Raw genomic sequence first — 72089 nt, forward strand, 5'->3', positions numbered from 1 at the left:
ATATGTTTGCAAGATACACACAAAACATCCAAGAAGAAATTATCACACTAAAATCAGAAATTCACATAAGAAGAGTGTTAGGTAAAGTTTCACTCCACTTGCATTGCCGTTTGGTAGTTACTTTCAGAGTTGACGCTGTTCCCGACCCTATGCGTAGTTGGTTTCATATTTTGACTCCACTGAACCCGATCAAGCGTTAAACACACATTGTTGTATAGGAAAGGTCAAAACTGCAAATAGAGGCTTGACCTGTACTACGAGAGCGTAAGGCGAACTGGTTTAACGGGAAGGAGGAATTGGGGTTAATATATCGCTGATCACGAGCGCAATTGCATGGTTGCGCAAGGAACAAAAGGACAGTACAAGGTTATCATGAAAAACGTTGCTCCTAAAATGACCCAAATTATAGGCATAGGGGTCAATGGTCGTTTTTGCTAACGAAGTCAACGAGACAGGAAAACGATTACTGATATGCCAATGATAGAAAGCGTAGTAGATCTGTCGTACAGCGTACGGAAAACAATATCTCGTCTTAAAGAGGGAAGGACATCCAAAAGCTACTTTTTGGCATAAGGTATTATTCTGCCATCTCCAATATAAATGAATATAAAAAACAACGGCTAGGTATTTGAAATACAAGACTTGCTGTAAAAACAAGCCACGGTGAGTAGCTGGGCATAAAAAGTTGGTTAAATTGTACCTGCAGTGAAAAATGACGTACGTAGTTTTGCCTACATGAAGTGTTAGGTGGTTTTTAAAAAAATCAGGAAGACAATTTGTTTCATATCACTCATTGTGCTGGTTTGATGTACCGGATGAGATGCTCTCAGTAGCAAGAAGACAGGCGTCATCTAGATACACTTTTACTGGCAAAGGGTGAAGAGGCCGTGGGAGGTCGTTTATGTAAAGTGAAAACAATATGAAACCCATAACGGAATCAACTAGTACACAGCCAGTTTTTTTTTTAACGTCCAATATGAAAATAATAAAAGTACCGCTGTGTTTCAGGGAGAATAAACGTCTATGAAAGGTTTTAGGTGATCTTTCTGCAAAGACATAGCTTTCCAATTCCTGCAGCAAGATGGGATTATAAACCACGTCAAATTCCTTTTTAAAATGCAGAAAAACAATGACAGCGAAGTTAATTTGCTGCATCGTTTATACAAGAGCCTGCGATAAAGTAAATACGGACGTTGGAGTAGATGTATTTGCTACCAAGCCGTGGTACTGAGCTGTGATAATTCTATATTCTAGGGGAATTTTTAAAATGTTGCGCAGTTACCGTATATGCTCGTGTAATGGCGGCGTTTTTTTTCTGAGATTTGGGGTGAACATTACGGGTGCGGCCATTACACGGACAAAAAGACAACATTTTTGTTGTAAATCTAGCATTTATTGAACTGCAGTACTCGCTTGCACTGAGACTAGTGGGGAAAGTGGACAAAGAAAGAACCTTCAGCACTATCGCGCGACTGCAAGATTGTTACTCCTCGCCCTCATCATCCTCCTCGACAGCTTCCGCATTTTTGCATCACCGAACGGGTAACTCCGATAGCTTTGTAAAAAAATCTAGGGTGTGGACATTACACGCATCAAGTTAAATATATGTTCGGGGGAATTTTTTTTTTCAACGTTATGTGTGCGGCTTTTACACCTGTGGAGCCAGTACACGAGTATATACTGTAGCTGTTCCAAGAAACCCTTCAGGGCACTCAGTATTAATACTGGTCTACCTGGTTGGTTTGTATCTCCATATTTATATAAGGGGACCACTATTGCAACTTTGAGTACATCAGGGTAACAACTATTTTCAAGGGAGAGATTAAACAGGTGGCATTGGTAAGGACTAATGGCATCACTCTTTTATAATATTACCCCTGGATGCCATCAAGATCCGCTGCTTTATTTACTGCCGTGCTACTGACAACAGATCTTATATTATCTGTAAAAATGTTAAGAAAAAAGGGGTTATTACATATAGTTTACGGTATAAGTAAAGTATATAACTGCAGTGAGAATTCTCTAGAAAGGTTGGAACCAACATTACTGAAGTAATAGTCAAAGAGACCCTGCAACACTTTCGATAAGCGCTTTCACTCTTTCCTTCGCGTCTGGAAGCACTGCGAAAGGTATAGTTAAAGTCAGCACGGAGCGGCATTGCGTGATTTGCTTGTCGCACCAGATACGCCCTGCATTTCTGCTTTGTTTTTCTGGCTTTTTTTAAGTTGCTATCAATTAGCGTTCGTTGCTGCCACTGATAGAAAACCGGACAACCGCCGTTACATGGCCTTAATGACGTAATTCAAGCCGTCGAAGAACGTCAAGGTCGGGAAAGTGAGCAAAATCTTTTGAGCGAGTTTTACAGGTTATCTGATGGGCATACAGCAGTAATGTATGGCTGAGCATAATCTAAGTGACCGCCTAATCTAAGTACTGGATGTGTTGGGTGACTACGTTCTGCAAGGATTTAAGATTTCAAAAAAAAGCTGAGAAAGGTATTGCAGGTCATTTAAAATTATTAGCTACGTGGGGGAAATATTGTGTGTAACATGATGTCAATTTATTCGTATCAGGTTTCGACCATCTTTCGTAGTTGTTTCGTGTCTTGATTGTTTTTTTGTAACCGGTTTGGGATAATACAGCTGGGTTGATTTTCTGGTTAATGACGTATTTCTGTAATACTTGATCTTGTTCGGTAGTAATCATTTGTTTTGTTTCTCTTCCATCTGTGGTAGTATGGATCATTACCCTTCCGAACAGCAAGCACGTCTCGAGTTATTTAAGGGCATACAGGATCGTGTGAGATTTTCGTGTTTAGATTTGGCAATTACCTTAATGATACAGAAAACAAAACTTTCAAATTCAATATTTACATTGTCACTAAACAGGTTTTCTGAGTTATGGTGCTCAAGTAACTTTGTAACTCATTTGATCAATACGAGAAGTCCGCTTCTGGTGACTTTGACAAGGCGGTATCATAGAGGCTGTTTATAGTAACGTTAACCTTGGCCAGTGATCGGCAACGACGACGCACACACCGGCTCGCAAATTCATATTTAAATTGCACAATATGTGATCGATAAGAAATACGGGTTGACTGGTTAGTCATGTTGGGAAGTTACGGACAATTTTTTAAACGAGTGAATGAAAAAGAAAGACATAGTCGCTGCAGTCATCCGATGACCGATCAACCTTAAAACCGCCGACTACAATGGCATTGTTTGTCATCATATATGACATCAAAATAGTTTCCCTTTTTGCAAGCAATTTTTGAACTTTAGAATTCGGTGGACGGTAAAAAACGCCAATTATTAGGTCACAGTGAATTTTACGTAAAGGGCTTCGATTGCATCACTGTTGTGCTTCTTACCTTCAGAACTCTAGAAGTGCAATTGCCAAGTCCACTTTTGATAAAAAAACTTACGGCACCACCGCGTGTAGAGCTGCACCTAGGCAGCGATAGCACCTTTCTGCCCCAGCCGCGGTGGATCCTTGGCAGAGGCGTTGTACTTCTGAGCATAAGGACGTGGGTCTGATACCCGGCCATGGCGGCCTCTTCCTGGTAAGGTGAAAAGCGAAAACGCCCGCGTGTTCGAGATTACGGCGCATGTTAAGCATCCCAAGGTGGTCAAAACTAATCGGGAGCCATCCACTGCAGCGCATGTCATTTCCTGTGTAGTGTCGGCGCGTTAAACCTCCTAATCATCAATTCTAGCCAGGCATAAACACAGGTCCGCCTTTCTTTATCTATGCTTCTGTGACGACAATGAGGTCTTATGGAAAAAAAACTCCGACAGGTAAGACAGAAGATTATCGAAATTTTTACAGATACTTCTTACATTGATATATAGAATAGATACGCGATCAAACGCGAGCCTGGCTTCCTGTGTTTGTGGAGTGGCATATGCCATTTAATTTAACAACTCTGCTGTGGTCTTCTACACATGTCTGGTGGAGTACTATGGTTTTTATGCTTTCCGCTTTAAACATTTGCGGTCGGGCACGCAATTATATTTCCATTTTTTTTCTCGTTTTACCGCAAGAGCTTTATATAGAAGTATTTTATCCGATGGAAAAAGATGTTCGTTGGTGAAGTTAGGATAATTTTCCTCATATTCCAGCATATGTACTTAGCCGGCAGTTCTTGGCGGCTAGCAGGGCATGGTTTCGGCCTTTCAGGAAGGCAAACTTGGCAATGGTATCTGATTTGTTTTTGTTTTGCTGGGACATAGTGCATAAGTTCGATGTGTTCTTTCTAATATTCGATTTCTGCGAAGAATAAAAGGTCTGCATTGTGTCAATGAGATACTGTTCTTGTGCTAAAGGAACGCTAATATTTCCGAATTTGTCTACCGACTGTACTGCTGGAGGTCAACCTCCTCGCTAGTTACTTTCAATTATTTACAAGGTGGTTATTTTTCTGCCTAAGTTGGCGGTTGCCCTCTTTAACCAAAACAAGGTGCATTTTAAGCGCTTCCATCTCTGTCTTAAGTTCTTCAAACTTTTTGTTTATGAATTTCTTCGACCATTTTACACTTTCTAATTCTCTCAAAAATCACTTGTGTCAAGGCCTCTTTCGGCTTCTCCTCGTGGCCATTGAATGAGCCTCAAAATCGCAAAATGCCCTTGTCAACTCTTCTATCGTGAAAGGTGTCTCGTCACCCTTTTACCAGCAAAGTATACACTAAAAACACAGGTCATACAAAAACAAGCAACACTTGGAGCAGACCAGGAGGTTTAAATTGGTGGCTGAAAAACCAACATACCTGCGCAAATCGTGAACAGCCGATGAGTGACTACGTAACCACGCGGCTGCCTCTTCTGCTCCCAAGTGATGGTCCCCCCAGGGTTCCCTAAGGTTATGTAGATGCCACGTTGCCTGCTGTCAATTCGTAGCATGCCACCAATTGTTGCTGTGGAAATGCAGGGCTTTAAACGGTTGGCCCGTTTTTTTTTTCTTTCATATCAATAATGTTCTTGTCCGCAGTCTTTTAGGTTAGTGTTCGTTTTTAAGAGGAGACGTGCAAGATAAACACTTTGCATTTCATGAGTTCCTAATGCTAAAATCTCTATGTTTTTCGGTTTCTTGATATTAGCGGTTTTTCAAATTTTCATTCGGCGAATAACCTCCGTTTAGGGTATTCTGAGAGATTAAGGAAGAAATGTGTTGCTTTTATAAAATATGTATTTTTGTGAAAATTCAGGGTGTTAGATTTGTGGTCCATTTTTCCTATTTCTTTATTTGTATTTTGCCAATGTTCTTTTCCAAGTGTTGTAAATTTTGGTTTACGTTTTTTCAGGGTGTGACATGGTTAGTCCATTTTCTTCATTTGTTTTCATTTGTATTGTCAATGATCTTTTCCAGGATTAATATGGTTCCATCTGCGTTTTTTTCAGGCTGTTATATGGGTGGTCCGTTTTCGCCGTTTTTTTGTATTTCCAATCTTCCTTTCTATGCTTTTGATATTTTTGTCAGCGCTTTTTTTTTGGGTTGTTACATGATTGGTCCATCTTCGCCCGCGCTTTTGATATTTTTGTCTGCATTTTTTCAGGATGTTACATGGTTGGTTCATTTTCGCGATTTTGTTCATTTGTATTTCCAAAGTTTTTTTCCAGGGTTTTTATATTTTCGTCTGAGTTTTCTTTCAATAGATTTCTTTACAATTTCGTTAGTTCATTTTGTGGCTTTTTTATTTTATTTGTTGTTTAAGGTTTTCTGAAATTCTGTTCCACAAATTACCTTCGTCCACGGTACTACAACGATTACAAGTATTACTTCCGACAATTGAGCATCTCTGTGCAAATGGAGGTCGTTGCACGATTGCCTCATTTCCGCTCTTTTTTATTCGCATTTTCAACGTTATTCTCGAGGCTTATTTAGTTTAGTCTTTCGCTTTTCGAGATGAGTAAGATGCAAAATTTTGGTTTTACCAGTTCTCTTTTTTGTAGATTTTTATTGCTCTTATTCGTTTTATTTTTGTGTTTTTGAAATTTTTTACATCCATTATATCCATTCTCGATATTATACCAATTAAATGTGTTACTTCGGCCTATTAAGCATCTTTACGAAAATGCCGAGCTTCACACAGTCGCGGTTGTAAGGGCATTTGGCAAAGAACGAGTAACAGTGGGAGATATTTACGCTCGGAAGCTTCGGTTTGAGACGCGCTAAATGGGAGGGTAGAAGAAGAAAATTTTCGAATGAGTTATTCTCCGGACATATCAACACGCGTGTGGTTTTAGTTTTTTCCTTTCATCAGAAACAGCGACCACGGCTAGTCTCAACTTCACACGCCTTCTGCTCAGCAGCACAACCGGTCATTTTAAAGACGATAGACTTTCTTGGGCTGCCTGTATATATGTCTCTGTGTCTGTCTTTCTGTTTGTCGGTCTGTCCGTGACTCGATTCAGCCACCCGGCAGAAGTGAAACACACTCTGAGCAATAGTTTTGTATACCCACAGCCAAATGCAAACGTGTAAGCCCGGTGGCAATGTTCATACTTGGGAACATCGTTAAACAAGAACAAGACTTTACGCAAATATAAGGCTAGAGATCAATACATAAGCGATATTTGCAGTGTTCCTACATTAAAAAATTTTTAGATGCTTGGTTTTTTTATATAAAATGAAATTCGACAAAAAAATTAACTCCATCACCAGGTGTTAGAAGCGCCACTATAGCTCTTCGCGGCAGTTTAAGAAACAGTTTAAGAAACGGAAACAGTAATGAAAGGTTGCACTAGATAGGTTCTACTTCCTGTTTGGAACGCAGGTTGGAGTAAGGCAACTTGGCTTAAAAACGTTTGAGAACTATGTTTTGTTTCACGCGCATCTCCGCTATGTGGTAGGGGCATCCGGTCTGGAGCAATGGAACACAGTAAATTTAAATTGACTTCAGCAAACCTTTAGCGTGTTACGTTGGGAGAACCTAGACAGGAGATAAAAAGCATGAGGTGAGCTGTAAAGAGAAGGGAGGCATTTACTTCGCAGTGGCGGCAGTCGACTATTGTTGTTCGTAGACATTTCCAACGAAAGGACCAGATACGCGGCCATATTTTTAGGTCAGGGTTTGTAGCACCTCCGTTGACTGAGCCAGCATGGGGAAGGAAATGTACGGCTTTTAGCAAGTGCTCTCTAAAAGTTTAGTATTTTACCTAAACAAGTATGAGCGTTCCACTTAAACAAGCATTACCTAAAACTAATTATGAGACGCTAGGCTAAATATAATGAACGTCATTCTTTAAATTGCGTGGGCATCTTGCCTTTAGGGTGATAAACACCAGCGAGAGGCCTACACCCATGCCGGAGCACCAGCGGAGACATTTGGACCTCCCGTCAACAAGAAACGCCACCTATATCGCATTGCCTGTCACTCCACGCGTTTTGGAATGGGAACTGTGTGGACGCCTACTTCAGTTGTCTGTCGTCGGTGTGGCGTGCGCCGCCGAACGTGCCCCTCAATTAGATCGCAAATCGTATCTTTCGCGACCCATTCTGACCGGCGGTAGCTGATCAAGCCTGGATCGCGCGGGAAGGCAAGTGAACGAGGAATGGCAAGAACGAGCAATAAGTAACGTGTCCTCCTGCCAACGCCACCCTCTCCACTCCAGGTGGCAGCTACCTCTGCGTGCTCTTTTCACGGTATTTTTGTTCTGTGATATTGCGTGGTGTTACAGAAAAATTCTTATCGACGCGGAATTTCAACAGCGAAGCTGCTCTTGGTACAGGCTTTCATTGACCGAATTATGGTAACGCGGTCCCAGCGATGTAGAGAGGGCATAGTTTAGTGAGGAGGAGAGCAAGCGCCCACTACGCAAGCAGCAAGTTATAATAATGTCTTAACTAGATGCTTATACAGGCGAAACATTCCTAAGCTACTAAATTTCGTGACACTGTTATACTTGTCAACATTGTTGAGCAAAACGAAACTGTTTAGCATATTTCAGGCAAGACTTGAATACATAGAGATATTTTGATTTTTCTTTTAACTAAAAATTCACATTGTTTAATCAAGTAAAGAAATTTGTCCTGTTTTAACAAAAAGCGCTCCGGCGTCCCTTCGTCGCAGTCTTCTCAGTTAAAAAGAAACAAATTGCTCCAGTAGATGGCGCGAGCAGTAGAAGAACCCAAAATGCATCGGAGAGAACGGTAATCGACCTGTTCACTTTGAGAAGTTCTAAGAAGCTTAGCCTTTCGAACTTAAGGAAGCGTAGATCTTAACATTGGCGTTCGCGAAGTTAAGTCAGTGAAGCGCTGGGTGCCTTTTGCCACCGTGGGAAGAGCTTGAAGTCTGCCCTATCCAGCTGCTCGGACCTGGAGTTTTATAGGGCTCTGGTTCAGCGGTCACGGGCGGCGGCTTCGAACAACGGGCGGCGGCTTCGAACAACACAAAAACCACCCACACTAGAGAGGTCCAATACCCCCTTCCTCCATCTAGCCTTGTCTTGTGCAGTATTAAAGCTTTCTCCTACTCCTCTACCTCCGATGTGTTGCTCACGCAATGAAAGTAAAATTTCTGTGTCGCCGATTCAAAAAAAGGGTGTCCAACTTAAGGCGTGAATGACCGGAAACCGGAGTCAAACCAATATTTAGAGTAATCCGTATATTCCCTGTATCTTTCTGTCGTTTTTGTATATTTCGTACGTCTTTCATTGCCAAAACCAATTTATTTATCCATAATTGTGATACATGCCCGGCTAACCAATGGCTGCGAACCGTTGTTATAAAAACACAGCAAGGTTGCTGCATTTTTCAGGTTGCTGGTAGCTGCAGCAAGGTAAGGTTGACTTTGCTTCTGCAAAAGCTTGCTCTTACTGCCGCTGTGTTAAAGTCTAACTCTCAGGCTTAGAGAGCTGGCTGCTAACGCAATTTGTCGTGGAATTGTCTATTATTTAGGCACTGCAATGTGCGTGCAATTCTCCTTTTATTGGGCTCCATAAGATTTCACGCATCTTTTGAGAGGGAAAACAGACGTTTATGTAGGCCATTCACTGAAAATTGTAAGTGTAAATCACGGATGCTGTTTCCCTTCTAGATGGATTGGAATTATTCCGTAAGCTTATTTTGTCTAAATATTTTGATTGAAGAGGTACGGTTTTTAGATGCGGAGCATCTTATAGTATGGGCATGTCCCGCATCGGCGTCCACACTCACACTGGGCATGAGCAACTCTCCTTCTTCCCTCTCTCCCACAGCTGCGCGATACTCCCGCCACTTGTTCTCTCGTACCAGCTGCGTGCACTTCGCTTTCGCTTCTCCCGCGTTCTCGCTTCTGCTTTCGCGGCGCATGCTCGGCGCTTGCGCATCTCTACTCTTCTCGTCTCCTCTCCTTCAACCTTGAACGTAACTCGGGTAGCGCGCTGCGCGCGTTCAGTTCAGCGCTTCCTGCGGTTGACTCCAGTTCACTCCGTTTTTCCGATGAAGTGTGATGGAAGCAACAGTCCCGTCAGTTAGTGGGTTGGCGCAAGCAAGCGTCAGCACCACCTCACAAACTAACAGCAACGCTACGTCCACTGAAGACAAAGCTGCGCAGCGAAGGGCACGCGACGCTGTGCGCAAACGCTTGAAGCAAGTGGCGGACCCTGAGCTTCGTCGGACCGAATGCTAGGTGCTTGCGCATCTCTCCTCCTCTCGTCTCCTCTCCTTCAACCTTGAATGTAAATCGGGTAGCGTGCTGCGCGCGTTCAGTTCAGCGCTTGCTGCGGTTGACTCCACTCACTCCGTTGTTCCGATGAAGTTCTACGAACACAATGGAAACACAACAAAACCCCGACATGCTCCGCATCTACTCATCGTTCCGTTCGGGAAGAAGGGGCTAATTTTTTAGTAGCTGAAGCTTATAAGAAATAGGTCGTAAGAAATTCACGTGTAAATTCCAGGATTTTGGACGCCTAGAAGTAGCGACTGCCCTTAGGGTTGCTTTATTCGGTTCAACGCTCTTAGTTATCATAAAACAACGAAGGCTGCGGGAAAGCATATACAACGATGACACAGTGCAGTAGCCAAATGAACCAGCACGAACTAGTACACTTCACAGTACCCCTAAACGTACTCCGTTTTCATTTACGGAGCAGAACACACTAGGCGAAAAAATACGATTTAAAAATCCCTGTTTGCCTTTAGAATAGCCTCTATGAACTAAGAAGTGAAGCAACGTAAAAGCTGCTCTAAAATAATTCCGATGAAAAGTGACGTATCTGCAATAGCATCACCTTTACTTGCATATCTTCAGAACATAACGTTTCAGCCAGGTCTGCTTGCAGTCCTTGCTCACCCATAATGATGTGCATCTAACAAAATGCATTTAAACAATACATCTCTTCGGCACAAAAGGCACTGAAAGCCAACCTCGGATACGTGTAGATCATTTATGTTTCATCCCATCTTAGGTCTAAAACCTTTGAGTGCCGTAACTTCTTCAGGACATCACTTAACAAAGTAATCGCAAGGTAGAAGGAAGAAATTTGAAACTTAGTAGAAAAATATCCAGAGAAAATTATCCAAAAAACAATAATTCAGCGCAACAAATTATAAGTGAACAGTTTTGGTGATCCAACTTGAAAACAAGATTCGCTGTGCGAAAGCAAGGATCGTCCGTGTCTAGAGTGAACATTTCTCCTAGGACAGGTCTTACGGTTGGTATTAGGCAAGTTTGTTTCCAAATATGTTCCCTACTGCGAGTCACCCACTACAAAGAAAACTGAAAGCCGTACATCGGTGTCCTATGTTTATCCTCACATTAGTTTCTTTCTCCTGTTCATAGCGTTGGTACTCTGAGAGGCTCTTCTTTAGTACACAACTCAGAGAAAAGGAGTGTGGTGAATTACTGATTCTCTCCGATGTAGAACTCCGCTAAAGAAATAAAGCCAAACCTCAGCGTTGCCTCTTCCGCTGAGCTCTCAATATTGCGAGGCAAAGACACCCCCAGTCACATTAGAGGCAAACGTGGATACCATGCAACAAACCCTGTTTGAGGCCCGTATACCTTTCCTTTGGGATCTGTCACTTTTCAGCTCATAAATCTACTTATGCTGCCAATAAGGACGTATGTTTTCTGCCAAGCGTAACGTACCGACGCAGTCCAAGCAGTTTTGACACTTTATTGCTCTGAAATCACAGTATAGACATACGGAGTGAGATGTGAGGTATGATTGAGGAATAATGAAGAACTACATTGCACGAGGTGCACCATTTGATGCTTAATTTTAGCCAAGTCAGATGCCCAGAAAAATTGTTTCTCGCCTCAGTTGTCTTTTCGGCGCCTCGAGAAACCATCCACTGCAAACCTTAGCAGTAAAGCACATGCCACCAGAAAAAGCCACAAATGTGAGGAGAAATACCAGAAAACCAGAGTATGGCTTTAGTGTTCTGCTCAGGCGTAATAGAGTTGCTGAGAGCTTGAAACAAGAACGCTTGAACCGGACACAAGAAGAAAGAACACAGTGAGTGGCATAACTATTGTCAGTAGTTTCACATATTTGCATTGTTCCAAAAGGTGCCAAGTTAGTCTTTGCCAAAACCATTGATGTTTCTTGATACAATAGAAATATATTCCTTTAACTAGCCGCCGTGTAGGTATTACAAAAAAAGACGAAGGAATGATTTCCTTCAGAACAAGTAGAAGAGTAGGGACTGCTTTCTGGTCCACCTCAGAAGGTGTAGAAAGGCAGAAAAAAAAGGAACTTATTTTTTTGTCCAAACGCAAGCAAAAAAACGGAACTCAATAAAGCCTTTATAGTAAAGGGAAAGGACTGAAGTTTCCTCCCGTGACATCAATTTCATTTCGCACGTTGTGATTGTTTTTGAAAGAGCGTCGAAGTACCCCAATAACAGAATTAGCAGCACCTGTATGCTGAAGCTGCAAAATATTTTTCAACAGTGGACACTAACTCTGGACACCTTACGCGCACTAGAAACAGGTGCGGGTTATTATAGTGCAATTGCAGTCTTTACATTCATGGGTAATGCAACCTGTTGCCCACCGAGTTTATACGAAGAGTCGGCAGCAAATTGCAGCTTTTGTATTAACCCAGAATTGAATTTTGATCCTTGGCTTATCTCGCCTTCTATTTCTTTGCAAACATTTTACAAGGTTTGTATCCTCGTTTTCTAAAAAGCCTGTGGCACGCAAATCGATTTTTCGGCTCTTCGCCTCCTGGTACGAGTGACGATGTACACGCCACTTTTCATTATCTAAAATTCAATGTTCCAAAAGGCAATCGATGATTCTATAAGTGGTCCCATGGGAGTCACCTTGCCTATCTCCCCTTGCTTTGTTTTGTGTCAGCCATAAATGTCTCCACGTGTCTGGCCTGGAACTGTTGGTGGCTTCAAGATTTGCATGGCCACGCTTTTCTATAATTTGAACAGGCTTCTGGTGAGTCAAGTAATTTTGTTTTACTTATGGTTTCGATACGCTATAATGCAAACGGCCGTGTTATTGTTTGCAACTGAGTCGGTCGTGGCACCACATTTTCCGATCCCTCTTTCACTGTTTTATTTCTATCCAATGGGGCAGGTCCTCTGATCTATTTTACAAAATAAACTCCTATATGAATTATATTTTTCTGCAACGAAAAAAATTAATATCCAGATGACTTCCACAGGCCCTTGGATGTACCTCGAGCTGAACAAGTTCAGCTTTAGTCGTAATATTTTTCCTAAGGGGGGTTGTTTTGTTCGGTTGATATTATGCCCATTTTTTTTTCAGTGGCAATTTTTCGCTTCTACAGAATAGGTTGATGCATGGGCGTACAAAACGCAATGACGTGCTAAGTAAATAACGCTCCAACCATTAGACTGCCTTACCTTGCGTTCAGAAGTTTAACCAGGTCTTCCTTTTTGAGACAAAAAATCCGGAGAACGCTTTATTGATGTCAGGAGTAAGAAGAAACATCGGTGCTTGCTAGTTGGTTCATGCTGCACTCAATAAAAATTAGTAAAAGGCCACTAGCGGCTGTATTTACTAACTTCTTGCGAACTTTATTACCCCCCAGAAAGGTGCATAGGTCCTGCCACTAAGTGTGGAATAGCTACTAGCCTTGAACGTTTACTTTGTAACGGCTGCTTATTTGATAATAACATTTACAGTGACAAAATTCTAGGTATTATTGAACATAATAACTGGAACACTTTTTACAATCCCTTTCACGATTAAATGTTTCTGCAAATCCAAATGGCGACTTGTGTATGCTCGCATTAAAATGGGTAATTCTAAACGCATTGCTAAAATATTTCATTCTTGGGACCGGTCCACGGAATCAATCAAAAGACCTTCTGCTGTAGACTACAAAAGCAAAAATAGCAGATGTATTTCTAAGGTAACTAAGTTTTACTCACTCTCCTTCTGCGTCCTGTTCGTTTTCTTGCGCTATTTATGCGTTGGTTGTCTGTGTGTGATTGTGCGTGTGGAGTGTGCCTATGTCGTGCTGCGGGCTAAGCAGATCCACAATGTCACGCGCAGCGTTTTACTCAGTTATGCATGACCAGTTACTAAAAGCCTTACATACCTAGTTTATACCGTGACAAGTAACTGGTTGTGTACTGTTAGTAAGTGCCACGACCTTTTTTTTAGAGTGTGATATAAAAACTGCACTTAATGCGCGAGTAAAAGAAAACAAGGACTGTTTATACGTCATTTATTACTGCGACAATTGGAAATTATTTTTTGAGTTTTGCCATGAAAATAACGGCGTTCATGACAGGAACGGAGCGGGCGAGTTTGGAACAGCGGACAAAGTTGGGCACCAACTTGCAGCCACTGGCACTATCGACAAAAGGGTGTGGAGGGAGTACTCATAAATACTACGCATGCGCAAAAAGACTTTTTGCAGAGCCAGCCTCACCTCGATATAATTGGTTCAATTTAGTAACCTTTCTCAATATGAACAATCGCTAAATTAAAGGACACTGCTCCTAAGTCAGGTCCGCTGTGGCAAGTGTTCCATCATTTTTATGAAGCTCTGAGAGAGCTAAGTTTAAGTCAAACTTCATCGGGAGCCAGTATTCGAGTTCCAGTCACCCACAACCAAAACGCTGAAACATTCGTGGGGCCTTCGTTGTGATACACAGGTGCGGCATCTCTGTATCGTCGGTAACGATAGAAATGGCTTTCTTCTACACTTCTCTGCGCTTTCTGGTACTTAAAGCGACCAGGGCATTGAATTGGGCTTGTTTTTTGGGTAGCAGCATCATTATTGATCAGCATGCAAGGGAAATAGGATTGCTAACCTTTATTTGCATCGACCTCCGAAGCTGGCGGAAGTGGGAAACAACCTATTTATTCTCGTGGTTTATAGGAGTATGCTGAAGGTTCCTGTTATCGTCATTTTGGCCAGTGTTCCTTCTTCTTTTCATCAAGCACGTAACAAAAGAAGGTGTAAACATAAAAGGAACGGCACCGTTGATCGAAGAGTATTAGCAGCCGATGATAAAGCAGAACAGCACATCCAGGTAAAAATGAACAAAATACCGAAGCCGAAGATCAACCGAAGTCAGATGGCACACAGTGTTGGTGCTAACGAAATAAAGGGAATCCCGGTATCTCTGTGCAGGAAGTGCGGATCCTAAGCCTCGGGGGGATTGGGCTCTCTCTCTGGAAAGGTCGATGAAGGATCAAGACACGGAACTCGGTAGGCTCAGGAAAGCCGCAGCCAGGGCTTTCTTTGTGGCTTCGTTTGTCACTTCGGCCTTTTTTGGGGGAAGTCCAAGTGGCACACAGTTTGGCGTCTTGTCGCGAGTACCGACTCAGCTTTCCTAGTGGTTGCAACTTATGTCTTGTTTGTTTTGTCGTGAGATAAAAAATCCCACTTCCAACAAAACAAAAACCAGTGTTAAAAATCGTCCGGACAAGCTCGCAGGGTTACAGGACCCAACAAATATAAAATCCCATTGAATTTTGCAATTTAAATACCCTCTTCACTTTTACTGCAGAAAGAAAACGAATGATATAAATGATCAGATCTGGTACGCGGGCGTGATTCTGAGCCACGCCGCCGGTTCTTGTGATGGAGTCAAAAAGCTGAAAGGCCCGTGTGTTCGAGATTTCGGCGGCCGTTAAAGATTCCCAGGGGAATAAATAATCCGGTGCCCTCTACAGCGGCGAACATCATCGCATGTCTAGCGTCGGCACGTTGAACCCTATAATCAATCAAATTATCAAGGTTGTGTAGCGGTATTAAAATGTTGTTTTTAAGTGAAATATTTAAGGTCACTTCACCAACGCGACTGTTAATTTCCGAGGATTCTACGTAATATTGGCTCCTTGCAGCTGCTTTCTTTGAAAACTAAGATAGGAGGCCGTTTTGTGTGCCGGTCGCAGATTAGAGACGGGAAATGTTTGTTTTGTCGACCGATAAAAGACAGGGCGAAGAATTTTGTGCTTAATCTGTCTTCTGGACGCCTGCTCAATGAAGGAAATGGATGCATGATAACATACATACACGTTGTCATAACAAAAACCCAAAAATTCTTATTTCTTCCGGGTCCATCAATAAATATAGGTCAAGCATGCACGTACGCGGCACGTCGATACATCGTGATGTTGCAGCCGAGGAAAAAACCAGTGAAAGCTTCGCTGCACTACGTAGTCCCACAGATCGTTCGTTGGAAGATATGAGCTATGTATGCTAAAAAAGGTAAGCTTACCATCCTGAAATTGAACCGATGTGCCGGCACTGACTTGAATTCGGTTACTTCGTACGCGAGAACGGCTACGGTGACGGCGTTGAAGGCGCCCCACATCTCGAACATTGAACAGAGCCGGGTACGCGAAAATCTTTCGACACATATTACATTCACATCTTCACCGTCGCCTTTGTTCTGAGGACATTTTCGCTTGTATTTCTACTCTATATAGAATAGGGGGCACCGTATTCACAAGACGTGCGCATAACTTTGAACAATATCTTTTCTGCCGCATTCACTTTAACCCAGTTTCTATATGGCAGGAAATAGCTGGATGGCCCCTGTAGCTCACCGTCATAACTTTCGTCTTTAGCGAGCCAAGTTCCTTGCACATGCATGCGGCATTGAACACAGGGCATGCAGGAAATTGGCTATGGGTCCTATGGCCCTCTGGACCTTCAACCACGGCGATGCCGTAACCTACTACCGCCCAACGGCATCGACATTCGGCATAGGTACAGGATTTCGGGCTTGAATCTCGATGCGCCACGTTAAGATAAGTTCCAATAAAACTGGTTTTTGGGTGTTAGTGTTTTAGACGTTTTCTCTTTTTTACTTTTTATTATGTTGGAGCCACTTTAAAAGCCTTTTACTTGTTAGCCACAAGGTTTGCAAAAACGCTTGCCCAATTGTTATTTCCTTTCTCCTTTCCCTTCCTTTATCGGCGTTGCTTTTTGGGCAACGGCGTACCTGCGCTAGTTTGGCGGCAGCTTGTAGGGTCCTTTAGCAATGTCATTGGCTATACAGCGGGTGGAGTCTGCACAGTTGATATTGGGACCAGAAAAAAACAGTACAAGAAGAACAAGAATAATACCCAGAAAAGTGTTTTGTGGCTACGCTTCACGTTCATTTGGGTAAGGGGGATGCAAAGGAAAAGAAAGGGTATATATAAAAAGAGTGGAAACTGAGAAAAAAGCGACCTAGAGGAAGTGCAAAAGGTACGCATAAAAAAAAAGAAACACGCAAATAGAAGCACGTGTAATTCTGAGGAGATGAACCAGCAAAATTTGTCAACTACACATGCTGAATGCTGGTAACTTTGCTAAAACCATTCGGATACCCCTACGTCTATCAACTGACCTTCGAAAGCAAAGTATGGCTTTTGCAGCTTATGAAGCCCACTTCGCGTGCGTGCCGATGGAGTATCAGCCCTTCAAACATCACGGCATAATATCTAAGCAGGTTTATATGTGAATATATGCCAGCGGCGATTTTTTCCGTTGCTTGTGGAGGCCTTGAGAATTTTCCTTCCCCATTTTTCCACGCGTTGTTATGGGGTGCCACGTAGGGTGAGTACCTGGCTCTAAGCGATCTTAAAGTGGTGTTAAAACGTTTAGTAATGAGAAGCAGTTTTGTTAAAAACATGCTTCTATTTTGCCGTTGGCTGTTTCGTCAACGTGAAGTGAAAATAAAGGTTGCCTTCTATGCTGTACTTTTTGTGCAAAATTCATTTCTTGCACTTGCTCTCAGAAGTGCCTCACAAATACTTGGTGCATAACACCTCGCACTGCTTTCCGCGTAACGCTTAACCACTCACCTGGCCCAGACTGATAATGTTGCTCATTTTAGGTCCATAGGATAGGTTATCAAATCTAATGTTTACAAAATTAGGTCACAAGGAAGGCAAAAATAATTTTAACGTTGGAGCAGTTGCTACTGGTCGTAAATTCGGTGTTGCATAAAACTACCCGAGTGAAACATTTTCACGCAGCTGTCGCAATACCATTTCGACAACCGAAAGACACGAACGCCACATCACAGCGTGCGCTCCTTGGTTCGTTCGTAGAAAGAGCCGTGCCGTAATCTTCGCAAGACCTTCGCGAATGAAAAGCCTCCCAATAGCGTGCATCTCCCAGTTCGTTCCTATAAGAGCCAGTGTTCGCGACAGAATGTGCATACGCTCAGGCATCACCATCACTATAGACATCAACACGCCACCTTTCTCAGTCCGGTGCTGCTTCGGTACGGTTAACCCCAAAATGTGCATGAAATATTTGTCTGCGTAAAAAACTTGGAACAACGTAATCGTATCGTGCTTCTGTAGCCCCTATACTAAACGACGTGACATTTGTTGAATAAAAAAATGTGGTGCTTTTTTTATTTAGCTCTACCGATAGAGTCCCGAAGGATTCTAGGAACACCTTTTGGCGCTTCCATGTACGGTGTTCCACCCAGTCTCTTTGGTTATCACGGGTATATTGTCGTCTCCTCTAATTTTACCTGTTGAATTCATCCCTTTACACATACTTTGTAAACTTTTCTTTCGTCACACGGGAACTTGTCGAAGTAGCTTAGTTCCTGCAGTCATGCTTCATGGCGGAAATTTGCCAGCGGATAGCTCGAAGGGCATTTCCGACACTCTTATTATCGCGGCAGAGTTTGTACTATCGTCTTCCTGTCGACGACTGCATACATTCTATATTGCCAATAGTAAGACTATTGGGTGCCCTTATGCCTATTTCTTTTTCAACGTTTTCCCTAAATGCCCTCTGTTTAAGTTCGTGTCTTTACTTGGACCTGTAATAGAGATAGACGACTAGGCTACGTTTTGCCCGTTCGTTCATGAACCATTTATATACCTGAGTTTCTCAGTTTTTTTTCTTTGCTGAGATAGCAAACCAGCTGCTTTCCATACTTGTGTTCTTTCTACCGCAACTATTTCATCTGTCAGTGTTGTATTATTGTTGGCATTATATGTGTGCCCGCAATTGCACTATCACAAGTAAAGACCGTAAATATTTTCTGATGCACTATTGTAAAAACGTTTTCCTGGCCGTTTAACAGCCTCGCTTTTTCGTTCTTGTCACTCATTTTTTTTCTCTTTCGAGTGTGAACGTGCAGTCTTGCCCTGCTCGCCATCCGGCAAAAACTTCACTTCAGCTTAATGCACAATACATACTTCCTGAAATAACGTGATTGTTAAAATTTCCCCCTTTCCTGAGCTTTCGCTTCCTGATGAATGTATTCAATGTCCTTGGGCTATACGTGCATTCAAAACCTGAATTGCTAAGACTACATAATCACCCAATTCACCCATGTCCTTGTCCTCTACTTCGGCGATGTACTCGCGCTTCTCTTGCATTTTCTTTGAGTGTACTTTATTACTTGCTTATTCGACTATATCGAGGAAATCAACAAAAACCTTGTTATCGTAGCGAGATATTTGGGCATAAACATGTGCTACCTCTACCTTGGGCTTCCTGTTTAGCTGGATTGCAATGGCTGGGACCATTTCGGGCATGGGGTAAAACTTCTGAACAAGCCCTCTATACCAGTGCGGAGCACCTATGCAACTCGAGGTTGTCTTCTTTTTTCGCGCGTTTGATAGAAAAATTATGCCTGCGATTCTCAGCCAGCTAGAGTCAGCGCACTTAAAACGAACTGTTGGTTAAACCATGCCTAATCCTACGGCGTGTCACCAAATTCCCGAGGAGCAACAAACGTTTATTTTACATATTCAGAGCAGATTGGCGGCCGCCTTAGTCCAGGTAAGAGTTTCTTTATATTAAAGCGAAGCTTCGCACCTTCGTCACACTTCCAATGTAAATATTGCCACATTTTATTTGCAGCGGCCGCCTATCCAAAAACAGAGATTTAGCTCCCATTGATGTATCATTCACCCCCCTGCTGCTGCGATGAAACAGCCTATTTCTAATGCACGCTGAGAACGGTAGTTTCGTGGCCAGTCATAAGTAGGCTTGCCACCGACTACACCGGTGTGATGAGGTTCTTTCATAAAAGTTTTCCCAATATGGGTGCACCTATCTATATTCCTGTACTGACCTCAGGGTTATTGTATTCCGAGCAAGGCAGCTCTCCAAGCTTTGGGTTGGGCTACCGACCCTCAGAATTAAGCAAGGGGTTGTCGTACCCACCTTGGTAAAAAAGCTATACAGTTGAACCTCGTTATAAGAGACATGGATGTAAGAGACAAAGGGGCATAAGAGACACTATTCACCCACATGGTTGGCTGCCCTATCTTTCCCATTAAATGTACCTCTTTTATAACAGACATCTGATGTAGAAGACGGTTGGTTATAAGGGACAAGTCATCCTTGAACTTTAATCAACAATCTCGCTTGTAACAGACATTTTAACTTCAGATGCAGTGCCACTAGTCACTACTTGCAGTTGCTTCCATTGTGGAAACACAGGTGGACGGCAGACGCCTGCAGTCGCTATTAATTATAACTTCAGCAAACACACAGTAATTCAGCCAGCTATTAAATGACGATGAGAAGCCCTGCCAATGGAAATGCAACTTACAGAAGTGGTTGAAGCTTACTGCCATCCATTGGAGTGCGACCGCACATGCGGGCTCTCCCACTCGTGTAGCTCCCAATCAAGAAGCATCGCAGATGTTGAATCCTGCAAGCGTAATAAATAGTCTGAGCACACAGCGGAAGAAGCTGTGCGCTCTGGCTATTCATCATGCTTGTGAACTCAACATCTATGATTCATCTTCCACAAACAGTGAAAGGGACGAAAGCTTGTAGAATCGGTTGTAAAAAACAGTGTACATACAGTCATGAAGCAAACAAAGATTCAGACCTGTTTCATAAAGTCTAGGGGCCAAACATAAATTAGAATGAATCTTTTTCAACATGCTGTAGCGTTCTTTTGAGCTCATTTAGCCATACGGTGCCCACATTGAACTATGGGTTGATCAGTTAGGGAAAACATAACACCCTGCTTATAAGAGACATCTCTTATAACAGACAGAAACTGCTCCCCGGTACGTGTCTCTTATAAAGGGGTTCAACTGTATTTTAATTTTGTGGACAAACGTCCCTGCCAACGTCACAGTCTAAACTTCTCGACACACCTCTCTCCGCAATACTCCTCTTTGCTTTACGGGTAAGAGTAGAACGAAATTTAGAATGTAAATATTGGGTGAGCTGCAACTTTGAAATAAGCTATGACTGAATGAACCACGAAAATTAAGTCCGATTTTCGCTTGAACTACTAGCCGCGTGATGTTTGTCATGGAGGCCCCGCCTGATTATTAGCAGAGTCCAGATCTACACTTTTGACTTAGCAGATTGTTTCAACTCGGCCTAAAACTTCCTAGCAGCCAGTGTCAACAAAATAAAGAGCTTAAGTACACCGGAAACCTTCTCTTGAAGGCAAGAAGAAGCTATAAAGCAACAAGCTGCGATGAATTCTGCCCTCTTTCCCATGTAGCCTGTGCTCTTCTGTTTTAGTTTCCCGTTACCTGAAAGGCAAACAAAAACAGGAAGTGCAACTTTAAAGGAACTGCCAGGTGAACGATAAACAGTGACCTCAGCGATTGGGGAAGCTGAACTCAGCAGGTAAAGGTTGGCGGGAGGGTTCAGGTTTCTTACAAACGAAATCAAAAGCGGTCTCAAGGCGGGAACAAACCAGCCTCCTCTAAACAGGAGAATGAGAGGTGGACTAGCCTGAATCTCGACAGCTCAATGGTTGGCCGAAGTAGAGTTAAGAGTCCAAGATGCGTTGTCCATCCATGTTGCAAGTGATCCCTCCTGTTTCCATTGCCCACCCTGAAAGACCTCTTGAAACGCAAGAGTCAAAGCGTTTAGAGGATAAGTGTACAAGAAAGCAACACTCCATGTGGATGTACCGCGTCCGTTTTTATCTCTTCCATAGTATAAGTGAAAAAATCTGAACCATAAAAAAAAACAGCGAGCGCAGTAATATCCTCCCGTTGGCTCTGTTCAGTCAATCAGGTGTGTGCGAGCAGTCTAAGATCATTGTTGGCGCAAACCCCAGATCATTCCAAAGAAAAGTAATTGAACCGCTTTGGCTCTTGCTGATTGCCAAACCGAAGACTACTAATGCCCTTAGATGTGAAGCACATGTTCAAAAATCAAACCTGCAAAAGAAGCCGTTATCATATTATTGAAGAAGTGGCTTGGGATAAGCTGATTTCACAATTACTATGGTGGTAGGTTTGAAATATCTTGCGAACGCTCAAAATTGCTAAAATTGCTCACAGCGAAAATTATAAGTAGTTTTCGAATACGCATGAAAAAACAATGTATTACACAAGAAGGAGACGTCATGGCTTTACTTTAAAAATACGTAGTATTTGGTTTCACTTCTTTGCGTAAATACGAGATTTATTCTCACAAAGCCCGTTTGAAAAAAATTCTTTTGTTGTTTTTTTTGGTTGGTGATTAGCAGTTGAGGATTGCGATTAATATTCATCAAATAAGTCGAATACACCTAAACAGTCCTTGAAGAATAAGCAAAAGTGTATTACCAGACCTCAATGCAAGGCTGTGAAGGCTAATAGATGATATATACACATGAAAGCTAGAGGAAGTTTTCGGCTAGAAGTAGTTAAAAATTATGCGGCCGATTTGACCAGCATTGAGGCGATATCCTTTGCTTTGACTCGTATTGAATTGAAACACTATTAATGTGGCATTTTTTAAGACAACTGTGGAGTGCACGTCAGATTTCTTTGCAGAGAGCACCTCTCTTTTCCTAATGATCACTTTTTTGTGCACGCCTAAAGACACTCACGAAGTAAGCAAACCCTTCATTGTCTTGCCATGAATTTTCAAAACGGTTCACGAAAAGTCTATTCATAGCGTCTGCGTCTTCTTCGCTTTACTGGAGTGCCTTGTGCCCACAGGCCAAAGAATGTATATGACAGCCGCGTACGCTCCGCCCAAGCTCAAACACACCTCTTGTGAGACGACCACATGGACCCCTGCAAAAAAACTTCTTTACGGTATAACCTGAAACATGTGCCCAACCAGTCACACGGACTCTACGGACAGCGGATAATCTGCACATGTACCACGAAAAAGGAACCGGTAGGTGGAAGAACACCGGAAGCAACTCAGCCCGTCAAAAGAAGCCCCATATCGACCGCTGTCATCTGCTGTCTCAAGGAATAACGATCTATTATGGTTAGTTAGAAACGCTCCTGCGTAATGTTTAATAATGTTAATATATTCATATCATATACTTATGAAATGGGTATACCAATTCTTGGTGCTCTAGCCACTGCGCCACAAAACCGACACGGTATACCAATTCTTAACAACTCCAATGGCAGTTCGCTTCTGCAAAGGAGGATGGCTGCTCAATTTTTCCTAACGTTTTTTTTTCCTAAATTTTTCTTGTACTTCCGTGTTAATACCAATAAGCAGCAGCAATAGAACTTTCGACGCAAATTTCTGCCTCGATAGTTTAATTTACCCCGCATGTTGACCTGTATGTTTTATTTGCAAGGTTCCAATGGTGCGTAGAGTGCATTATAAATCAAGCCGTGGCGGCATTTGCCAGTGAGGCCGACAGGCATCCTTGCCACGCTGACATCTGGCTTAGATTTTGCTAGTCGGGACAATGCCTCTCATATATTGCACCCAATCCAGACTGGACTTCTCCAGTTAGGATGTGAAACGAAAACACCCTGCAGATTCACTTTCACTGCTAGTCTAGAAGATATGGGGTAGCCCTCTACATTAATGTATGCTAGAGTGAGACGCCTAATTGCGTTCTCCCTACTTTAAATTTTCAGAGCAAGGATAAACAAAAACAAACAGATTGAAATGATTTTTAGGTGGACACCACAAGAGTTATCCTTTTCCCCGGTGCGTCCGTACTACTATAGGACGCGTGACAGAACTCTTTTAAGTGCGAATGCACTTTATAAGCGACCCTGAACTCCGTTGACCGCCGTCCGTCCACATACAACAGCTGCGGGTGCGCCCGCTCCTCGTCTTCCTTGGCAACGGGGGGAGATGGGCGCGCGCTGCCTGGCCGCTGACATGGCACATACCCACGTGGGGGATTGGCCAGGAGTCGGGCGTGAGAAGGGCTAATGCACCCGCTTAAAGGAGTACTGACACGAAATTTCAAAGCTGAGATCCGCTCTAGCAATCAAGTACAACGACAACACAAATAGGTGTCTGTGCATGGCACATACCTACGTGGGGGATTGGCCAGGAATCGGGCGTGAGAAGGGCTAATGCACCCGCTTAAAGGAGTACTGACACGAAATGTCAAAGCTGAGATCCCCTCTAGCAATCAAGTACAACGACAACACAAATAGGTGTCTGTGAATAAATGCATCTTTCTTTCTTTGTAGTTGTGTGTGTGTGTGTGTGATCTCTCTTTCGCGAACATTACCGAACCGCGCAAATTCAACTCCTGCATTCGCACTTTCACATTCTTCCCCTCGGGGAAATGCGGGGAAATTTTTATTTGCTTTTTCTTACTATATAGTGTAGTTGCGAAGCTGCTTTATCTGTCACCCCCTTCTAGTCCCTGTTCTTAGAGCGAAAATGTATATTGCGAGTTTTTGACTGATTGGTAGTTCGTTGAAACAGTACGTAAAATTAGGATGTTTGTCTCCAGGGCTACTGTAAATTTCCCTGTACCTCTCGACCCACCTTAGGTATCCAGGAAAAAAATAATTGCTGAAATTGGCAGATAAGACCACTCCGTCATTACACTGACTTTCACTTATTTTTCATATAGAGCCCCAAGTTAAGTTGTGTATTTGCTACAAGACTCGCGTCTGCTGTGAATACATGGCACTCTACGAAAGAAGTAATTGTGACAGAAAACGGCTTTACTGCTGTTTTATAGAAACTATCCCAAAACAATAAATATGCGCATTTGAACCGCCAAGGAGGTCTTTACATTAACGCCGAGTTTCAAGGCAGTTTTGTGATTGCGTAGATCACAGGGAAGTTGTAAACACTGTGGTATTCTAGTCTTCCTTTAAAACATGGCTTTCTGCTGTAGGGACAAGGAACTCCACATGTTCTCGCTCTAGAAGAAAGCTCTAGTCTATTAAGTATCATTCAGATTGTAGACTAGTAAGTAGGCTAAATCACAATATAAAAAAACGAACTTTGTTTTTTGGGCAATCGTTTTGCTGCCCGCCGCTTCGCTGGCCATCTGTTTTCAGAGAGCGAAAGGGAAGTAATTTGTTTGATGCGACGTCTCGAAACAAATTATTCTGTATGCGGAAGTTTCTATTAGCAGAAAATTTAAAGTACGCCTACGAATATCAGTTCTAGGATATGGCGCGTGTCTTTCGATTCGCGTGGGTTTGCGCTATTAAATTCCGCAGGTGCCAACTTTTTCAACGGCTCTATGCCTATCGGAGATTAGAGACATTCAATCAAATTTTCTGTTAGGATGCTTCGATACTGTTTGAAGCAAGCTGAGCCAGTAAACGCCTTAATACCCGCACTTTTGAACTTTATAGTGTCGCATGGCTATAATAGTCATAGTTTTGTCGGGTGTATATTCTTGAAGTCATGACAGGCTCACTTAGCACTGTACTGAGGGGTGGTCAGTTGCATGCAGCAGACAGCCTACTTGAGGAGTTGTGGTAAGATTGTGCCCCATTTTCACTTCAAAATAATTCTCTAGAAAATAATATTCGGTTAACCCGTTCTCTGCAATTTTCTCTATGCTACTTTTTTCACTCTTTTCTTTCATTTTTAGCCATCTCCCGTGTCTTTGCGAGCCATCCTGCTCCGCAAGCCACCCTCGCACGCAAGCGTCCTCATACACACACGAACACGCGCTCACACACACATACGTACATGCAGCACACACACAAACCCACACACACGCACGCGTACACACCATGGACCTTCGTTAGTACACCGTATATCTCTCCGAAGGTTGAATCAGGACCACTGTTTACTTTCGCTTGACATGCCCGTGGTTTTTACGAGTGATGGGAAGGGGACATTTGAAGTAAAGAAAACGGTCATCCGTTCCTATCTCAGCACTCGCCTTCAGCATACCCTATCTCCAGGCTGACAAGGACAAAAGCGATTATATAGAGAATAAACCCTCACACAGGGTTCGAGAAGTAAGGACATAGTCAGAGGCACAGCTCTTACATTTTTGCTTTCAGAAGGGCGCCTTCAGCTGATGGATGAAAGGGAGAAAGAAGAGAGCCTGAGGCAACAACTTCGTTGGGTTCTCGACCGTCGATAAGGGCGTTTGGTTCGAGTCATTAGCCTTCGATTGAGCCGCGTTGCCATCCAAGTAATCGCGGTTGATTTAGTGGGGCGTACATGAGTACACACGCTAGAAAACACAAACAAGGCGGTAAAGCGATTATCTCTGGACGATTTCTGACACCTAAAAACATTGCCTTTGTAGGGTCGAAGCCCCTTAGGGACTGCGTCTCTGATCGTCTTCGTCATCGTAATCGACATAATCGTCTTCTCTTTTAGTCACAGTACGTAAACACTGGACACAGTACAAAACACAGTACAAAAATGCCTCGCCCCCGAACGCTTCGTAATGCGCATTAAAACAAGCACCGGGGCACTCGTTTACCCATCGCGCTAAAACGTTTTTCGCCTGAAAGACTCGAAACTATTTCAGGAAAACTGGATAGCTCTACCCCCCCAATGGTTTCCTATCCTTTGGCAAAAGCGCCAAGGCGCCAAGAATACGCCTATGCACTGCATGCTTCGCCCCACCCCAGGTTTCACGTTAGTGGATATGGCCCCATGATTTTTTAGGGGCGAAGCCTTTTAAGGACCGGGACTGTTCGCGTTTCTGTCGTCATCGTCGTCGCGCTAATCGTTGTTTCCCTAATCCAGTCACGGCACAAATACTCGCTGATGCCTCGCGCTCAACGTAACGCGTAGTAACAAAACACCGGGACACTCGTTCAGGCCTTGCACTGGAACGATTTGTACCATGTCCTAAAAAACACCGGGACACCCGCTTACGCCTCGCGGATGAGAGCTTCGTGCATCAAAGACAAGACAATTGTACAGCAAAGCTGAACGAGGTGTGTCTTCAAGTGGAGTACGGTCAAGTAGAAGACACCCTTATCCACACATTTTTTCCGCACGCTGTGGATGATCCTTCTACTCTACTGGCTCTTCCTGCCATCGAAATCGACCACTGACTTCAAGAACATGATTCTCCTTTTACCATGGGATAATTACAGATCGCCATTTTTTAGGGAAGACCAAAGTCGGCACCAGGCCATGATCTTGTCAAGTGGCAGGACCTCCGTAATCTCCCTCCACAAGGCCAAGATGTTTACTGAAATTGGTGAACAAGCTATGGGACTCTGGGGAAGTTTATGACTCTCTCCGGGTCACGATCATCCACCCTTTTCCCAAACCCGGCAAGGATTCTCGCAATCCCCACCATCTTCGGCTTATTTCGCTAACTCCTGTTATCTCTAAGGTTATTGAACGACTTATCAATACTAAGCTTGTTTATCATCTCGAGCGTACAGGCTGCTTTCATCCTGCATTCACAGGTTTTTGCATTCACAGGTTTTCCGCTGCCCATTAAGTAGGTGAGGTGAAAGCTTCATAAAAACGATCGATTATCTCGTTTTTTTTTTGCTGCCTACTTCCGTATTTAAAAATGGAAGAAAGACGTACTCGTATAAATATAGCCTGGTCGCTCTGCACGTCGGCATTTGGCAAGATGACACCCAGGATTTCTGTCGAAGACGGCCGTCAGATTATTCGGTACTTTATTAGAAGGAATCCCTTAAAGGGAAATTTGTCGGCTAATCAATAGATCGAGGGATGCAGTTAGCAGAGCTATTCATGCGTACAGAGATGAGGAATGCTTGCTTGGAGATGTCCAACGGAGCGGAAGGTCAAGGTCCACAACAGAATAGGAGAGCTTGAAAAGTATTTCGGCAGTGGTTGAAGACCTGTTCCAGAGTGCCAAAAAAATCGAGAGGCCCTCCAGCTGAACGTCTCCGCGAAAACGATCCAAAGGAGGCTTCACGAAGCACGTGTTCGCAGCTGTGTGGCGGCAGAAAAGCGGCACCTCACAGACAAACAACGACTAGCAAGGTTGGAATTCGTGCGAGCTGCCGAAAATTGGTCGGTGCAAGACTATGGTAAAGTTATCTTCACTGATGAGTCAACGTTCAGCACCTGCTGGGATCAGCAGCGACGTATTTGGCGGCCTGTGAAGTGCAGGTATGAAGGCCTAATTTCACCGCTACAATTTCACCGCTGAACAATTCTTTTTTCACAGTTGTAGCAGTAACGCTTAGGCTACTTATAATACCACAATTAACCGGTGTAATTGTTCCATCTTCGTTACGTGTTATTTTGGGGAAAAGGAGATCCGTCAAGTTACATTAGTAAACCCAGTTTAGTAAACCCAATAAATAAAATTTACCGTTCAGTACACCTGCGACTGGTGGATTTAAAACCATTCAAAATAATAGTAAAACGGTTAGCAGACCGGAGTATGACACGTTAGTCCTGCAACATTTGGTACAGGCTGGTAGTCGTGAATGTGGGAAACAACTAGTGGCCGCTGTTTAGTTGAAATAACTCTGTTTTGTCATAGTCCTTACTCCGTTAAAGACATACTTTATGGTAAACACAGTTTCCCGCAATGTTGCAAAATTTGATCGTTCACTGGTGCATAGCCTGTTTGGCACCAATCCTGCCCACTAGTTTCAACGCTCGACCCAAATCAGCTACGTGCATAAAAAATCGTTGCTTATTATACAAAAGTATTGACGACAAACGTGTTTATTTTTACAGCGGAGCAGTGACAGGAGGAGTTTCTGAACAGAGCTGCCTGCGTCGACAGGCTGTGTAGAACCAAGTCGCGGTGACCAATGTGGCTCTTGAGGCAAAGCCAACCTTCTGAGAAATGCTCTGTAGCTCTCCATATAATTTAGGTATCGTGAAAGAATTGCACTGAGTGCTGGAAACTTTTACCGAGAACATTACGCGTAATTTCACGTACATTTCATTACGACCTATTTCAAGGTAAAGTTAATATTAAGGAATTCCCGTCTGCTCTCAGCACAAATATACGTATGACCATAAGTCTTGAGCTTCGCTGGTGATTCAGTAATAATTTGTATTCTTAAGTGTGCCCTTTTTTTCTTGGAAACAGGTATCTTCTGGGCTACACACAGAATATCCTCTCCAGCGGGCGCTGCGCTGTGAGCGTGTGGGGCGCCATCAGCAAGGATGGACTCGGCCCACTTGTGAGAGTCGATAGGAGTTTCATGGCATCGCAATACTGAGACATTATTAGTCTCACTTTCCTGTCCTACGTACTCGACGGCCAATTCAAGGACGGGTGTTTTATTTTGCAACATGATCGAAGCCCGGTGCACACAGCGCGAAACGTATGTGCGTTGTTGGAACAGCATGTTGTGGGCCATTTGCACTGGCCTCCAAGCTGTGGGGCCTTAAACGCTATAGAAAACATCTGCGGTTTATTGAAGCAGCAGCTTTCTAGGCGGTGCCTGGGCGCTACAACTACGGATGGCCTTTGGGAAGGGATAAAAACCGCGTGGGAGGCTTTAAATTCTCGCACTGAACTTGTTCAAGCTCTCTACCTATCAATGCAACGACGCGTACAGCAAGTAATAGTTGCAAACGGCCACTTCACCGGCAACTAGCTTGGAACTTGTGTTTGGTGATGGTTTTTTTTATAATTTTGGAAACTAATAAAGCTTCGCGATTCCTCTTGCTGGCATTTCGTCGTCGATAGCGCTGCACTGTGTGGTTGTTCTTCGTGCATGCTTTGATGGACAACGCCGTTCGCAAGCCGCGGGTCCCATCGTGTATACACGATAAATCACAAAAAAGAAAGACATCCCGCATAACTACTTATCAGGACGCGAGGAGCACTTGCGCCAAATACAGCGCAATCGTCCCATTAGGCCGCAAATGTTCCATCGGGATGAACGAAGGCTACAAAGGCGTTGCTCTTCGCTGCTTCAGTGATCACCGCCGCACCGCTGCAGGAAGCGAGGAAAACGGCGTGCCTGCGAGTAAAAAAGGACGCGCATGCGCGACGCGCTGGTCTCGACAACAGGCGCCAGTCCTCCAGAGTGCGCATTGGTGGCTTTTGCCACTCGCTTGCGTGGTCTGCAAAATTAAGTCCCCGCCTGTACCTGACGTTGTTCATGCCGCAGTGTAAGGACGAATGACGGAGCGGGTAATATGCTGCCGCGAAAGTTGTAGCTGACGAAAAAAAAGGAAAAAAACGTATTTCGACGAAGACAAGATACGACAGATACGGGCGCCTGTATATGTCCTATCTTGTCTTCATCAGCGTCTGTTTAACGCCACGTTTTCTATTTTCTTCAAGTATGAACCAACTCGCTCAGCAACAAGTTTTGTTAAACTGTAGCTAGCGGTTAATGCACTGGTTCACTACGAAGACGACGTTTTTCATCGACACTCTCAAATAGCTTTCCAAACTCGTCAAACAATTCATTATCTGAAATATTTGTAAAATAATAAAATAACTATCTCTAATGAGTTTCCCCCCCCCCAAAATTGACATCGTTGTTAACCACTAGCTTGATCTGCAGAATAGTAGGCACAAATGCGCTTTAGTTCCTTCTCCTTAGCTTTTAAACAGCCTGTTATTTTCCACTTAAACAGCCTGTTATATTTTCCACTTGTGGCACTCTGTTCGAATATACGGCTACTAAAGTGTTTCAATCCAAGCCAATGATGAAACTAAGGCGAGTACATGATGTAATGGCTGTCCATGACTACACAGATGGCCTTGGTGTGAGCCGCATAGACGCTAGCGCCAGATTCCTCCTTTAGTGTATATTGTAAGAAACTCTATGCGCGTTCTCCACTTCCCGGTTTCTGCGCTCGGCTTTGTAGGTCACTGCTGACGGCATAACGCCACACTACTTAATGTGTTGTGCAAGCCTGCTTGGACCGATATCTAGTCACTCTGGAACACCGGGAACGATGCGTTTTTGGCGAATGTTGTTCATTTTATCATATACAGAAGAAAACGCCCGTCTAAATTGCGTAGGGCGGCTGAGGGCGCCTCTAAAATTAAGTGTTGCAGCTAGTTAAATGCAGCCAACGCCGTACTAACTATCGCTAATCTCCACTTTTGTTTCGCGGCCCGGGAGGATGGGCAGTACTTCTCACGGCGAAAGAAGGTACGGAAGCCAAGGCGACAGGCACAGCAACAAGGGAAACAGCCATCGCTCTGATGCGGATCCCGAATGCTTACATTCTACTGGTCTCAAACTAGGCGTTATCACTCGATATCTCCCGTGTAGTCCGGAGCGCGTCGTTCCCGCGTTATAGACAAGCGTTTTGCCGCCTGTACATGCCCCTAGGGCCCTATTCTCGACAGCACAATTTTCCGGCAATTCGCCCATGTTTTTTTGCGTAAGCACGACGTAAGCAATCAGTGACGTTCTGCACCTATAGCTATGACGACGTGCAGTGTAATTTGACAAGTTACTCGTAAAAATCGATACGAAGGTATCAAATATTGTGCAAGAAAGATATAAAAAGACTTGGCATGTACTATAAAAATAATACGGCAGCTGAGGCTGACAAGAAAAACACATTTCTGGAAGTCAAATTTGGCGTCAAAACCACAAGGCGATCGAGTAACGTTGATCCAAAAGCGAGCGAAAGGCGGATTTCGAGCTAAAGAACATCACACAATTTTTTTACCGTATCAATTATTTTCTTTCAATCGCTTTTAGTAACATAGCTGGGCTCTCTGCTTCAATGCAAGCTTTGTTGCGTTATCACCTTCCCTGCCGCCACCGCCGCCACGCCATCGTCTGCTGCTTTGTTACAAGTTTATGGCGTAATCACAGAAAAAGACGGCCGCGAACATCACTTCTATGACACATAAGAGCAGCGAAGCGCTACGCCTGATAACCGCGGAGCACACCGATGTCGCCGATTCACTCATTCGTCAAGCTCGACTTCAAGGAGCGCTGTAATGAACCGAATAGTCACTTTTCTTTGTTATTTTTCTCTTGAGTTCAATCATGTGACCCAACAGCTTACTAGGCCCAGTATAGACAAATACTATGCATTGGGTTCTCTTTGTCATGGAGAGGCTTGTACTGATCTCTTATAATGCGGTTACGCCAAACAAATAATTTTTATTTTATTGACAAACATAAAAGCAAAATACTGCACGTTATTTGTATTCTCCTTGATCGCTGACTTGGAAGCAGTTGAAACTATAATTTGTTTCGGTAGGAAACATGCCTTAAAGAGCGCGCATGCGAAGCTGCGCCTTCTGCAAATTGCCGCACATTTCGCGGCGCCGTAAGCCGAGGCAATTTTTGCCCTATTTTGCTTGTATTTTGCGACAAAAACAGTCGCCATTTTCAAGCTGTTACGTATCATTACGTCACTTTTACGCACGCTGAAGTTGCCAATACATGACGTAATCGCTCGCGCCAATTGTTTAAATTACGTCATGCCTTCTCAGCAAATCACAGATAGGGTGTGTATTACAAGCATTATTGTTGTTGAATAGCAAAGACAGGCCTACGTTGTCATGTCTAGTGCTTTTATTCTGCTTTTTGATTGCCGGCCAAGAATTATACGGTTTCAGTAAAGAGAAATAAGGCAAACTTCAGAACCGTAAACCGTTCAGAGCCGTTTAGGCCCGTAAACGTCAGAAAACGTCAAAATGACGACAGCACACACAACCGCTTTGTCAACCGGAAGCACATGACCAAAATTAAAAGCCAATCAGAAAAGACTTCAGGCAAAATTTGTGCAGTCGAGAATAGGGCCCCTAGAAGACGTGTCTAATTTGAAGGCCGTATTTCTTTCGCGAGGAACGCCTTTAATCAGCTACAATCGCCAATGCTCTGTTGGTCGCAAGACCCTCTTTTTGTCACATTTCAGCGGACCGTGGTTCGAATCACACACAGCGAGGAAGTTTCACAATTATTTTGCACTCAATAAATAACTTGATTTCAAAAGCAAACCTGAGAAATGTGGAACTATTTCTCGCATTCGTTGGCGTGCCCTTCATTTATGAAAGAGTCGGCCATTGTTTGTTTCCTGCGTCTGCCACTGTGGGTCTACTATCCGTATGCCGTTTTGTGAGGAAGAAGTTACACCCGATTTTGAGCCAACATTGCAAACTACTGCTTTTGTATTAATGCAGCTCTTCAGTCAGTCAGCGTACACTATAATCTCTTGTAAATCACCTTCGAAAACTGTGCTCACACTAATATTTCCTGCTTCTTTCAGTTTGCTCCTTTCTCAGGTTCCCTTTCACTCCCTATACTCCTAATCTCGTGAAAGGTATACTTCGATGCTTTTTCTTGTTTCCCTTTTTTCTACCTTTCTTTTTTCTCATTTGCTTCGGCAATAACATCCTTACGTGGTTTCTTTCATTCCTTTCACCCTACTTAAACAGCTGGACTCAGCTGTGTTGACAGCCGCTCAGTACACAAAGAGCAACGCCATTAGCAGTAACTGCCGAGTGCGTGGGCTGCAGGTGCTCTTCCCGCTGAGTGGGCCACGCGCACGTCCCTCCGCAGCGGATAAGACGCTGCTTCCTATCCCGGAACGGCTATATATAGATTCCGCCTCGAAGAAGGTCGCAGCTAACGCGTAACCAGAAATCGATAACCCATGGGGGTCTAGAAATACGCACCGTACACCGCAAGGCAGTGGAACTGCCACTCTCGGATCTCTGGGTTCAGATGTAGAAGGATTTACAGTTTTCGTTATTTGTTCAACTACTTCGAGAGAGACTGATTAGTGCTGCTTAAGCTATCTTAAAAATAGCGATCCAAAATAGTCGGTGCGTCTTTTTGTTGGTACAAGCGCATATGTACAGCAGCCACAGGACGCCGCGTTGCAGTAATGCTTATTTCAGTTTTGATAATTGTTTTTATGCAACGAACATTCATTCAGTGCGCTTGTTTGGTTCATCTCTTTCAAATTTTCGGAAGTCATTTGACTCCCTGTCTGTGAACTTACGTATTTAACAACACTTGTTAATCTAGTTGATTCCTGACTGCAACGAAAAGACTAACAACTGTCGTTCTCTTTTAGATTACTTTTAGTGCTCATAACGCATAGATCCAAATGCAGCATCTGCGTACTAAAACACTCCGTGGGAGACGAAGTGTCGCTATCGCACCTGACATCTTAGGATCCAAACGTACATGTCTCTGCAGCTTTTTTGACGTGGCACTTAAAAATTTCAGTGAAGCATTCCGTGGCGGTGAAGTCTTCGGCCTCGCACGCAGGTTGGCTCCCCATTTCAAAATTAAATTTGTGCGTGTTGTTTTTGCGCGGTCGCAATTAGAACAATTCCGCTTGCCCCAATCGCGATATACCAGAGACCTCTTTTCCAGGCAAGGAAAATTAGGCAGGATTGCAGAGACCACTGCGCGACAAACGGAGGTGCGGCTACATCGTTGACCTTTCTCTTGTGCTGTTCAACAAACGTGCAGTTGTTTTACGAAGCGCACAAGTAGTGAGAGGGGATGCCTATAAGGGGGTCGCAGAGTCGTGGCACTGGTTAGAGAAAGTTCCGAAGGCGGGAGCTAAGCAAACCGATAAGGAACGGTGCGAGCGTTGAAGAATAGTTCAAAGTGAGAGATGGGCAGCTGTTCTGGTGAATTACGAACCCACAATAGTAAAGAGTTATAGAGGCTGAACGCGGAATAAAATCCAGCGCGTTTATTAATTAACCATAAGTACATTTAGCCGGATGAGAAGGGTTACAAGATCCAAACCTTTCATGTTCCTAATCCTAACACGTTTCACCCCCAATGCGCCGTTGAGACTCTTTAAACACCCTTCTAAAAGTGTCGCGAATAGTCGCCCCGCAGGCTCGCACAATAAAAAATACATTTAACGCTGCTAAAGAAATGCCATGTTCGAAATAAGCCCCAGGCGGTACAGGCTTGTCATAGAGAAACAGCATTCTCCGCATCCGTAAGAGTAACGAACGTGTCGTTCGTAGCAGATTAGTTCTTGACCGGCTCGAGGCAGAGAGCATCCACATTTATCAACCTAAAGCCGAGTGCTGCATCTTTTAGTGGTAATTGCAGAAGTTGTGAAAGGGACACCCTTGCACTAATTAAAGTATATAAAAAACTATCAAATAATCGAGAAAAACAAATGCGGACTCGAGAATGCCAAGTTTGGCTTCTGGAATTAGCGCGCCTGTCAACGTATCCGAAGATGCCCTTGTAATCCGTATTAGGAGCGACATATAACATTAAGGAGATTTTGCAATTCCAACGCTGCCACTACCCTACGGGGAGTTCGGTGTTCGCACTTTAATTGCGCTGCTTCGTAAAATGGAGCCGTCACCAGGCAGTTTGTTTTTACGTTGTGCATTTGCTTCCGTTTTCTGCTTTGTTCTCAGCGAGCGTCATCCTTTATTATAGTATGGATCCTCAAATGCACGCTATAAACCACACATTGTTCAGGCCTCCCAGCACACACCGAGAACAAAGCACATTTGCGTATTAAAATCGGATTAAGTTATGGTGCCCTTATTGGGATTAAAAGGCTGATTGGACTCAACATCTCTCTTGCTTCCATTTCTGAGTGCCTGTTTCTTCCTTCGTGTCCTGTTTCGAAGAATAAGCCCGCCAATTTCCATGCTTGTCATGCTAGGTCATTTCTTCAGGGCTTCACCCCTATTACCCAGTAGCCGAAAAACACCAAAAGCATGGGTAGCTATACTTAATGGGCAATATTAACAAAACAAAAGGGTTGATTATAAGAACGGAAAATAGTACGTCGGAAAAAGACCGTAAAACACTGAAGCATTTTGATTGTTCCTCTGGGTTTTGGCTTCATTGACCGATACATTCTGGGTGGTTTCGTTTGACGGGCTATTGTTGCGCGTACTCGTCTCGGGTGTGCCGTGCTAGGTAAGGGTAAGGGTTGATGCAAATCATTCCTTACGTTCCTTGCTTTGTTAAAACGGTGCACTCGGGACACATTGGAATCTCGGGCATTCGGCGTCTAGTTGGCCCTTGTCTTCCTGACGACATTGTGCAGATTTGCTATATTTTGCCGTAAACAAAATTTATCTGGAGAACCTAGTGCTCACAGATTTTATTTCGGGGTCATCGGTACATCCATGATGGCAGCCCCAATGTCCATGACGACAGGGCTACCCAGGTAATTGAGCGACGAGGAACGGGTGCTCAACGCTGCTTGTGGATAGGTGTGGAAAGAGCATTCGTCAAACTCTATCGGACCTGCCTGGTGAGAAGTGGTCTGCATTACCGGCGGAGGTACTAACACCAGGTCTCCTTTAGAGGCGGCAATCAAAGCGGCCGACGTCTTTGCAGCGGTAGGGTACAAGACGGCAGCCTTGAGACTGCCATGCAATATCAGGGTAGTTGTACAGCGTTAGTTCGCAGAGATGATGGACAGCAACACACTGGGGGCTCTTCACTGCAAATTATAGGAACAACAGGGCGCCGAATAGTTCCGGCGTGCACAACGTCTTGAGGTTTCACGGATATGGGTGGCGACATTAAGTAGCTAGATTTTTTTTAACCCTTTCCTGGATTCTTTCAGTTTAAGCGGCGACGTTAGGTTGCGATACAGAGGAGAACGGTCTGCCTCCGGTCTCCGCCTTCTGTCGAACGTGGCAACGAGGTTCCTACCAGATGCACGGCATGGGTGACGTAACTATCTATTTTGATCTCCCTTTGACAGTCGCCTCCACCTTGGTCCCAAGGGAGCAATATTTAGCGAACCTCTTTAAGAGTAGTGGACAGAGCCAGCAGATATTATTGTTTTTTCCCCACTTTAAAGAACGCTGATTTTGTTCTTCATTTCATTGTCGTAGGGCAAAACTACCACCCGACGTCCCCAGTGAGCATTAGGAGCACTTTATTGGGCCGTTCGTAAGCTTCAACTGAACAGTTTCAGGAAACGACTTGAAAAACGGCGAATTGAGTAGATGGCAAGCCATATGGGACTCAAGGGGATTTAGAACCAAGGACGAGCACAGTACCGTTAATAAAAATGCTTTTGCTAACGTTTTCTTCTCATCCAACTGTTTAAAAATACCCATGCGCGTGGCTTGCTCAAACATTCATGAAAACCTTGACGTGACTTGGGAAAGATGATGGCTGCCTGCCGAAGTTTTAAGCGCACCAAGTGTGAAGAAGCAGTTTGATTGTCCATGAAGTTTGTGGCGTCGTCGTTTATACTGCCCTTCTGCCGCCAGCAGACCAAACACGGTTGCTTACACTATATCTTGGTAGCGGCCGTTTGGGAGGCCTAACTGAATCAACAGCCTTTGGGAGGATGAGGTGACGCGAGCACGAGTTCGGCCGGGTGTAATGAGAACTAAGCCGAAAGCTGTTTTTAGACCCCAATAAAGCAGGTAAAAATGAAACTGTTCGTCTAAAAGCAACTAATAAATTACCACACGCCATGAAAGATGTCATGCGGTTTCGTCGTAGTCCATAGTCGGCGAATAGAATGCTATGCGTCATACCAACACAAATTTACGTTATACCACAACTGTTTTACGAACACTGCTGCCTGTAGAAAGAGAGCCACCAAGAATGTTCCAATTAATGTTCTAGCGCAACACATTCTTTTCGTCAAACAGAATAGTAGGGCATGGCTCACCCCAAGAAGGACAAGGTGATAATCCGATAGTTCAACACGAGGCAGCGTGTTAGTTTGGCGGCAAAAAACGCGTTTCGTAACAAAGTATTAGGTTCACAGAGGCAGGAGTTTTCAAGGAGATTTATTTATAGGAAACTATTCGCTAATAATAGCGCAGACGACGTTTCCTGGTGACCTGAGCCGATATCCTGGATTCCGTGAGAGTCAGCGCCCACAAACTGGAAGGAGCCAGAAAAAGGGAGAAGTGAACCGCTATGGTAGATGTGCATGCGCATCGTTTGGTAACACCCATCTGAGGCCCCCTGCCTAAATAAAGGACATCTCGATATGTTAGTCACAACCAGAGGCACCTGTCCGATAAATGAAGTACTGGAACCCCGGCGAAGGTAAAATTAACCAGAAAACATTAACACCATTGTGACGTGCAGGCGATCAGGGACCGGGACCATTAGAAATTAAAAATAAATAAATAGCGAAGGTACACGCAGCATCATCTGACAGCTTCACGTCGCAATAAATTAGGGCGTGATATGCGCAAATGAAAGCCTTTTTCACAAGCCACGCCGGAATTACGTTGACGTTTTGGGGTGGGGGTATTCTTGCGACGTAAAATTAGTTACTGAGCGGCTCATTGCGTCGATCGCGCCATTCTGCCCACATCTTGGCCGGGGCTGCGAGGTCTCCGCCGGGCGTGGTCTGTGAAGCCATGTTTATACTGCCGGAAGCTAGCTCGCAAACTGCACGTGGAGAACAAATGCCAACCTCTCCGGCCATGTCAAAAAACGTACAAATGCACATCTACGACATAGTTGTTCCTTTTACAATATCTTGACGATTTTTTAGAAGCTTCAATGCACCAATGAGGCCAAATTCACACTTTATTGAAGCATCGTGGGTATACTTATAGAACACAACGCCCGTAATACTGGTTTGGGGTTCCACTGGTTTTGCAGGGCACACCCGCTTACCTTAAGTATGAAATATTTAACAAACACAAGCTAACACCAACCCGCATTTTATGCGGGTCAGATGGTACATAAATGAGTGAAACAGCGCAAAAACGCAGGACAAAAGGTATACGAGTGCAGAGAGGGAGGGGAATTGCGCACGTGTTGAAATCGCTTGACTTGTTTCTGAAGTGCGCCTCCGGAGTTGCTATCACTTTTTTCCTAGTTGTTTATCGTCTATTGTTTCTCTGTCAATATTTGTACAGTTTGTGGACACATGCTTCTGTTCTTTCCTGTTTGTTGGTGTAGAGCGATATTTAATTCAGCTGTTACTGTACGCTGCGTCTGTATGCTCTTAAAGGGGCACTGACAAAATTTTGAAGGCGAGATAACGTCGGAGACAGATTGGTGGGAACACATATACATCATCTGCAAAATATCAGCGGCGAATACAGCCTAGAACATATTTAAAATCAATTTTGAAGTGTGCGAAACGCAACCGAGCAGCCAGCAGAGGACCACGCGCAATTGTAAATAAACAACATCCAAACACGTCACGAGTTTGTGTTTGCCGCTTCCGCACTACCGGCGTTTTACGCGGGCTCGCCCGGCTCGCCGCTCCAATGGGAGGGCCGGAGGGCGGAGCTTCTGCTCTCGAGAACGAACGACCCGATCGTTGGCGGCGGAGGCGCCGTGATTTCGTCAGCTAATCGGGCAGCTGGCCGCGACCAAAGTTCTACAGCGATTCCGGGCACTCTGTTTCTATTACTGTTTATTACCATTGGATGCGAAAACGCGCCGGAGGCACGAAAAGCCCACTGAGCTAGCCGCACGGTCGCTCTGCAGGCGGCGGCCACGGCCGCGAAGTGGCCCAGGCCGGCGCAGGTAGCTCGAGTGATAGCTTGTTACCGCTGCACGAAATTGTCCCCAAGTCCCGACCATAGTGGCTTACATGAGAAAGGAGTTAATGATGCGATGGCGGGTTGCATTAAAAATTGTCATCTGCACCGCTTACGAGAGCGGCACTCGAATATCCGCCGAACACATCTGTAGGCGGACCTGTAGGCAGACCGGCCGGCTGCTCCCAGCGCGCGTCTTGCCACCCACCGTCTCGAGCGTCGCGCGTCGTTCTTTAGCCGCGGTAGCATTTGCACTCGCAGCGCCTGCGTCACATCCACGGTCGCTTTTTAATTAAGCGCCTCACGAGATCAGTACGCGGGGGCATTCGCAGAAACTGCCGTCGATGCGGATTCGACAGTGGTACGGCGGCTCTGCTCTGTGATATCCCTCCGACGGTCACGTGGTCAGCTTTGTTCACACAAAATCCACAAAATCCATCGTTTCGCGGCACTCGCTGAAACCGAAACTGCGACTGGCCGCATTTAAAATCCCTCTAATTAAACAACCGTCGCACGCTGAAGCAAATGAGGTTTCTACAGGTTATAAGTAGGTCACTAGCTACTTATCGCAACGAAAAAAACAAGATGCTAAATTTTTGTGTCAGTGCCCCTTTAACTCATTCGCTCCATGTTTTCGCGCTGTCTAACGCCACGCTAATCTTTATAGTCCAAATATGTCTGCTTTGTGGCAATAATACATTATATAAGAGTCACTCTCTCCTCGATTTTGTGCACTGACTCTTTTCTGTTCACACAAATCAATTTGTTTTTTTCTCTTTATCCTTTTCTCTTGTTCATTTCCATATCCCTTTATTACTACACGTTGGCATTCGTTCTTGTGGATTTTTATGCTTTATTTGTTGCTGTTATCTCCGTATGTACACTTTGGTGCTTGTATTCGGACATTTTATTTTTTGTATCTCCTGTCTATTTATTTTCTCTACTTTTTCCTGTCTTTTTTCATCCGGCTCCTCCCATTACGAGCCACCTGCCGAAAAACAATTGCCTACACGCAAACGTGACAGCTGCAGCATCTGAAGCTCAGCCAGGCTACTGAGCTTTAAACTAGATGCTGACAAATGACTTTAACCTCGAGGATTCACTTTCACAGCGTATGCACCCCGAGAATGCGGACAGAGGTGACGCTGGGAAAATACGGGAGGCGTTTTCACGGCAGAGGCCATTGACAACGCCTCCAGTGAGTTGCTTGAGCGCACGCTCTTTTGTCATCCGAATAATGAGGAGGGCAAAAAGGGCAGCACCCTTTCATGCGGGAAAGTCTGCAATGCGGGGCAGAGTATCAGACAATGGAGGGACGGGCGAAATGTAAACAGAGAAAATACATGTGCAGGAGAAAGACACAAGCCACCGATAACTGCAACGACTGCGCCATTGACAGTGTTTTGAAGACTCCCTCGAGAGTTACGCTCACTCGTATATCACCGACCACTATGGACTGGCTTGTTTCCCAAAGTGGATGCAGCCGTTTTTGCTCTCTACTCCATCGCCGCTTATTTGCGAAGAGTTTCCAGAATGTACACGGGGTAAACTCAGTGAGCTTCAGTCTTGGATTCATGCTTCCTGTTTTTGGTCTTGATGCCTCGATCTCGTTGCGTTGGAATGTTTGGCAGATTCTCTCCACTATTCCGTAATAATCCACCGGGCAGAAACACGGTTTTTCGAGCCCTAAAAAGGGATAGCTAAAACTACTGAAAAGAAGTTAAGGTTTGAAAAATAATTGCTATCAGGTTCCGCTAGAGCACTACGTTGTGTTTGGAAGCAACGTTTCTCACGTGCCAGCTGTTTATCGTTTTCGGAGGAATTAGTTTCCACTGTTTAAGGGGGACTTCAGATAAGTTCGGGAGGGCTTCGACACTTTCTACCGTTACGTTACTGCTTTTGCACTTTGTGTTTTGCGTTAGACGCAGCAATTCACATAGTAGCAGTATTGTTCCAAAGCCCTATATACCCAAATCAGGGCCATCAGATGAGTATTGCGAATTAAATCGTCTCAGCATTTATAGGAAATAACCAGTTTCTCAATGCGCTTACGGTAACAATTCAGCAAAACAAAAAATTTAGCACCCTTCTCAATTGTGAAGAAGAAGGACCAGTCCAAGGAAATCGCTTTGAAAGATATGCATGAAACAACACAAGTTTGTGCGTAATTCGCGATTGAGCGTACGTCCCTTTCTAATCGGCAGAATGAAGCTTACAAGGGCTGAGTTTAATTCTCGCGGGAAACATGGGGCTGTTAACTGCCCTCCGACGTTGTACACATCATGCTCTCAAACACACCAAACTCAACGCTTGACCATGGATGGCAGCAGTTACGTCGCATCGGGCCGTGAGAAGTCCCTGTTGAAATATCCGAACCGCAGAGTGGACATGTCATCGGTGAGCGAATGGAGCCTTACTGCGCGTGCGCGTCCTTTACCCCTTCACCCTCTACCCGTGCACGCGTAACCGTCATACAGGGATGTGCGCCTGTTTAGACCTGAAAGACAGGGGGGAAAAGGTCGGTCGGCCCGGAGGCCCAACAAGTTTGAAGAGAAAAACACCGACAGAAACGCCACACTAGGAACCCTAGAAAATGTAAACGCAACTGCTGTATGTGAGCTTTAAAAAATTGCAGTATAAGCCGATTTATCCGCGTACTGTATATCTAGTCGCCGAGGCATATACTCCTTCGCTATATTGGAATGGTCTGTGCTCAGTCTATCAATTGACACTGCCCAAGCGGATGTTATCCTTCTATGTATTAAAAATTCCTACGTCCTTTTTAGATGTCATAAAATTCTTGATAGCAAATCTAAAGTTTTGGGTGCACTCGGAAACGGCCTAATATGCCTCCTACAACAAATAATTCGAGGCCACAAAAGTGTATCGGAATGGTGTTTTGATTTTGCCTGACGCTTTCCTCGTTGGTCATTTAATGACAATTAATAATGAATCGGGAAATAGATTTTCCAAAGGCTGTAACTGACCATCCTGCATTCCGTTTTTAGGCTATCCTGCATCATTTAGGATCACATGTCACTGACGTGCCTGCCCTTCAGAGAAGTCTGCTTTATAGAACGAAATTATCAAAGTCTTCCGACGTCCCAATAATCTTTTTAAACGATAAGGTCTCACCCCCTCCCCCCTGGCGCCACCAAAACTTTCCCGTGACCCTTTTGGGAAGCCAGAATCCGCGTACTAGCGGTAGAGCGCGCGTATCAATAATGCACTTGTCGGTCGAGTCGAAGAGCAACGCTAACACGGCCCATTGGCCTAGGGAAGTTTCGATCTACTGCTGTGGTGATTTCCGGGTTTGACCTGACCTTTTTATTGCTGTTGTAGTTGTGGCATTTAACTTGCCTAGGGAGAGTGAAGCCGGTGAGTGCCGCAACAAAAGTCGTAGACTTCTACAGAACTTCGTTTGAAGTAGAATGGTGCGCATTCCTTTGTTGGAAGATGGGCTAGACATACGGGCAAATTACGAAGCTGGGAACACAAATGTCGTTGGACCGCGGGCTATCAACTCAAGTTTCTCTCGCCCCTTTATCCCACCTTTGCCAGTGACGCGTTGTACGAGAGGGTAGTGGAGTATATACGAGTAATTCAGCAGACATATTGCCCACATCCACTAAAAGAGACTGCGAGGCTTCGCAGTCTGACTGCTGATTTATTAGCAGTGGTCGAAACTCTGTCCGCACTCCAATATTGTGTCGTTGGTGCAGCAACGGAAGCCTTAGTCCGTAAGAATGGGAAGAAGGGTGACGCATGCCCGCAGTTCCCCTCCACTTTTTAAATTACAAAAAAAGAGAAGATAAAAAAATGCAAGTTTGCCAAGAGCAGAAATAGATCGGCCAGAAGCTCTATTTATTTATTTATTTCTAACGCGGCAGCATCGCTCTTTGTCAGAGCGTATACCTAAGACATAACGTGATCCATCCAGGATGTTTCTTTTGGTCTTCGACTTCGGGAAGCCTCCCCGGAAAAAAAATCGCTAGTGGCAAGATAAGTGCCGCAATAAACACTACCCATACTAAATGTTTTTTAGCTGTTCCTATTGCCCGCGTCCATTTATTACACCCAGAAACATTACTTGTGCACGATGTGAGCTCAGATTAGTTTTAACGAAAAAATCTGGGTCAAACAACCTGAGGGTTTCTTCCTGTAAACGACAAAGCAATAGCATATTTCCCACTTTAGACACTGCAAACGTACACAAGAAAAAAACACAGAAACTACGTATAGATAGAAACAAATTGGGACTACGCAAGCCGATGCTGGCTTTGCAACTCCTTCAGCATTTAGAATTTTTTTGAAAAGCTGTAGGTAAACTCGTTTATGTAAAATTATCTGTTAAACTGTATTAACTAATAATTTGTTTCCGCAATATTTAGGCTGCATTCGGACATATGTTATCCTTGCCCAGCACAAATCCAATATACACTAATACCCACTTATACCGAACTCAGTTTTAACGAAATAGCGGCTATAAGGAGCAAATCTTTGTTTGCTGTTGCCATTTGCATACATAAATTTTGTGTCCAGCTATAGCAAGAAGCGCATATAACGAACTGATTTCAGTGTCCCAATTTGTTCGTTATAAGCGGGTTCGACTGTACCAAAAACTATACTTTCTAGATTACATAAACTGTAATTGTCTCTTTGACTAACACCGCTTTTTTAGCCACCTCAACATTTTCCTAAGGGGGCTTTTTGTCGTTCTTTTCGTTGGGCCAGTGAAGCCGATTCTGACGGCCGCTTCCGTCAGTGATCAATTACCGCAGTTTCACTAGTACCATTTCCAATTCAAATTACACCTAAGTACATCTGGGTTTCACTTCGGCGAATAAAAAAAAACTCGCCCCTTCACGGAAGCGCCTATTCGTAGCAGCGACTCGCTCATACAAGTTGAAATGAGCGCTTCGTAATTAATTCCATTAGGGAACATATTAAATATGTTCAAGAGGTAGTTTCCAACGGCAAATTGCTTTAGATGATAACGTTGGACTCTGCGGTCGTGACAGCGAGCACTATTAACCGTCCCATTTTGAGAATTTGGGTCGCAAGCGCATGTGCACCAAGGTCACTCAGGAAAATTGCGAAGCGCGACCACGTGCGCGGAGAGATCGATTTCTGGATCGAGTAGCCAGGGCGCGCAAGAGTGACCCTCGTGGCGCATGGGCAGCACCACGAAACGAATGACCGCGCTTTGTCAGTTGGATGTTTATTGAGCTTTACAATGCTGGTGCATTGCCTGCCTATGTGATTGCTTAGAACGCACTGCAAGCCTTCGCACTGGCGCCCTGAGCTATCTGAAGCTGCATTCGAGTATCTACGATTAGGTCATAAATGATTCGTGGACTACACCACTGATTCTTTAAAGAGGAAGGCGATGTTGGGGACATGATAGTATGGCTGTACTCACAAATATTATGGCTGTTTACGATCGGTTTATGCAACTTAAAAATTAGTCATATGCTAAGTAGTACATTCCGGTCAATAACATTTGGATGGAAGGAAACAGCCCTAAATATATCCACGTAATCGGATAGCAAGTCACAGGTTATAGTTTTGGGATGCGACTCATGCGGCCGCACTCTTGCTCTAAGGCATAAAGCTGAATGTTAGAGGTCGATGCTTACGGGTTGGTGTTGCTTTCTAGGTAATACATAAAAGGGTGCCGGTTTCGTTTACCTTTTATTATGAACAGTTCAAAAACGTTAGGCAAATTATAAATCCAACCGTCTAATTATCGGTATTTTCCTGTGCGTCTTCGGTATCTTGTGACTTCGCAAAGCTATCAGCTATCACGGTGTTCAGGAGTATTAAAACTGAAAACAGTGAATCTAGCGCAGCGGACTTTTTTTTCAGTAGCTTTGTACACAATCATTGGCAAAAGAGGTGTATTTTCAGCCCAAAGTCCATAGCCCGTACATTAAAATCTTGGAATCCCGGTATCTGGGACATTCAAAAATGTCTGAGGTATGCATTTAGAAATTCAGTATTAGCATGAAACATTTGTAGCTGTTATGAGCGTTTTCATCCTCTGGCTGGAGTCGCAGATGACGTCACTGAAACTGTCTTCGACATCAAGATTTGTGGCAGGTATAGAGAGGCGGAAAGGACAAAAGAAGTTACAACAAAAATCGAACGTTAAACTAGCCCTTGCGTAAGCATCATTTTGCAGGTATCATACACACAATAAAAACAACTGTGAGCTGGGGCACCACAAGACATGATATTGCACAGGTACGAGCGACGAAATCATCGGACGGGTACAAAAGGAAACCAAAGCGATAAGCAAACGCATGAATTGAAATATAAAGAGTTCTCAGACGCCATTCGCGAAGCGAACTAACTTTATGATAGTTTCGTTTAATTTCGCTAGTTTTTTAAAGCGAATTTTACAATTCCACTTCGATGTGGTGAAGGCATCAATCGATGGGGCATCAGCCTCAGTAATGCATCCCTTTCGACGGAGAAACAATTATCCGTTACTCGTGATTTATTACAGGCCGAGTCAGCAGCGTCACCTTCTCCCCTTCGCCCCCCGCCCCCCTTTCTCAGGGCTGAAACTTATGCGGAATGGTGCGGGCTTTCCCCGTTCACTGCAACCTCCCCCACCCCATAGTGGTACTGCGACATCCCATTACTTCGGCCACGTTGCAACAGATTTCGCGTTATACAGTTCCTATTTATATCCTAGCCCACCTGCCGACTCACCGTAACGCAGTGTGCACAGAGAGCGAAAGGTTTCAAAGGAATACCAATGGCCCGAGCTTCTGGAAGTGTTTCCCTACTTTATTGTCATGTGGCCGTAACTCTCCATTGGTTACACCAGGTGTTTTCTTATCGGCGGCCTATTATTTATTGGTGTGGATTACACCCAATCTATAGATGCCTGCCTCGGCATTGAGCTTGCCTGCCTCATTTTCTGTTTGCGAAAAGGCTCGAGCGCTGAGAAAGTGATTACCCCGGGAGCCCATAAACATCGAGAAGAGTAAGGATGCAATAACTGAGAGTGCACCGCTCAGCTTACTTTGGGCGGGCGGTGTTTCAACGCTGCATCCTACAAAAATTCTAAATAAACAAAGCTAATAAAACGCTCCAATACAAGAAAGGTCAGGTCTTCAGTCAACAGCAAAGAAGTAAATGGGGGGAGGGCGATCTGGGTGCAAGGATAGCGTAAATGCAATTAGATGTAAGAGGATACAGCAGACTCCCGTTCAGCTGAACTCGAACACACTGCGAAAACCTGCTGCAATGGTAACTCGTATTGAATAGGCATACTTGATTTAACAGAAAGTACGTGTGGATTCGTGATCATACACAACACAATTGTATGCAATATTCACCGTGACATTAGTAGATAAAACCTAAAATCCCACATACAGCATGCATTTTTGAAAGCAAACGAGCTGTAATAACGCTGCTGTGTTTTTGACTACGCTTTTTTTTCTAGTGTTTGTGCCCTGCAACTTCGCGGGCGCAATCTGTGGAGCTGCTTCTAGCGCCCTACGGGCCTTTTGTACTTGCCGCTGCACGGGCGGAGCCGCTACAACTTATAACGCCAAGTATTTTGGCACTTTCTAAGAGATAGACAGCTACGCGCAGATGCGGCTAAATATCGCTGTGGTGCCGTACCAGCACATTTAATGCACCGCGAAATGTTTATTTTTGCTCGCACTCATTGTCAGTGATGTCGCCCTGAATGATTGAAATGTAAGGCGCTGCTGTCCGGGAGGACAATAACCAGCGGAAAGACTCCGAAGTAGTGCTGCGAAAGCAAATGCTCGGCTTTGGCGGTGCAGAATACAGAATTTGTGTGCTTTACCAACCGTTTGAGACGTGCTCAACAATTAACAAAAATCCGAAGGGAGACTTCGCCAGATAGTTTACTCCAAAAATGTAATCGCAAGACCGTGCTGCTGTTTCGCCGAAAAGAGCGATCTCTGTATTAAGTTCTTGCGGATTTTTCATTTTCAAATTTTTGTAGATTCAACGCGCCGATGGTATACTTGGGCTATTAGGCACATCGTAGCGGATGTCTGCAGATTATTTTGGCCACTTGGCCACTTGAAGCCTGCGTATTTTCCGTTCAAATATTTAGATTGCATTCGGTAAAAAATAAATTGGACAGAGGCAACGCAATTTCCCCGTCAAGAGTCCTGCTGCAGCAAGGCGCCAGCATAACAACAGCTATTCCCACTTGGCTGCGAAATGACGTTTTTCTACACGGGTTCCAAATGACGTGCACAATCGCAATTCCAATGAAAATATCACACAGTCTCTAAAGAAAATAAAGGTAAAAAAACAGTAACACTCTTTATTATATAGTCTGACGTGTGGGGCAGCCAACCTCTTGACGTGTACTTCCTTGATATTCCACGTATATATTTAGAGACCTCAAGAGGCACGGAAAAAAAGTTTCGTTCACAGGAAAGACAGTCTAGACTACACTGTCTGTCGCAGATATATGAAGCGGCAACCTCCACCCACAATGGTCAATTTGAGGCAATATGTTATCGGCGCTTCCTACCGATCGCTCCCGATAGTTTTCATTCTCGACATCTTGATAACCATTACCCATAGTATTTTTTTCCTAGTTGGTCTTGCTTGCTTGGATTTTTGTACCCCTGGTACACACACGTAAGGAACAACTTTTCACATTCATATCTATAATATTTCTGCCCACGCAGCTTGCCGCTCAGGAAAGTACTAGAATAAGACAGGGACGAAAGGAACAAAGACATCAAACGCAGAATAAAATGCCTACGGTATAACTGAATTGAAAGCTAAATACACAAATTTTCACCAAATCGCTTGCCGTCTAGCACTGCCAGCTGTGTGCCATATTAGTACATCGTAGCTTTTCAGGTCAGGCAATTGTACGACACACGTCTCGAAAGTAACTGAAGGGACGGTTTAAACTAGAAAGCGAAACCACTTACTCTATACAAGTTTTATGCAACGTTTGTGATATGCCCTCGAAAAGCATTTCATCACTCGTAGGAGCGAATTAGTATCAATGATGCTACAAAAAAAGCACGGAAAATTAAGCTGCCGAAACAACAAAATGTCTTGGGCGTTGTGAACATCCACACCAGCTAATTCAGTTTGTGAAAGCGCATTATCCCTATCTTTGTGCGATATTATGGCTATGATATCTCCAAGTTAAGTTTGTTCAGAGCAAGCACATTACAGGAATCATTCCGGATGAACGCACCTTACAGTTTTTTTTTTTTTTTGCAAAATCTGTGCATCGCCATGTTCGGACGTTTCCACATGCTATTGGCGGAATTTTCTGTCAATGACAAACCCGTTACCTCTGCTGGCACACAAAATTTTAATTAGGTGCGAGATGAGTACGGCACCGAATGTATGACCTTGACTATTACTTTATGATTTGGCTGTGTATCCGCTCGCTGCGCTGCAAGTGTCGTTTAAAGACGATAGTCTTCTGGTAGCGCTAACGAGTTGCTGCTTCTCCTTTATCTCCGTCCCACCTCTCACGAGTGTAGCCCGATACAACCCATTCCCATTTGAACCCGTCCCGCTTGAGCCCATTCCCGAAACGCCCTTCCCTTTGGGCCCATCCCGTGTGCGCCCGTTCCCAAAACGCCCTTCCCGTTTGACCGCTTTCTGTTTCCTCCCGTTCCTAATAAACCCTTCCCGTTTCAACCCGCTCCCAGAACGCCCGCCTCAAATAGTTCAGATACGTTTCTGAGCTCGCAGTGCGCTTTTAGGATGCCAAAATTGTGGTGGGCAAGGTAGTGTAGGTTACTGAGTAATGACTACAACATATTTTACTCATTTCTTGCCTAAATATTTAGCGCGGAGGCAAATTCTATTTTACTTTGACTCTAACTCTACTCGGTAGAAGGCGCCACAGACACACTCTCTTTTTAAAGCTCTACACGTGATGGGTGCAGCATTCTCAATACTACTACAATTATTGTAAACGCTTAATTCACCCGAGAACTGAAATATTCAAGCTACTTTGAGCGAAAGTAAATACATATGAGCAACAAAATTATGCGTGATTTTCTTTGAGAATATTTCACCAGATTTCGCGACTTGCGCCGCGGCGGCCGGAATGCGCATGCCGCAAACGGTGTGATAAAACGTCTCCTACCGTTTTGAGCGGCAAATGGAAACTCCGGCTTCCGGTAACACCGTAAACGGTGACGCAAACACGGTAACGATATGCTAACACTGTCTATTATAGACGAATAGCTACCTAACTGTTTGCTTTTGCTTTTCCACGTACTGCGTGCCCGCCTATGTATTATCCGTAAAAAGTACACGCAAGAGAATACAGCTTGGGGTGCTCTTAACGCCTGGATGAAAAACGTGTGTGAACTATTTCCTCCAAGCAAAACTTTCAACTTTAGATTTCAATGGCCATTCTTTTGGAGACATTTGCTAATAAAGTGACTGTTAGCCACACATTAAAATGGATCGTACCACGGGCTTGGCCCATAATAGTTTCCGCTTTCATAGCCTACATTTTTTTCGGTACTTAGCTAGATTTGGTAATTAAATTTCTCGAGACTTTCTTCCTGCGTAGAAATAAAACAGTAGCCTTGTGCTACCCGTAATAAATTTATAGTTGCATTTGATAAAACACCCAACTTTATTCTCGGAAAGAGCTACGGCCGCTGCAAACTCGCACTGCGACCACGGAAAGGTTTTTTTTAATTCTCGTACTTTCTTTTTTTTGTGTGTGTGTGGCATACAACTGAATGCGCATTCGTGTATGCAAACGTAGGGGCTGGAACCATCACCGCCGCCGCGGCGTAGGCATGCGAGCAACACGTTCTAGGCCACGCGATCAACGTAGAAACAGACGGAAGGGTGTGGTTTCAGCTGTAATTCACCAACACTGTACCGGGTCGGGCGTAACGCACCAACCTAAATGTTTTTTAATTGGCGACGCGTATCGTAAAAACGGCAATCGCAAAAAGGTTGCAAGTTAACAGCACGTCTGCAACTTTCGCTCCGCAAGCCGTAGCGTTTTTTACTGTGAAATACGTTTGACGTAACTTCGGACGCATGTAAGTTTTGACTTTCGGTTGCCTCGGACGTAACTCAAAACATGACGTTACAAATACAGTCGGACGCAACTTTAATTTAAAAAATCGCACGCCTCGGTCCGAGTCACCCGATTCGAAACGGGGTAAAACTGAGGGGCTCAATGGCAAAATACGAAACGGAAAGGCCGTTTTCTACCGATTTTAAGCGGTAGGAAACAAACGAGAAGGTTCAAATGGGAACGAGTTCAAATGGGAACAGGCGAAATGGGCAAGGGCGAGAATGGAAGGTGTTTTTCCGCCGGGTTGAAACGGGAGGGAGCAAGCGGGAAGGAAGAAATGGGAATGCGTTGAAACGGGAACCTCAGCCTCTCACACCCCCTATCCTTTCTTACTCATACCAGGGAAAACACGGTGGAGGTTCTCTAAAGCACATTAAATTTTCTCCTTTTCCCCTGGTCCCGCAGCCTCACCTTGAATATTTCGTCAATAGAGGACTTGAAATTCCTCTGCGAGCGCTTTTTTGTATTTTTGGATGAAAGTATGGTTTTCGAGGGGTAGTTCTCATTTGCTATGACAAAGTTACCTACGCATCTATTTACAACATAATAACCGCTACAAATGCTAGTTATGTAGTGATATTTTTGCATTCAATATGCCCAATGTTTTCTTTTTGCTGAAAATTGCTGAGAAGTATGACGTGCGTTGCTAGACATAGTATTTCAGAAATATAACGCCTATGTAAAATGCTCCTTCCAGAACTATAGTACCTTTTGGCAGGGCGGCTGAATCGAGAGAAACATAGACAGACAGACAGACAGACAGACAGACAGACAGACAGACAGACAGACAGACCAACACACAGACAGACAGACCAACACACAGACCGACAGACACACACATAGACAGACACACAGACAGACACACAGACAGACACACAGACAGACCAGAATTGTCTTGATTTAGTACCTCACAAACGGCTATTATCTTTAAAAGGAAAGGGCTTGATTTTTACATTTGTGCAAGGTATCTTACGCTAAACGATTGGCTTGTCTATCTAGACATTCTTGCGTTCAACACCACGTGTAATCTCGTCTAGGTTTTGATCTTTACCCATGCTTTCGCAATAAAGTGATATAAAGATATATTCTACATATTAGCATTTCGCAAAAATGGTGTTAAAGATGGCGCAAAATTGTTTTATTGTCACGTACACAAAGAGGACGCAGCTGTCTTAAAGGAAAAACAAGTTTATTCGATCGAACTGGTGTTCCCCTAACAACTCAAAGAGAACACAGGCGGCGAAGCAGCAGCCCACAAAGTGACGTGCGTAGGTGAATCTCGGCGAATCGAATGCCGCGGCGTCGGATACGCGGGAAGTTATCTTTGGGCACGAGTGTTTCTGAAACCGTCGAATTACAACCAGAGCCAAGAAGATTATTCAGGCTGTTCACGTCAGTTCGGAACGCTTTCTCTATAAGAAGAGATAACTAAGGCGGCATAGTAACAAAGAATCGAACACGCGCTTCACTTGGTACACAGATAACATAAAACGGCGCAGCCGCGCGGTAAAAGCAAAACATAAATAAAAAAAACCAATACATGGTTTGCGGCATTACCCCACTTCTGAGAGTGCGTCGACCCAATGCCAACATAAGCGACAGTCCGAACAAATGACAAAATACAATAGAAGTGACAACTGGGCTAGTTGGTAATGCATATGGGACATATGTTTATGTTTAAGTGCGCTACCTTCAAGATGTCCCATAACAAAATACAAGTCCGTCATCTTGCGTAGAAAGATTTTAAGCGAACCACGTGGACGACTTCGGGCCGTGTGCGTCATCGTGATGTTCCGGAATCACCATCGGGGATCACCTCGTAGGTAACTTGGCCAACACGTGGTAGAATCCGCTAGGGTTTGAAATACCGTCGTAGAAGCTTCTTACTGAGTCCACATCATCGGATGGGAGTCCGCACCCACACATGAGCTCCTAGGCGGTACTCGGCATCTCGGCATCGGAGGTTGTAGCGTCTCGCAACAACCATCTGCTTGTCAGTTGTGCGAATACGAGCAAGCTGGCGGGCCTTCTTCTTACGCTGAAAGTATGCTTCCACGTCGGCGTTGCGGTCGTCGTCTTCTACGCGCAGAAGCATGGCGTCAAGCCTCGTAGTCGGCCGTCTTCCGCAGACAAGCTCGAACTGTGCCATCTGTGTAGTTTCCGGGATAGCCGCGTTGTACGCAAACGTGAAATACGGTAGCACTTTTTCCGGGTCTTATGTTGAACGTCTATGTTCATAGACAGCCTATCCGCTATCGTCTTGTTCGGACGTTCTGATAGTCCCTTCATTTGGGGGTGGTACACCATCGCTTTTCGGTTATCCTCGTTGCTGTAGCGTAAGATCCCTTCCATGAGCTCCGCAGTTAAGGTCGGTCGACTGTCCGTGATTAGGATTTCAGGGGCTCCATGTCACTGCACAACTTGACTTAGGAAGAACTTCGCCACTTCTTGTGCAGTCCCCCTCAAAAAAGCGGCGGCCTCTGCGTAGCGTGACATGTAATCTGTCGCTAAAACAACCTAGTTGTTCTTGGATCGTGACGTAGGAAATGGGCCCAGAAGGTACATTCCAATGTGTTGGAAAAACCTCGATGGCACGGCCATCAGCTGCAGTACTCCGGCGGGTCTTTTAAGAAAATGAATCCCAAACAATTTCGCAATTCATTGCTGCTGGAATTTAGGAGGCGCCTTTGACATTCTCGTTTTGAGGGGCATCGCAAGCGACCATGCGCACGTTGTCGGTCGGCAGCGCAACTAGAGTGACGACACGTCAAATACATTCGAGAGTTTAACGCGTTCAACGTGCTTTGTGTATATTGTTCTGCAAAGCTGCAAAAGTGACATTTCAAAAATAATGCCTCCTTTATTTGTTGGCCAAAACCAGTATTCTAACCAAGTGAGCGGTGTCGTGACCGCTTCAGTTGTCTGGCAACCATTGTAGCAGATCTCTGACTATTTCTGTTTGTGCAGTTTGTAGACAGTTTACCTGCTCAACTTCACGTTCTTTGGCGGAATTTTCTTCGGAATCAACCCTTTTTTGGATGAAATGGCATAAAACCGCTCAAGCAAAAAAAGAAAAAAGAAAACGTAACCCGGGTGCGATCCGAACTTGCGGCCTTTGGGCCCGACCGACGTTACGGCCAGCGTAGTCGGACACTTTATCTGCTACACCATCGATGTGAGAAACGCGCGCGGTGAAAAACGGCTGCATAAAAGCCTCCTCGGATTTTTAACCCAGAAGTCTCGTTTTTTTATCAATTATAGTAGACCCAGAGCTTTAACCGCCAACTTACCGTTGAACGCTTTTGCAGTAAGCCAAAGGGGAGCGTATGCAATCCACAAAACAGCGTTAACAGCATTGCTTATGGCAGGAAACAGGAAAGCAATGGTTGAACTGTGTGATGGTGGGACTCTGCTACTCGGCGGAGTATCGCTGTTTCTCGCTAATTATTTTTGCGCCTGATGAGTAAATGATGGATGGTGTTTCAGTTCCGACTAGTCGAAGTCGCTTCGATAAATCTATTTATGCAATATTTTTCCTGTTTTAAGCGTTCGGTCATTTATCTCATTGTCAGAAGTTTCACGTTCGCGCAACTAACAGGCTACTTGAGACAGACGTCGGCAAACGTGTTCAAGAATATCGGCTAGCAAAACGACAATTTGACTCGTGTGAAAGAGCGTAAACAGTTTAGGAATGTCCAGTTTAAATTGAACGTGGTTACGTCTGTCTGCGCCACTCGCCCGCGTTGTTGAGTGAACGTTCGACCAGGTTGATCAGTCGTATCAGAGTTGAGACATCTCCCGTTCAGTTGCAGGGAGAGTTTTATGATGGCGCCATTGTTGTAGCTTTATATGACCCTTTTAAAGCCCGCTCTATGCCTAAATATTGTGAAGACGACGGAGAACAATGATTGCCTTCTTACATACTTACTGAAACGTCATTTCACGAGTTGAGGAGGAAAGACTCGGTAAACCACAACTACATTTGTTTTCCTGTTTACCGATCTCGGGCAGCGAGACGGGTGTGCATTGTTTGTTTATTAAGGTTCCGTGGTAATAAGCCCACACTCAACACATTTTTTTGTAGAAATCTCCTCACAATGCCTTTAATGTGTCGTCTTTTTTCTTCACGAGTACGACCAGCGCAGCCCAGGAGCTCTTCGATGGCTGTGTAATGTCGTCGCTGAGCACGTCGTCGACCTGAGGCTGGGTGACTTCCAGCTCGTGTGAAGACACGCGGTACGGCGACTGTCGGGTAGGTCGGGCTCCATCTGCAGTTTTATTCGATGCTTCGCTAGCGGTGTCTGACGTAATTTTGAGTTCGACGAAAAACAGTCGCTGTAGCGACGCAGCAAAGCCAATAATTTGTTCCGTTGTTCTAGCGGTTGTGCCGGATTCACGCCGAAGGGATGCGGAAACTTGAAGGTATCTTCGGATGCGCGTTGAAAGTCGATGGCAGCGGTAAAGTCAATTGCTTCTTGCGTTTCTTCGAGCAACGCAATTGCAGCGCCCTTGATTAAATGGTGGTACTCCTCTGTGAAATTAGTGACCAAAACGTGGGATTGGCGTTGCTTAAAGTGCGCAGTGCCTCTTGCGACAGAGACACCGTGGTGGATAAGCAACCTTTGGTCTTTTTCTACGATAGCGTCGACGTCAGGTGCAGCATCTCTACAGTACACGGTGATCATCAAGCTTGCGCGTGGTGGCAGGGTGACGTGATCATCGATCCCTAGAGCCGCACGGTGTTCTGGGTTCGGTTACGGCGTCATGGAGTGATGGGGGAAAAAGTTATCGACTGGTTCCGTAGATGAAGTATTGCGCCGTTGTCCATAAAAAAATTTCATTCTAAGGATTACGTCGCGGGAGCAGTTAGGCAAAATGACGAACGTGGCAGGGTACGGTGGTGCCGTCAATGGTGACGCTTGATGTGCACGTACCACTTGGAGTTACGAGATGGCCTCTTGCTTTGCGTATGTGCGGATCTTCCCATCAGGTCGTAACTTCCTTCAGCTTAGACGCGAATGCTCCGCTTGTTACTGAGTAATCGGCTCCGGTGTCTATGAGGGCGACTAAATCAAAGCCGTCGATAGACAACTTGACGTTGGACACCGCCTTCCTCGAGTTCCGGGTGCGTCGGGACGTCGTATCTCGGCTTATGCGTCCTGACGGTTGGGCAGTATGCGTCGTCGTTATTGTGGTCTTCTGAGCGGCGGGCTTAGTCATATCGGGTTCGCGTCGCTGCGCATCGTTGTCTTCGTGTTCGGCAGTGACTTCTGGGTTAGATAGGGTCGTCGGGCTGAGGGCATGTCGTAAATTATGGTCTTCTGCGAGTCTTTGCGTTGTTGGAGGGTTTTCATTTTTCCGCCGTCGTGCAACTTCACCTCCAGAAGTTGCTGCTTTTAGTTGCCCCTCCCACGCGAGAAGTCTGCGTTGCTTCGAAGGTTTGGCGACCGGTATGGGTAGGGTGATGGCGAATGGTTGAAGCGTGCTGGACCTCCGTTGGTGTTAGACCGGTAGGCTTCGATCTCAGTAGGGCGCTGTCCAGGTCGGGCGCGTGAAGCGGCGAAGGAGAAGCCTCGCAAACCGAACCTCTTGTAGGAGCAGCAACGGTAGATGTGGTCGGCCTCTCCGCAGTGGTAGCACAGCGGACGATTATCTGGCGTTCGCCAGTCGTCTGTTTTCCTCGGGGCGGGGGGTTGCACCACAGGTGGTCCAGCCGGCGACGGGTGCCGACCGTACGGAGCCTTGTGCCGATAGGGTGCAGGAGTTAGAGGCGAGCGGACAGAAGCTGCGTAGGTCATGGCTTGCGGCTCCCGGGGTGCTTCTGGCGTCGTTGAAGTTCCCAGCGCTTCCTGCACGTCTTCCCTAATCACGTTGATAAGGGAAGCGACTTGGGGCTGCGGCGGCATGGAGAGAAGTTTCCGCAGCTCCATCCTCAATATTGCGCTCATAGTATCGCGTTGGCTGTCTGCCGGGATCCGCATGCTGTCGACGTAGTTCGCATTGGCCGCGCCAACAAAGTTGCGGCCATACTGCTTAGCACGTATTTCGAGGGCCTTCTCAATAGCTCTGGCTTCGGTCATGAATTCGGCGACCGTTTTGGGCGGATTGCGGATAATTCCCGCAAACAGTTTCTTCTTCACACCACGCATTAAGGAGCGTAACTTCTTTTCTTCTGGCATGCAAGGGTCAGCACGCCTGAAAAGCTTCTTCATCTCTTCGACAAACACAACAATGCTTTCGTTTGGGTGTCGGGCACGTGTTTGCAGCAAGACTTCGGCCCACTCTCTTCACACAACAATGGTGAACGTCGTCAAAAAGTGCGTTCAGAATTCATTCCTCGCATGGTTTTCGAATCAGATCCGTGCTGAATCTGCCAGAGAGAAGAACACTTGCCTGATTATCTCCGCGTCCCATCCCATCGGTTAAAACGCCTTAACCGTTTCACTTCCTCCAACCAGTCTTCGGGATCTTCCGAAAGTGTGCCATAAAATGACGTTGCTCCCTGGGTTGTTGAAGAACGAGGGCAGGATTGGGAGCACTGGTCATGGTACCTGCGTTGATCATGGTGGTTTTTACGTCGTCTTATTTTTTCACGTTATTCGGAAGCAGTCCAAACTCTGGCTGAAGACCTTGCTGTCGGCGACTGACATGAGTTGGGCTTGCTTGTCGGCTTGACGAGGGATTAGGGTGCATGTACCCCGCACCTCCACCAGATGTCACATCGACAAATAGGCCGCACCTGTCTTAAAGGAAAAACAAGTTTTTTGGAGCGTACTTGTGCAGCCCTAACAACTAAAAGAATACGCAGGCGGCAAAGCAGAAGTTAATAAAGTGTCGCCCGTAGGAGAATCTCGACGAATCGAATGCCGCGGTGTCGGCTCCGCGGGAATTTATCTTTGGGAGCGAGTGTTGCTGGAACCGTCGAATTACATCCAGAACAAGTACATTATTCTAGGTTGTTCACGTTAGTTCGGAACGCTCTACCAATCAGAAGAGATAACACATGCGGCATAGAAAGAAAGAATGAAACATGCGCTTCTCTTGGCACACAGATAACACATATAGCACAGAACGGAGCATCCGGGCGGTAAAAGCAAAACGTAAATAAACAAACCCAATGCATGGTTCGCGGCAATATTTTTGACATAAAATTGCAATCAGGGTATTGATTTTTAGAGCACAATTTTAGCTTTTTGCGTGAGCATAACCACCGAAATGGGTTAATGATTGAGTTAAAGAAGGAAACTACTTCTAAGGAAATGTATTTGGATCATGTGAGTGTTTGTTTGCAGACAATAAAATCGTCATGTCCCCAGCTAACCACCGAGAAGCCCCAACATTGTTTGTGATGCCCTAAAACAAAGAAAACAAAATAAATATCTTATTCGAGTGTAAAGATTGTTTCCCCTAGAGCTCTGATAATATAAATGGAGTGTCTTAAAAGGAACATAAAAAAGCAGGCACAGGAAAAATGCACACACACCCCCCGACGACTTCTTTGTCTCTTTCAGGAAATATTTTGTGCATAAAATCTCCCTTTTCAGGAGACTTCAATACGCGAATAATCACCGTGCGGAAATAGTTGCACTATTGCTTCGCATAAAAACACATGTATATAAATGAAGCAATGGAAGTTGTTGGACTTGTAGGTTCAAGTCAGTCAAGAAAAATTGGCTGGTGATTACGATACTCCCTAAATTTATATTTGTGTGCCACAGCAGTGCGCTAAGGCAGTACTCACTGGTGGGTTCTCTCGACGGCAGCAATAAGGATCCTCTGCGTCGGCTGCATGAAGTGCGTCTCTGGAAGAATCCGCGACCCGCGTCTTAGCCAGAGAACGCACACCATCTGCACGCGCTTGCCCCCCGCACGTTTTCGCCAGCATCGCACAGACGAGGGTCTCGTGCGGGCCCAGCATACTGTCCCCCCACTCCTTCACCGCACACTTTCGGAGAGCGTGCTCGCGTTGCCACGGCGAACTGCCCTCCCCTCACAATTTCGCGACACTCTCCTACTTTGCTTTCTTTCACTATTCGGTCGTGCCATATTTCACTCGGTATTTCCACTATTCGGTTTTGCCAACGTTCACTCAGTTACGACGACGACGCGGCTCAGCCCAGAGACGGCCTCCGAAGGGCGTCACCCTAAAAACGGCGATAAAAGAGTCTACAGGCTACCGGAGAGCTGTGTGCATGTAGCCACTATATTGGTCCAATTGTGAGTGCTGTAATGTTTGGGCGACATGTAAATAGTGAGACGAGATAGTTTTCAATACCATTTGTTGGCATCACTGTTGGCGTCAAATCTGTTGGCGTCAAATCTGAACTTAATCAATCATACAAACAAGACTAAAGAATTTTCAAAAGTAAATCACCTGAAGAACAGCCAAAGAATTGGTTATCTTAGAAATTTAGGGGAACCAAAAAGGCTATTTCGTCCGACAACTCTCTATTCAGGAATGGCGCAGCAGGTATTTGCGGCCTGGATGGTTTAATCATAAAATATTAGCATGTTCGAGTGCGGGTTATAATTCTCAACTACCTCCGGGCTAGGGGATCCATCCGGAAATAAAGTTCCTTCGTTCTTATACAAGAGCTCCTACGTCATAAATGGCCATCCGAAGTTTTCTGCAAAAGGCCTAAAATATTTTAAATAATTTCTAGGTCAGCCGTCCTTTTATTCGCGGTATGAGAATGACGTTGACGTTAGTCGTTCACACCTATATTCACTTATGATAACTGTATACTGCTGTGGGGCTGGAAATAGTGCGGAAATAATAAACTTGAGGCATTCCAAACAGCCACTTCATCTGTAATAATACAAACTTACCCAATACTTGCGTGGCTCGTACTCGCATAGTGGCAAGGCAAGCTAAGGTTCATGGCGATTAGCACCTACCCGGTTGACAACATATAACCTTGTCGTCCACCGAGATAGGCTTGAAGAGAGATTTTGTGATTGTCCAACTTACGTTAGTATCTTTTTATTATCATGGTCAGCTTATATTCAGTTCTATCGATTTTATGCCACCACCAGATATTTGCATGGCTGCTTACGGGAAGTTTTGTAACGCAATGAGGGAACAAATTTGGAACAAGATTCTGAAGGCCGATGTACCGCGACAAGAAGGAAAATTGCCCATCCACTTCTAATCGGGCCCTCCATTTCATCATATCTATGGACCTCCGGAAGCAATGCCTTCTCATCCTTCCCGTCCTTTTCGTCTCTCCTATCCGCCTGGGAATTTCGAACCCCATGCAGTCAGAGACAACGTCAATGGTATTAGCCATGTCAGAGGCTGAACTGTGATCATCATTTATGGAAGTTCGTGGTAGCACGCTGACAGCAAAAAATCTCCGGTAGCACGATGCGATGCTTTTGCGTGATGTGTGGGCGAGACAGTGCCTTCTGTCGGGGTTCTGAGACCAACTAGGGTTGCAAAGCTTGATATCTGCAAAAGCGAAATCGTTAAATATTGACCTCCACGAGGAGAAATCCTGCTGTTCTTCCTTCTTTTTGTATGTGTCAACGATGCCCTGGATGTTTTCTCGCATAATATAATTGTTTTCTGGTGGGTTGAAACGACGGGAAAGGTGGTTTAATTGACAGAGAAACGCTTATGCGGGTGCATGTGCGCAGAAACCATGATGCTCTCGCTTCTGTTTTACACCTGACTCGTTTCCGCATAATTTTCTTCTCCTTAGATGTAAGTAGTTTCCTGTTGCACATCGGTTCACTAGCTGAGTTAAAAGCACGCTAAAAGATATAAACAGAACAGTTTTTTGAACCATTGCTGACATTGAGAAAAATACAAAATGCAACCCAAGAAAGAACATTTTATTTCTTCCTGTTGTGTGGCTGTTTGGGTCTGACTCTATAAAGTACCGTCACTGACGCAGTATATGCTTTTGAAACCCTCCTAGCACGAACCACCAAGAGCAATCGGAAGTGCATTGATGTATTGTTGAGGCAGTTCGTGAGCACGGATGTCAAGCCGAACAGCTTATAAATCTTGGGCGAGAGTAAAGTTTTCTCATTAGGTTTACATAGCCTTGCTCACTGTGGGCCCTTTGCAATGAACTGGTAGGTGTTTGGTACCACGTCGAGGGAAAGTTAAATTGCACCTTTATAAAAATGTGATCTCCAATGAAGTTCGGAAACAGCCAGCATGAGTAGTATAAGATCGAGAAAAACAGATTCAGAAGTTCTGTTCTGCAACAGGAGCTACCGATCTGCCGTCCGACGAGTCATTCGGGACCTTCTAAACAATCTCAAAAGAATGTGTTTCGTCTCAGAATAAGGAACCAGCCTGGTTTTATTGTAACCTTTATCGACGAGTGAGTCACCAAGTACTTTCACCAAAAACTCAATCTCAGGGTTGAGTTTTATACAAAACTCAGGCCTTGCGGCTAAAACCAAAAATGCGGTGAAATGGTATTGCGCTTTACTTTCTCTTGTGCTTGTGTGAATTATGACTTGCGGACCTAAATGTGTAAATTGTTTGGGGAGGAGGAGTTTGTCTTAGAAAAGAAGGTATGCCTGAAAGAAAAGAAACTGTTTATCCAGCGCAATTACGTAACGCCAATGTGCATCTCGCTAATCTGGTGATGAATCAACTAACATGAAAGTGCGAAATGTGGGGTCAACAATCAGCTACATTTCTCAGTGCCGCTTATTCCTTTGCTGACAAGGGTGAGTGCACAAGAAAGGGCAGTATCCTGCTTTGAATTGACATAGAGCTCTCCTTTCCGGGGTGCCTGCTGCTGTTTTTATAATCCGAAGTAGTGACAGATTACTAGGTAGCCGAGGATTACAACCGTATTGAACACTAGGATGGTCAGTCTATTTACTGCGAAACTGCTTGTAGCTAGAACATGCCTTTTTCTGTTCTGTGGAGCGAAATTGGCAACTGTAAAAAACAAGAAACGTATTGCGGCGCAGCCAGCTTTGTAGTAAATGCACCCACAAAAACTGGCTGTAACGTTTTTTTTTGACAATCATTCTAATAATAATTATCTTATAAGTAATCGATAGGACGCCTGTACTATTCAGTGTCGTAATTGCATTCATAGTAACGTTCTAAACTTCACAGAATTACTGTCAGCCGTTATTGCATGGGCACCCACGGAATTAGTGTGGTTGCAAGAGCAGGTGTAACTACGTATTAGTAAATCTGTCCCAGCCAAAACTGTATGACAATTGACACCTACTGCTTGTAAACAGCTCAGAATAAAGTTGTGAATGTCCAGATTTTATTTATTGATTGATTGATTGATTGATTGATTGATTGATTGATTGATTGATTGATTGATTGATTGATTGATTGATTGATTGATTGATTGATTGAGTGACTGACTGACTGACTGACTGACTGACTGACTGACTGACTGACTGACTGACTGACTGACTGACTGACTGACTGACTGACTGATTGTGAAACGTTACACATGCCATGACGCGGACTGTAGTAAAGGACTCCGCATTAATTTTAAAGCAAAGCTTTCTACTTCTACCAGCCAACGGTTGTTTCGCGTCACGGGGGATAATAAACCGACAACGCGGGGGAGGCAGCGGCTGGGGGCGGGAGAGAGGGGGTCTGAGGATTTCACTCATGGAGCACACTGTAGATGGTGCGGCCAATGTACCCAGCGTTCCAAGCGCGGAGGTGCCTCCTCGCTGGCGGGTGCCTCGGTGGTACGAATTTGTCGTCTGCTTTAGCGATGGTTGTTTTCGGCCTGTCTTGGCGCAGCTTCGCGTCCATTGCGCGCATCCTTCGCCCGGCTGGATTAACGTGTTCTACAGCACCTGCTCGATAACCCGGACCCCACGGAATTAAGTGGTCGTACAGCAAATATACGTTAACGATTGGTTTGAAAGGCGGGAAAACTAAATTTTGACACCACATGCAGACGCCTGGTAGCTAAAGAAACGCCACCTCTTGCACACTGCTGCTTGCCACAAATGGGACTCCATTTTCTAAATTGGTGAATACAAATTCGGTTGTGTTGAAAAGGTATTACAAATATTGCAAGCAGCGACTGGTCCTAAATTATAGCGATTATAATAGTTCCCTCAGCTTTATCGCCATTCTAAAACTTCCTAAACTAGATTAAATCGGTATAACTGGGAATCACTAAGCTAACCTGCCGAATTGTTTTGGTATCTACGCTTCTGTGGGGCGGTGGTGTAGCCCCGAGCTAGCACATAAGGATGGCTATGATCCCCTACCTCACCCTTCTAAAGACGCTTCTTTCCGTTTTATTTCTCCCGACTCACGGCCGGGCTAAAGCAACGGCGTCCGCCGCTCTAGCCCGCCCGTGGCCTACTCTGCTGCGTTCGGGAGATTCCGCCCCCCCTCCCGAATTCCAAGTAACGGCTGGCACAACCTCTCGTTTAACTCTTTGTATTGCCCCTCGTGCGAATTTAAGTGACGTCACATGGGCGATTGTTGTGGGTGTCGTGTAAAGCTTTGCTTTCCACCCGCCTTTGCAGCGTAGATTGTAGCCATTTTTTTTACCACCTGGGCATCTCTAGCGTACTCTTAAATCTCGAATTCACACGGGTGTTCTCTCTTTTCGCCTCCATCATAAACGCAGAAACCGCGGCCAGGAATGTTGAGATCTCCATTGTCCCTTATCATTACAAGGGTACCAACGGAATAAGTGTGGTTGCAGAACACGGCTGTAACCCTTGTACTATGACAACTCTCTCGCACTGTTCTGTGTGTCAATCAGTCTCTAAAACGACATTATCAATACGGCAAGCTTCATTTGCATTCTTTACCTAATTTGTTTACAGTCAATTTATTTTCAAGTTGCAAATCTGCTGATACATGTTGACAACTTCGTCACCTTTTTACTGCTACGACGCCTTTGAATCTGCTTCTTCAATTTCGATTTGTTGTGTTCTGGTGCGAATTACTTCGACGGGCTTATTTTCTTCTACGCAGTGTTTGCGTCGCCTTCATCGCTTGCGTGTCTTCGTTTTATGGCGCAAATACGGCGCAAGGTTCTAGAAAGCTGGCGCATTACTGTTCTGAGCACATGCCATCACGTTCGTGTGTCACGTGGCGTGAACTATTTAATATCTCTAGTATTTCAATTTATTGTTTTGTGAATGTTGTGAAGCCGGCACAGTTTGTTATCCGTGGGCAGTACTTCGAGTTGGTGTGTGCCACGAAGAAAAGAAACTGTGTATGTGCATTGAAGAACAAACTTTATGAGGCAAATTTATTGAATGGGTATGGGAAATAATACAAGTATTTGAACCGACAGCAAAGGGATGGTGTCGAAAGGCAAGTGGTATTCCCTATCCCATTGAGCTACCACTGTGGATAACAGGGTTTGAATCAGAACAGTTCACCCATCTGTTTTAGATTTCTTCTTTCAGCAGCAACCTCTGTCTTACAACAGCAACAACGGCAGTTTTTCGACAAAGGGTGACTGAAGGCAGACGCTTTAATAACCACACTTTCAAGGAAAGAAGTATTCCAAACTAGTCATAGCAACGCGAATTTCGTAGCGAATGTTTCTGCGCCCACACGATGAGAACGATAATTTAGTAGTTTCACTGGTCATAAAATTGCTTCTGCATATCTGAGCACGGCATTTACGGTGATCACAGTTTACTGGTATCACTAAAACAAAATCATTAAATAGTAATACTAAATGAAGCCATACACGCAACTTGAGCTCGTAAAAGTCTAAAACAAGGTTTCCGGATTTTTAGTAGTAAAATTAAGTCGAACAACTGCCGAGAATAAACAAAGAACACTACAGGGCGATTATTGTTCTGGTGTGAAAATTTAGCAGGCGACAATAGATGGAAGAAGTTGTCTTGGAGCCGAAATTGGAATAGGTTAGTCAAAAATGGCAAAGAAACTGTAAGACTCGGCTTTTAACACAAATTAGGTGATCGAGCGCAACAGGCTGCCCTCAGCTGCAGGCTGGACAAGACGACCGTGGCCACAATGCGGAGAATGCGACATACTGACGCAGGTGCCTCACCAGTAGAGAAGAGGAGCGAGAAGGATGCGTATGCGAAATTTTAAAGACACTTTCTGAACAGAAATTTCCGATATTTTGGTGCGGCGTTTGACAGACTGTGATTCAAGAACGAATTCATAGGTATTGGCAATGTTGGTGTCGCGAGGCTTGAACGGGCCATGAAATGGAGCGGTTGTAGTTGTCGCGACTTTTATGGTTATTTATTATAATAAAGTCATTTCTCGCTATTTCTGTATTTCCTACTGCATTATCCAGTGCCGCGGCTCGGTCGTAAAACGAATACAGGCACCGCCCAGCAAAATGCGATTCCGTTCCGCCGCTCATCCACTGCCGGGGGTGGAAGTGGCCTTGATGTTGAAGAGCACATGTTGTTGACTACTCAACGATACATATTGGTGTGGATAAATGCTGCGCACCTCGAGTTTCTGGGTTTACTCATTGATATTACTATGGAATGGAGTCACCTAAAGGAGTTCCACATTGCTTCATTGCATCCTTCAGCAAGAATCGTTGTACACTAATGTTACTTATTTACTTAAAGCATTAGAAAGGTATCCGCGGTATTTCATGCTTTATATATAATGCGGGTTTGTGCAACGTAAGTTTTCATGGCTCAGAATAAATTCTCTACAGCCGGTGCCACGTTTGGTGAACAGGGGATAATGACTGTTTCGTCGCTGTGGGAATTTGTTTAGAATAGCGTTCACGATGACAATAACTGATTGAAATCTACTATGCTCCTCCTTAGCTTTCTAGGAGGCTTTGTGCTCCCAAATTAGAACTGACCGAGCGTACGAACATGCAGCAAGTCGCGGATGTATCTTCGTCCTTCAGCAAACAGTTTGCCGAAAGTCGCTTTATAAGCCGCAATCGTGAGAGGCGTTCGAAGTTGTTGAGCTGTCACACATCATGAGCCCTTTCTCGACTGGCAGTTGTGGGACCCAGAGCACTGTGTAGCTGTATTCCTCGGAAAGATGCAATGCCGGACCATTTCGTTTGTTTCGTTTTTATTATGACCAAGTACTGCTGCATTGTACTTTGCACTGCATCTGTTTTTCAGAAGCTGCAATGCTTCGTTGAACTTTAAAGCACCCCGGGCAGTCACCATCTATTTTATATTCAGGAAACGCTCGAGCCACACACATGTTATGTTCAAAATGCGCCATGTAATCATCGTGAAGTACAAAGGCACCATCTGTTCTATTTCTAGCATCTCGCCTGTTTACTCCACATGTTTGTTTCGTGGAAGTCTGCATGAACCAGCATACCTTTTGGGATAAAAACAACCGCAGGAAAAATAAACGCAAGTACGATGTTCTTTCAGAACAAGAAGCAGTGAAGGTGTAGTGGTGGAACCCGCACTGGCATGAAATCAGCTTTCTGTGCGCGCTATGGACAAAAAAAGACTGAAAAGATCCCATGCGATGTTACAAAGCGTTTCTGATGTATTCTGGCTGGGGCACGTTATATAGTCAGAAAGTTGGCGTGCGCGGTCCTGAAAATAAAATAATCACTTAAGTGTCCAGAATAACATCGGCTTGCAGAAAATAAAATAAATGGCAATGCGAGGGAGAAAAACAGGAGGACAGGGGATTCAAGGTGACAGTGCTCGGGCGCAGTAGAACTAAATTACCACTGACGGTCTTTCAGGGAAAACATTGTTACCGTCTTTGTGCACACGCGTCACCTATAATGGAAAATGGTTGTATTCGTTCGCATGCAATGTTCCTAACATATTCGTCATGGACATTAGAAGTGGATGAAATCTCATGAACAGTTATGTAGAAGCCATTGCCATTTTGCCTAGAATAAAACCAGTTCCGAATGACAATAGAAAAACGGAAAAGGTTAATCTTCTCATGCTAATGTGAAGGAAAAGATTGTGGTTGCAGTTAAAACATAGACAACCTGCACAAACTTGGTGTATTAAAGTGAACGCTTTCTTAGTGGAAAAGCAAAAACGCCCGTGTGTACGAGATTTCGGCGCACGTTAAAGATCCCCAGGTGGTCGAAATTAATCCGGAGCCCTCCACTACGGCGCGCCTCATCGCCTGCGTTGCGTCGGTGCGTTAAACCCTACAATCAATCAATCAATTTCTTAGTGGAACCGAGGACGTCCTGTCAAAAAACTAATTCATTTCTTCATAGGCCGATTGGTCGACTGGGAAGCTTTGATAAGGTATCTGAACACGGCACGTGCATTAAACCGGGCTTTCATTATGTTAAAATGGGTACTTGAAAAACGCGAAAAAGGAACGGTTCTGCATAAGACAATGCACGCATCGATCACGAATGTGTACATTAGGATGCCTTTATCTGTTAAGCCATGTATCGGTGTACATTTAGATCTTTATTAGATGCGCTTAAGTAGTGCGCCAAAAATCCTCCCATGGGTTCATTCTTCATTTGTAATATGAGTTTTTGAAGGTATGACGATCAATTGGGAATACGTTCTACGAAGGTAGTAATACTTTTAGCAAAGGTTGTTTCGCACGTTTGTTCAATGTTGATGTTAGAAATCATCCGCCCTTCTGTGAATTTTTTTAGGAAATGACGGTATTGTTTTTTGTTTGAAAGCATTAATGTTTCCTCCTCCTGAAGGAAAGGGCATCTAGTCTAAGGATATTATGTGGAGATACATTCTAGAGAACAGAAGTACCGTAAAGAAACTTTTTTAGTGGGAGGGGTGTGGTTGCTAAAACGAAAAAGTTAAGCAATAGAATATTGATAAGTTACCATAGCAATTATTTTTTTCACCCCCCTTAACTGTGTGCCGACTTTACTCATAACACTGAATTTGCACCCACCAAGGGTATTTGTGCTTCCGGACGCAAAAACATGGTGCAGTAACTGGCAATTTATTCAAGGTAACTGACAGAGAAAGCTGAATTTAAGGAGAAGGTCATGCGAGAATAACGTTTGGGGAAAGGTTTTCTACCATTTAGTCGAGGAAAGTGAATAGGAGCTGTGCTACATTCAATTTGCGCTTTTCCTAGAGAATTTCTGCTTTTATCATGTGTAATGTCATCACACTCAAGTGTATAATAGGATTCTATCTAGATGCCTCTGCGGACAGAAAGAGAGAGAGATAGAGAGAGAAAATTTTTAATGGAGATGGCGATTTGCTCCAAGTGGTTGTGGCTGTCTTGCTAAGACAGACGGGAAAATACAAGGAAGTACAACAATTCTTCAAATTGAAAAATGCTATGCAACGCGGAAAACATTTTCAGTCACGTAAACAACAAAGTTTTTCACAACGCTCCCTGCAGTCTTGCGCTCCACCGAAGCACGAAGTAAGCTTTGCTTGCCTGTGCAGCCTAAAAAGAGTCCGATCAAGCAGCCATAACTGCGCGCAACTAACCCCACATATGTGTTCCCAAAGAATGCGCTCATATTTTAAACACTCTAATTTGGGTTTAATTAGAGCATCTGATATTTCAATCGACTCTTGAGTATTGTTAACGTACTTCTCCATCTTTCTTCCTTTGTCATGCCACCTGCACGTCATATATGAAATTATATTATGAATGTTTTTACCATAAATAATAGGCGCTGTATTATTTCAAAGCCCCCGCATGCACTCCAATGCTCTTAAACAAGAATAAAAATGGTTTGACAAGAACTAATACCTTTTATGAAGACCTTGAGCGTTTCGCTACATCGTTCTTCGGTATCCTCAAGGCAAACTTTTTTGTGCTGTTATTTGGCCGCTTGTTCTTCGGTTAATCGTTGCAGCAGCCTTTGTCAGGGGCACCCTGTTTATAAATAAAAAAATACCCAAAATGGGTGACCGTTTCGTAATATTTTGCGATGCTATTTACTGTATCACCTTGCCTTTTTTCTAACCTCTTATACACAAGAATAGCGTGAGCACGTGACTCCTGAGCTGACAATAAAGGGACCCTGCAACGCTTTCCATAGGCGCTTTAACTCTTGCCTTCGCGTCGGGAACCACTGAGAAAGCTATAGCTATCGCCAGGACGGAGCAGCAATGCGTGATTTGCCCGTCGCACCAGATACCCCTTCCGTTCGTTCTTTGTCTTTGAGGCTTTTTTTACTGTTGCTAGCGAAAAGCGTTCATTCCTGCCACTGAAGGGAAACCGGCCAACAGCCGCTACATGGCCTTCGTGACGTGATTCAAGCCGCCGAAGATCGTCAAGGCCGGGAAAGAGAGAAAAATCTTTTGAGCATGTTTACAAGTTATCTGATGGGCATAAAGCCGTTAATTTTTGGCTGAGGTCCTTTGTGACCCCCTCATCTAAGTACTGGGTGTGTTGGGTGACTACGTTCTGCATGCATTTAGGATTTCAAAAAAAGTTGAAAAAAAGTGTTACAGGGCCACTTTAAGTGCTGCGATTCAACGCGCCCGCTGTATTAAAATCTTGCTTTTGGTCGACACGACGCTGCTAGAAACCAGAAACTATTTCCTCTATTCTCTTTGCCGGACCTTACTTTTCGTGGTTATTCATTAATCAGGGCCTCCTATCGATCAGCCGCTTCTCCTCGGCAAAGTCTATAGAAAAATGTTGGCTGCGTCTGCTGCAACCCGGGGCTTCCGAGCCGATTCCCCCCCGAACTGGCTGCTGCGCCCCACGGAAGTGACGTACGTCAACAAAAAAAATTGCGTAATTGCATTACATTGCAATTACTTCAATAGTATTGCATATATTTTTGGCAGTGACACACTAATATTACAGTATCAAGATTTATTTTTAGCCTGAGTTTATTGTCTTTTAATATGACGTCACCTAGTCACCGTGACGTCATGGACATGCTTTGTAGATGTTTGCATTATATTTTTCTCTGCGAAACTCGAGTTTGTTATTGTTTTTGACACTCGCGTAGAAGTTGTGTAAACAAAGCACTTTTTATAGATTTACCACGGGTTTTACGGATGACCTACGGACGAGCGGAAGAGCGAATTTTGGCCCCGTATTGGCATACGTACGGGTGGAGTTCACTCTAGTACGGGCTTGTCTGTTCCGAGTTTGTTCACTCCGGCTTCGCGCGGTGCCGAGGCAAGCAAGAATGTTACAAGCGTCGCCGTTGTGTGGAGTCGCTCACGAGAGGTGCGGTGCTGCGCTGTGTTTTCGTTTCATATGAGGTGTTCAGCTCCAAGCCTGTGTCACCGCGCTTGTATCTTCTGCAGTAATTCACAGTCTTCAAAGTCCGATGAGTATTCGTGGCAGCAACGCGAAGTGCTGGTCAGCGCTTGCGCAGAGCGCAATGTTTTCATACCAAATACGTACGTATCAGAACCAAATGTTGCCCCAAAATGTGCAGTAAAGTACGAAGCACCGTGTTGCCTTCAAAACGTGACCGATGTGTGTGGTGCGTCATAGTTTTCCAGAGGTTTGTTTGTGTGAAGCTGCTGGCGCCGCAGTCATCGATGCTATCATCACAGTCATTGTTATACACGGTGTTGTGTCGGTATCACAACGCGAGGCAAATACTTTGATACTGCTCCGTACTCGACTTGCAAGTGTCCAGATTCGTGTCGCTGCAGGAGTGTATACGTGAATAATCTAGAGCATCAGCTAGCAATGGTGCGTCGCAGTGACAGCGAGTTCGTTCGCTTCAACTTGCCGTGATCCCTGTCGTTACAAGCGTGGCCAAAAAATGCGCCGGATATCTGTCGTGAGTTACTGTGGCATTTTCCGTGTGTGTTGTGTTCGTGTGCTCCAAAATTTACGATGTCGCCAAACGTATACGTGATCGTGCCCATTTATGACAGGCTAGCTGATGCGTCAGTGGCTTCAGCAATAACGGATGCTACGTGCTGTGTTGAACTGTTATATCTACATTCTGAGCATACCATCTAGGTGACTGCGTAGTTGTTGTTTCTATTTGCTCTAACCTCAGTTGCCTTGTTCGTCTTTTTTGCAGGGTATTTTTATTTATGTGTGCACGCAGCATATTAGCACCAAATCAACCTTACACACTTACCTGTACATGCCATAACCCTCTTTGTAATCACGTGTGCATGTGCTACTGTTACCCTGCAGTATTTCGTCAGCTACTGTGCATGCTAGCAAAGATTGTTTGCATGTCATTCTGAACCATTGCTAATAGCCTGAATTTCCTTTAGTATTACTAGCATACCTTTTTCTTTCTCACCTGCTGGCTTCGTGTTGCTTTTAAAAGGAATGAATGATTTAACGCTTATGTCGGACGAACTTGTAAAAAACAATACACGGGATACACCTGCTAAATTTCTCAATGGCACAAAGCACGTACACTGATCGCACAGGCTAAAAGTATGTCTGACGTGCTCCACACTCTTCGTCTGCCCCTCAACGCAGTCATGCTTGATTTTTACCCAACCGGCAAAACCACTTCTGCTCACTGACGAGCCAGGGTCACTGTCACGCCCACTTCACAACATATAGTGAAAGCAGTCTGTTCTTATTTTTACCCAACAAACCAAACCACTTCCACTCACTGACTAGCCATTTAGAGTCACTGTTAATAATTAATCGTTACTAATAATTCAAAAAATCCAGATGTAACTGTAGCGATGGTGAAGGCGGTAGTGAAAGTCCGGGGTGGGCGACTTTGACGGCGCTTGTGGGTTTCAGTGCATTTGAACTAAGAACGGCTCTCACGGGGTGGGAGCCCTAACATCCTTCTGCTCGCAAATCCATAAAATATTTCTCTGTCTCGTTTAATGCAATGCAAAGTTGAGGCCATATAAAAGCACCATCAGAGAAACATGAGAAAGCGTTGCTTTTGCCTCCGTGGAATGAACCAAGGTGGACCCGCTAGGTATATCTGCATCTAAGCATACATTGGGTGCTACTGCGCAGCTGACTGGTACCCGTTGGCAAACCTGCTTCCCACACAACAACACAAACACATGCCTGTTGCATGCGGCCTGTGCGCATTTTGTTTGTCTGCGTGGAATGGAATGGCTGTGCCAGCAGGAAATAATTCATGAAGCACTGCAGGGCAGTGCAACAGTCACCAGAAAAAATTTCCATCGGCAGACTCGCATACTCGAATGGCAACTGGCAGGCTCCATGGTTCAACACAGTGGTAATTCCAGTGTGCCACCAATGCAACAAGTCTCTCCATAGTATCAGGAGATTCGAATATAGGTTAACAAGGGCGGTGTGACAACTGTTGCCGTGCTGAAAAATGCCACAACAGGGCTGTATTGTGCACAGATTTTTGTTGCCACTCCCATCCCACCTAGTTGTGCCAGCTTCCAAGTTTACCCCGTATCATTTCAAATTAACTGACGTTTGCTGGTGTTTGATTGATAGATGAAAGCACCAGTAAAGTGTGTCTGTCATCTTTAGCACTAAAATCATGTGCTCAAGGGGAAACCGAGTTTAACGAGGTTGTGGACATGAAAGCTGGCAGTGCTCATGGGGGTCGTAGCAGAAAAGTTGCAGCATGGCATCGTGCTGTTTTTGCTATGTTGATGTTATAAAGCGCATGGTATTTATATGGGTCATACGTTTCAAACAAGGCACTAGCTGGAAGTCGTTGCTGTCCCTTCCCTTTGTTACACTTTGTAGTCGTGCTCTTTGTTTGAAAAAAGTATTAGAAACTAGCTAGTGTAATTACAATTATAGAACTAATTTTCTGTGAAGGAAATGCTGCCTTGTGCCGGCTAAAGGATATACACTGTTTTGGCTACACACATCATAAGACAAGATAGCAATGCAATACTCTACAGAGCCCGTGCACAAGCTGCTGCCTTGCATTGGTCTGACCCACAGAATTGACAGGAACAGCTCCCCAGGACTGATCCCGAGCAAAGGTTCTGGCTCGTTCATGCCCCTCAACTTCACAGAAGTCAATGAAACCTTGTTACACAGGCTGCGGCTTAAAGTAGCATTGACCTGAAAGTATCTGCACACAATCGGACGCGAGGACAGCCCAGACTGCCTTCTGTGTAAGACTGTACAGAGACAATTTATCATTTGCATAGTTTTTGACCAAGGTATACTAGTGGGTGAAAAGACCTTGAAGCAGCCTTACTACGCTTGAATGCTTACCCTCTGTCTGAACGAAAGATTTTTGGCACGTGGGCTGACACGAAGAAGCAAGATCGAGCTGTCAAATCGCTGCTTGTCCT

Source organism: Haemaphysalis longicornis, unplaced genomic scaffold, assembly GCF_048455015.1.
Source record: "Haemaphysalis longicornis isolate Haplotype H1 unplaced genomic scaffold, Haemaphysalis longicornis Haplotype H1 scaffold_9, whole genome shotgun sequence".
Lineage (NCBI taxonomy): Eukaryota > Metazoa > Arthropoda > Arachnida > Ixodida > Ixodidae > Haemaphysalis > Haemaphysalis longicornis.